This window comes from Rosa rugosa, chromosome 5 (genome assembly GCF_958449725.1).
Source record: "Rosa rugosa chromosome 5, drRosRugo1.1, whole genome shotgun sequence".
Taxonomy (NCBI): domain Eukaryota; kingdom Viridiplantae; phylum Streptophyta; class Magnoliopsida; order Rosales; family Rosaceae; genus Rosa; species Rosa rugosa.
The window spans coordinates 5,858,820-5,926,881 of record NC_084824.1 but is presented as its reverse complement, the minus strand read 5'-3'; the positions used below and the strand labels follow the sequence as shown (position 1 = coordinate 5,926,881).

At 39.3% G+C, this 68,062-nt stretch overlaps 9 protein-coding genes and 1 non-coding gene across 16 annotated transcripts in view; 3 read left to right on the top strand and 7 right to left on the bottom strand.

The window, feature by feature from the left end:
• The window catches only part of LOC133708511 (serine/threonine-protein kinase 1), a 7,727-nt gene extending 4,277 nt beyond the window's left edge, over positions 1 to 3,450 (bottom strand). Inside the window, exons 1-8 of the mRNA XM_062133977.1 lie at positions 2,679 to 3,450; positions 2,487 to 2,575; positions 2,287 to 2,394; positions 2,066 to 2,173; positions 1,678 to 1,768; positions 1,342 to 1,394; positions 829 to 891; positions 591 to 635 (exon numbers count right to left, since the gene is read on the bottom strand). Coding sequence (XP_061989961.1) covers positions 591 to 635; positions 829 to 891; positions 1,342 to 1,394; positions 1,678 to 1,768; positions 2,066 to 2,173; positions 2,287 to 2,394; positions 2,487 to 2,575; positions 2,679 to 3,411 — 1,290 coding nt within the window. The 5' untranslated portion in view covers positions 3,412 to 3,450. The remainder of the gene's footprint in view (positions 1 to 590; positions 636 to 828; positions 892 to 1,341; positions 1,395 to 1,677; positions 1,769 to 2,065; positions 2,174 to 2,286; positions 2,395 to 2,486; positions 2,576 to 2,678) is intronic.
• Positions 3,451 to 5,302: 1,852 nt separating this feature from the next.
• On the bottom strand, positions 5,303 to 7,271 carry LOC133708512 (cytochrome P450 78A5-like). The gene is made up of 2 exons (XM_062133978.1): positions 6,188 to 7,271; positions 5,303 to 6,096 (listed from the first exon to the last, which is right to left on the bottom strand). Exons 1-2 carry the CDS (start codon positions 7,148 to 7,150, stop codon positions 5,485 to 5,487), a joined length of 1,575 nt encoding a protein of 524 aa, XP_061989962.1. The 5' UTR covers positions 7,151 to 7,271; the 3' UTR covers positions 5,303 to 5,484.
• A 20,051-nt stretch (positions 7,272 to 27,322) lies between these two features.
• On the top strand, positions 27,323 to 28,691 carry LOC133711103 (glucan endo-1,3-beta-glucosidase 11-like). The gene is made up of 2 exons (XM_062137271.1): positions 27,323 to 28,411; positions 28,541 to 28,691. Exons 1-2 carry the CDS (start codon positions 27,357 to 27,359, stop codon positions 28,689 to 28,691), a joined length of 1,206 nt encoding a protein of 401 aa, XP_061993255.1. The 5' UTR covers positions 27,323 to 27,356.
• A 509-nt stretch (positions 28,692 to 29,200) lies between these two features.
• LOC133709561 (ubiquinone biosynthesis protein COQ4 homolog, mitochondrial) lies at positions 29,201 to 33,156 on the top strand. 3 transcript variants are annotated; one of them, XM_062135341.1, is made up of 4 exons: positions 29,201 to 29,358; positions 29,726 to 29,828; positions 31,451 to 31,664; positions 32,355 to 33,156. In XM_062135341.1, the coding sequence occupies exons 2-4, from the start codon at positions 29,782 to 29,784 to the stop codon at positions 32,892 to 32,894; spliced, it is 801 nt and encodes a 266-aa protein (XP_061991325.1). In that variant the 5' UTR covers positions 29,201 to 29,358; positions 29,726 to 29,781; the 3' UTR covers positions 32,895 to 33,156. The 3 variants fall into 3 exon arrangements, with proteins under 3 accessions (XP_061991325.1, XP_061991326.1, XP_061991327.1); XM_062135342.1 differs by lacking the exon at positions 29,726 to 29,828 and having other exon boundaries at positions 29,202 to 29,358; XM_062135343.1 differs by lacking the exons at positions 29,201 to 29,358; positions 29,726 to 29,828 and adding an exon at positions 31,172 to 31,335.
• Positions 33,157 to 33,475: 319 nt separating this feature from the next.
• On the bottom strand, positions 33,476 to 36,021 carry LOC133709562 (protein SPIRAL1-like 1). The gene is made up of 3 exons (XM_062135344.1): positions 35,861 to 36,021; positions 34,667 to 34,956; positions 33,476 to 33,823 (listed from the first exon to the last, which is right to left on the bottom strand). The coding sequence occupies exons 1-3, from the start codon at positions 36,012 to 36,014 to the stop codon at positions 33,734 to 33,736; spliced, it is 534 nt and encodes a 177-aa protein (XP_061991328.1). The 5' UTR covers positions 36,015 to 36,021; the 3' UTR covers positions 33,476 to 33,733.
• A 1,099-nt stretch (positions 36,022 to 37,120) lies between these two features.
• Positions 37,121 to 40,081, bottom strand: LOC133709666 (putative methylesterase 11, chloroplastic). Of its 2 annotated transcripts, none has more exons than XM_062135478.1 (5): positions 39,187 to 40,081; positions 38,066 to 38,305; positions 37,811 to 37,954; positions 37,586 to 37,717; positions 37,121 to 37,477 (listed from the first exon to the last, which is right to left on the bottom strand). In XM_062135478.1, exons 1-5 carry the CDS (start codon positions 39,571 to 39,573, stop codon positions 37,193 to 37,195), a joined length of 1,188 nt encoding a protein of 395 aa, XP_061991462.1. In that variant the 5' UTR covers positions 39,574 to 40,081; the 3' UTR covers positions 37,121 to 37,192. The 2 variants fall into 2 exon arrangements, with proteins under 2 accessions (XP_061991462.1, XP_061991463.1); XM_062135479.1 differs by having other exon boundaries at positions 38,066 to 38,302.
• A 239-nt stretch (positions 40,082 to 40,320) lies between these two features.
• On the bottom strand, positions 40,321 to 44,879 carry LOC133709665 (pre-mRNA-splicing factor ATP-dependent RNA helicase DEAH10). 2 transcript variants are annotated; one of them, XM_062135476.1, is made up of 13 exons: positions 44,750 to 44,879; positions 44,602 to 44,648; positions 44,452 to 44,532; positions 44,129 to 44,345; positions 43,555 to 43,966; positions 43,152 to 43,355; positions 42,660 to 42,820; positions 42,231 to 42,416; positions 41,868 to 42,105; positions 41,445 to 41,641; positions 41,165 to 41,299; positions 40,783 to 40,981; positions 40,321 to 40,699 (listed from the first exon to the last, which is right to left on the bottom strand). In XM_062135476.1, the coding sequence occupies exons 1-12, from the start codon at positions 44,833 to 44,835 to the stop codon at positions 40,798 to 40,800; spliced, it is 2,148 nt and encodes a 715-aa protein (XP_061991460.1). In that variant the 5' UTR covers positions 44,836 to 44,879; the 3' UTR covers positions 40,321 to 40,699; positions 40,783 to 40,797. The 2 variants fall into 2 exon arrangements, with proteins under 2 accessions (XP_061991460.1, XP_061991461.1); XM_062135477.1 differs by lacking the exon at positions 44,452 to 44,532.
• A 424-nt stretch (positions 44,880 to 45,303) lies between these two features.
• On the bottom strand, positions 45,304 to 49,206 carry LOC133709570 (cell division control protein 48 homolog B). Its single transcript, XM_062135352.1, has 12 exons — positions 48,996 to 49,206; positions 48,853 to 48,897; positions 48,722 to 48,777; positions 48,474 to 48,623; positions 48,234 to 48,338; positions 47,909 to 48,008; positions 47,435 to 47,719; positions 47,194 to 47,363; positions 46,545 to 46,673; positions 46,290 to 46,377; positions 46,109 to 46,186; positions 45,304 to 45,862 (listed from the first exon to the last, which is right to left on the bottom strand). Exons 1-12 carry the CDS (start codon positions 49,155 to 49,157, stop codon positions 45,569 to 45,571), a joined length of 1,662 nt encoding a protein of 553 aa, XP_061991336.1. The 5' UTR covers positions 49,158 to 49,206; the 3' UTR covers positions 45,304 to 45,568.
• Positions 49,207 to 49,314: 108 nt separating this feature from the next.
• TRNAS-AGA (transfer RNA serine (anticodon AGA)) lies at positions 49,315 to 49,396 on the top strand. Its single transcript has one exon. It is a non-coding gene; the product is annotated as a tRNA-Ser (tRNA).
• A 345-nt stretch (positions 49,397 to 49,741) lies between these two features.
• LOC133709560 (uncharacterized) lies at positions 49,742 to 54,013 on the bottom strand. Of its 3 annotated transcripts, XM_062135340.1 has the most exons (14): positions 53,838 to 54,011; positions 53,507 to 53,765; positions 53,282 to 53,421; positions 53,042 to 53,177; positions 52,669 to 52,944; positions 52,487 to 52,584; positions 51,918 to 52,029; positions 51,671 to 51,776; positions 51,311 to 51,404; positions 50,987 to 51,183; positions 50,809 to 50,908; positions 50,608 to 50,724; positions 50,229 to 50,285; positions 49,742 to 50,054 (listed from the first exon to the last, which is right to left on the bottom strand). In XM_062135340.1, exons 1-14 carry the CDS (start codon positions 53,928 to 53,930, stop codon positions 49,941 to 49,943), a joined length of 1,899 nt encoding a protein of 632 aa, XP_061991324.1. In that variant the 5' UTR covers positions 53,931 to 54,011; the 3' UTR covers positions 49,742 to 49,940. The 3 variants fall into 3 exon arrangements, 2 of the variants coding, with proteins under 2 accessions (XP_061991324.1, XP_061991323.1); XM_062135339.1 differs by having other exon boundaries at positions 53,507 to 54,011; XR_009846320.1 differs by lacking the exons at positions 49,742 to 50,054; positions 50,229 to 50,285 and having other exon boundaries at positions 50,987 to 51,149; positions 53,507 to 54,013.
• Between the last annotated feature and the right edge of the window lie 14,049 nt (positions 54,014 to 68,062).

Below are 68,062 nucleotides of genomic sequence, written 5' to 3'. Positions count from 1 at the left end.
CAGTTTAGTGCTATGATGAGTCTATTTGAATCTTAGGCTAAGTACAATGTCTCCAAGTACTCCAAAGGTCTCTTGGTTTATAGTGTATAGTTTGGTATAGAAAGACATATATGAAGCCTATAAATAAGGCTATTTGCTGTGAATCAAGGCAAATAGGAATGAACGAAAGCTGAGAGTTGAGGGCTTGGAGCCTTAGTAGCCTTTCCTCTTCTCTTTCAATATTTTTGTCCCATCTCTCTCTTTCCTACACCTCCTCAGTTCGATAAAGATGTTTTATTTCTTACTATTCTTCTCAGTCTAAGGCTCTAAGCTCACTATTACCATACCCAAACCCTCTCTTGCTTGGTCCTGCTTCACACAGAAGCTAATTTTATTTAGGATACAGTAGTCAGAAGGTCCAACTCAGTGCATCCCATTCCAATTATACTAAATTTGGTCAACTCAGGTCGGAACCAACATTACCTATTTCCCACCCACTCCCTGCTACATGAAAAAGGAAAAAAATGTAAAGGCAAACAAGCTACTTAGAAACAGCCACCTCTTAAAATTTTCACGATCTTGAGAACAATTACATGGTAAACCTATATTACCTCAGCCATTTCAATTGCAGAAACACCAAGAGCCCATACATCCACCTAGAGTAAACAATAAGAAAATAAATTATATCATTAAGAGTTTCATCATAGTACTATTGTCTCCAAAAGTAGCACACAACAACTAATTGAAAAAACAAATTATTAAATAAATAAATACAGGCAGCATCTTGGCCAAGAAGTAGCAATACATAGGAAATCAAATTTTGTGTAAAGTACAGAGTATACATGATACCTTTCCATCATAGCGGCTTTCCTGAATAACTTCTGGAGCCATCCAATGTGGAGTCCCAATGAACTGAGAATAAAAAACAAATGGTCAAGGAAATAAACTTCATGGGACTAGTACAAACAAATATATCAGAGAAAGCCAAGGTTTGCAATTGTCACGTTTGTAGAAAAAAAAATTCTTACTAGTTAAATTTTTTTGAGTACATGGAGCATGTCTAGGCAACAATCATTAGTCGCCTGATTTTTTATTTTTTAATAACCAAATTACCTACACAAGCCTAAGCACATAGAGTTTTGTGTCTCATGTACGTCATGTCTTAAGGTCAAACCCCAGAGCAACTGCTGTGGTAACCACCACAGGAATTTATCTTGAAAAGTTATCCATTTTAAAAGCAAATTCTGATGATATCTTAAAGCAAGAACTCTCAACTTCTAGTCTATAAAACCGCAAACTTTGGGGCAATTAAACAAATTGTGCAACAGCAACGACATTTGCATCCTAAAGCAACTGACCTACCGTATTGCGCTTTGACATGGTCCTTGTAAGCTGTGCTGCAACCCCAAAGTCACCTGCCAATATTATCATAAACCAAATTTTGGAGGTCAGCATGCTGTTAAAAGGACAACAAAGTAACTTCACATGAAAAAAAATGGAGAATAAAAAAGATTACTTCAGTGCTAATTATATATTCATTTTGAGAAGTTAAAACTTTGCACCCTATTAGAATGTTAATATGCCAGTAAGATTGAAGAATTATCACACCGTAAAGATCAAGAGTTGTTAAAGAAGAGCAAGATTCACTTTCTATCTCTAGTAAGTCGACTGAACAAAATGAATGATAACTGTACTCACCCAACTTGACATCTCCTTGTTCAGTTAACAGAATATTACCACCCTTAATATCTCTGTGGACCTTGAAAATTGAGTGCAAATAAGCAAGGCCCTATGGGAAAGAAGAAGAAAAAAAAAAATTCTTGTTCAAATCAACAATATATGTAATCTACAGCAGATAGTTTGAATAGAAAATGAATAAAAGTAAATCAGCATTATCATTGAAGAATTGTTGAGTTAATTCAATTGTGTCCAACATATACCCTAAAGCCTAGCTAAGAGACCAACTATAGTGTTTTATAGGCAGTTCCTGGTAAAACAAAATAAGAAAGCTTCGGAATACAAATCATGGGAGACTCTGTTAATGAGGTGCAACCGGTCAGTTTTATCCAATGAAAGTTTATCATACCTTCAATGCTTCCCTGCAAATGTAAGCTATTTGATACTCCTCCAAAGCATCCTCGGTAACATTCATTAAGTCAGCAACACTTCCACCACCACAGTACTCCATCACAATCTGCCAATACACATGAAACCACTAGTCTCAGATACTGCATTACCCAAAATTGAAACAAGAAACCAACCAATCATATCTCCTATCATTTAATGCACCAGTAATTAAAAAATTACCCAAAGATACTCTTCTCCTTGGTAGCTCCCCAAGTACCGAACGACATTTGGATGACTGCATTGCTGCAGCATCTCGATTTCACCACAAATCTCTTCATACCCTTCCTCCTAAAACCAACAACAGCATTGCACAATCACAACTCAAACCAATTCCTGAATCAAAAAGTATATGTAACCGAAAAAAGATAGCAGAAACAGACCCCTTGAGATAATGAAATGACTTTAATTGCCACCAGCTCGGAAGTCTTTAAGTCCCTAGCTTTATAAACCGCACCATAAGACCCCTTCCCTGTCATTCACATTGCACAAAAACCACTCAGACTGACGCAAAATGGCCGAAAACGACAATGGGGAATGAATGAATTGAAGCTGAGCTAGTAATGGAACCCTACCAAGCTCATTGAGCAACTCGTACTTTGTAGTCGGATCTTCTCTGGTGACGCTTTCCGGTATGGAACTGGTCGACATTTTCATATTCTGGCGAGCCTCCTCGTTTTGCGACGAGGCGGCACTGCTCTTCCTCTGCTTCCCCATCCCGTCGCCGGAGGCCTGCATACTCGCCACCGCCCTGCTCATCGTGGAACTGCCGCCGCTGGTCCTCCTCACCGTCCCGGTCAGCGACGACTCTCTCTCACTCGGCCTCATCACAAACGTCGAGAACGCATCTCCGCCGTCACCGTCCTCCGCCTCCGCGGCTCGGCTCCCCCAGTCACGTGACGACCTCCTGGTGGTCCGATTGCGGTCGCTCTTGACGATCACGGTGCCGAAATCGCCGCCGTTGTCGTCCTCGTCGTCGAAGTAGTTGAGGGAGGCGCCGCCGCCGAAGTCCTTGGGGAGGCGTTTGAGGAGGGGAGGGAGTGAGGAGTCGTCTTCGTCGTCTTCGTCGTGAGCATTGTTCTTGTATACGAATGTGGCGTACGGGTCGGGTTCCTGGTTGCCGCGCCGCCGGTCTCGGTCGGACTCGGAGGTGGAATCGTCGTCGCCGTGGACGACTACGGTGGAGTAGAGGTCGGGTTTCGGCGGGATATTTCGGGTCCGGCGAGGGGTGCCGGTCGGATCCATTTTCTGAGTGTGGGTAAGTGTGTGTGTGTTAGATGTTAAAGAAATAAAGAAGAAGAAGGCCATTAGCCACGAGTGTGCTGAGTTGGAGCCAGCTGTTGAGCACGATGATGATGATGATGATGATGGTATTACTGGGCTCTGCAAATTTTGGTGGGGGATGAAGACGATGGAGTTGGAGATTCACAAAGAAGAAAACCCATTGGGCCATTTTTGTTTCGCACCCAGGAATTTAATTACTGCACCGGGGTTAGCTCTACATGCCCAATCTTCACATTTTGCAACATGAGTTGTTGGAGGGGATTTTTCGAAAAGGGTATTCAGGGCATCGATATGCATTTGCACTAATTGAATTGGACGGCTAGATAACATCAAATATATTTTTTAGTTATTAAAAAAAAAAATTAGCTATAAATATCAACGACTCAGATCTGCTAGAATTAATTATTCACTTATATCGCCGGTGCATAGAAAAATTTTCCGATCTTACATTCTCAGAAAATGTTAGGCATACGTGTAATTATGCGTCCAAGTTAGCTGGAAGCACACTATTGGCTTCTACGTATATATGCGTCTGAGCCTAGCGGACGACATTATATAAAACGTGATAGATGAATCATCACTGCAATGAAAATTATTGTGTTTGGAATGTATGGTAAGTTCTACACATCATGACATACTTTATCACACAGTGCTTTAGGTCTTGAAGAGGAAGATTTCATGAGATTACCCAACAACAACTTTGCAATATTTAATGAAAGTTTTGACATGAATTGTCGAGTGATAGTTTAGTGCAACAACACGTACTTTTCAGGTAGCTACTAGATGATATTGATAGAGTTTTACCAACTTTAACTCGAGCCCATTTGTGTTAATAGTGTTTCTTCGTTCCTTGTCTTTTAATCAAAAACGTGAATCTATCAAAATTTAAAAACGTGAATCTATCAAAATTTAACACATAAAGAAAGACCAAGTGACCAACAAAATTAAAGACCCTAAATCCACTCTAAAAATTAATATTACAACCCTAATCAATTATTCATGATAATAGTATGTTGTACTTAAAACGGTTGGGAAATCTAGTACAACATGGGAGTTGTTCGAGCATATAGCTCGGCGTGGGAACAACTGTACGAGGGGTTTTACTCGGTGCATACAAGTAGACAAGTAGTTCATAAAATTGTCGTGCACATGAAGCAAAAAATAGTTAGTACATGCCCAGCTAACTCGAGTAGTTACATTGATTGGTACTGCACAAGAATCCGCTACACTAACGTTCTTCATGCTACAAATCTCCTAATTCACTGCAACGTTTGAAATTTTCATAAAACCTTTACCGCCAAACAAATGATTGCCTTTTGATTATACCGGTCACCAACTTGTACTCTTTGCATATGAACTTTATTAGGCATGAGGCATCAAGTAGTCGTGCTCACGGTCATAATATTCGAAGGTTTACATCCTACTAACCCGATCCATAGTTCTTTCTTGCAATAGAGACAGCTTCTTCATCCTTGCCCGTAACTTTCAAATAGTAAAGAGAGCAAGTAAATGTATACTTGACCAAAAGCAGGAACCAAATGCTCATATGTATCTTATGCCTTAGCGGGAATATGTACCAGAAAGAGATAAGAATCAATGGTCAATTTCTGAATGAAAGAGAAAGTGGACCTTTGGATATCCAAATCCCTAATGCATCTCCTTTACAAGAAAGAGAGTTCAGTTGCTTTTAGTCTAGCTCTGTTTACCACGAAAAAAATATATATATATATATATTTATTCTCCACTCCTGGTTTTGGCTCTTCAATCATTTCATGAAGGCCATGCAAAAAACATATCGCAGCAAAAAGAGGAATCTCATTCCTTATCTAAGTTTAATGTGGCAGCAAAAATCAGATAGGAATATATTAAATAAAACTTTCACGAAGCCCATGCAATAATATAAAACTTTAGGTACTAGAACTAAACGGATAACTAGGATTAATACTGGTCCAGATGACTAGAACAAAACACGCTTAATAGCGAGACCATTACATATGCCTACTACGATCATTAATTTATTATTACACTTAAGCAACCTAATCAAAGACAAATAGAGGGCTGGTACGAGATTCACATTTTTGAATTAGCATATTCAGTTCAAGCAACCCTAGCAACAGCTTTACAAACCAATGGGCTCTTCATCTCCATAGACAGCTTCAAACACTCATCCAAGTCCACACCAGCATTATCAGACTCAACCCAGTTGAAGCTCTGAAGCAACTGAGCCAGCCACAGCTGAACAGTGGCCAAACCCAAAGCTTTTCCAGGGCAAACCCTCCTTCCAGAGCCGAAAGGCGCCAACCTCAGATCAGACCCCATGATGTTCACATCCTCAGACGACTCCATGAAGCGCTCCGGCTTGAACTTCAACGGCTCAGACCAGACATTCTCATCGTGAGTGATTGCCCACATGTTCACCATGGCTGTAGTCCCAGCTGGGACGAAGCTCTGCCCCACACAGACATCATGGATCGCAATGCGAGCCCATGAGAGGAGAGGACCAGGTGGGTGAACCCTGAAAGACTCCTTGACAATGGCTTGGAGGTAAGGCAGGTTGGGGATGTCAGAGCCCGAAACAGGCCTGGATGAGCCAACAACAGAGTCTATTTCTCTTTGCGATTTGGATTGGATTTCAGGGTGCAAAACCATCCTTGCAAGAATCCACTCTAACAGAATAGCCACTGTGTCAGTTCCTCTGAAGATCATTTCCTGCAAACAGAACAACCATAATAGTACTAATCAATATACAATATCAAAGAAAATGGTAACAGCAATAATATAAAACTAAACTTCATCATACCCAAAGAACAGCAACCATGTCAGAATCACTGAGCTTCTGATCTTTCTCCAAATCAAGAAGAACATCAACAAAATCCCCAGAGCAATCTTCGTCAAACTTATCACCTCTAACCCTCTTAACTCTATGTTCCTCAATGATCTTACCCACAAAAGCTTCCACCTTCATAACCAAACCCCTAGCCCTCTTCCTCACACCCTGAAAATCCAACCACCCCAGAAACGGAAAATGGTTATTCCAGTTGAAAATTCCAAGCAACTCATACCCTTCCCTCACCAACCCTTCAAGCTCAAGCCCCTCACTGCCTTCCGCCCCAAACTCATAGCATTTCCCAAACACCGTCTTCATCACATTGTTCAGAGACCCAAAATGAAGCACCTTCTTAGCCTCAACTTCTCCATTTGCAACCATCAAACCCCGAATCTCCTCCACCATCTTCATCCCCATTTCAACCCTAAACCCTTCAGAACCAGCTATTCTCTTCGGACTGAACAAATGGGTCGCTGCAATTCTCCTCAGATCCCTCCAGTACTCACCGTAGGGTGCAAACCCCATTGCTCTGTTAAACAGAAGCTCGTAGGCCGTTTCGTTTCTGGGCCTATTAGCAAAAGCTGAACTGTTGAGGAGCTCTTTAGCTGTCTCCGGGTTACTTGAGATCACAAACCGGGTCAGACCGACCGAGAGAGACAGCAAAGGCTCCGCCTTCAAGCTTCTGGCGAGCTTGGCCAGAATTCTGTGAGGTGTAGACCCGGTGAAGATGGTCAGTGAACCAATGATAGGGTATCCGGGTGGGCCGGGAATAGGGTTACAAGCTCGGACCTTGCAGAGAGCCCAGGCGAGGCCACCAGGTCTGAGCCAGAGAGCAAAGACGGAGATGAAAAACAGAGCACAAGCGAATGCCTCCAAGCCAGAAATGGAGGACTGAACCATCGTGGGTATGAAGAAACGGAAAGGGTCGGAATCCATGGACAGTTTTTGGGTTGTGAAAGGGTTGGAGAAATGGTTGAAGTGTTTTGCAGGAGAGTTAAAGCGGTTTTGGGAGAGTGGGAATGAGGAAGGTGAAGAGTGAGCGTGGAAGACGAAGTGTGTGAAATGGGGTAGTTATATAGAAGATGGTGGGGGTGAACTAACCATGGTAATAATGAACCCAACCCCCCCGGTTAAAACTGAAGCTCAAAAGGCCGTCAGCCAATCACATAATTTTGTTTACTTGGATTTATGATATGGTAATTATTAGGGTTATTGTTGCGACTTGCGACAGTATTTTATATTAATTTTTTTCATACATGTTCTGCATGTATAATTTTTTTTTTTTTAAGAAAATGAAAAAAATAGATGAACCACAACAATTATTGCAGAGAGAAAATAGTGGGAGAGAAAAGTGGAGGGTTGTGGGATAATTCTTTTTAATTTTTTAATAAAAATTTATTTTATAATTATCATATTTACCCTTATGATTTAATTTATTATCAAAGTTTTTTAATATTTCAAGGTTTTTTTTTTTTTTTGATCAAATAAGAACTTCATTAATAATAAATTGCTTACAACGAGTTTTAGGCGACATCTCTAATCCAGAAATGGCCTCTAGACTTCACACTGGAACTCTATAATGACTTACTCTAAACTTGCACTACAACTGTATGACAAAGACAAAAGCGCAGGAGCAGTGAATCCATAACATCTCACCTCTCGTCCAGCCAGTAATAACTCTAAGCCTAGACGACTCACTTGTGTCGACACCAAACTCACCAACCAGAATCCTCTTGACCAGCATTTGATTGACCAAGCCAACACTCGTTGTGACCTAAACTAAACCAAGTGGATTACCGGACACTCAGACCTGGGAATAAAAAAACCAACACCATCACCTCCCTATTGTCAACACCATCCATCCACCACTGCTCCAAAACGCCATCGCCTCCGACCCGATCCCAGACAGGAAGGACCCACTAGAAGGCCAAGGATGATTGTCTATGCCAGACGTTTTAGCCACCGCTGCTGACCCAACTCCAGAACAGGAACGACCCCCAAGACTGCGAAAGAGAAGATTGTCTCTGCCACACCTTTAGTAGTGTCATAATACCAACAAAAAATAAAACCAAACCCTAAAACACTAGTAACAGCCAATCCCGCCACCATGGCAAACCCAATCCACTATCACACCACCACCCGTGGCGCCCCACCCACCACGCTCTCCACCTATCAACCAACCAAACAAATAGCAGCCCAATACCTAACTCCAGGCCCAAGCCAAGCCCAGACCCCTTACGGACTGCTCCAGCCCATTAGCAAAACCTGCTCTGCCCTTTCGTCCCAACCATCGTTCCACACGCCCGCACCACCTCCATCGGCGTACCCGACATAGGCGAGGAGGAGGTTTGGTCTGCGTCCTCTTGCCTCCGCCCACCGCCTGCAGCGGACCACCACCTGCGTCGGACCTCTGCCTGCATCGGACCACCTGCATCAAATCGCCCTTGCCAGCATCGGACATCCACCTGCGAGTTGACATCGACAATGGACACCCAGCCCCACCGACTGCGTCCAACCAGCCTGCGAATAGCCACCACAAAACCCGTCACCGCCACACATCCGATCCATCGCATCAGCCTGCCAGAACTGAACCACCGCCACCCCACAACCGTGATCGCCCCTACCACCTGACACCAATCCTGTCACGTCCCTGATTTTTACGCAAATAAAAATCGATATATATAACCCCATAATTATATATGCGTGAACGTTCAGTCATCAATACAAATACCTGGAACATCTTTCCCTTAAAACAAGTACGTACTGATGCCCTGAACCAATCCAAGTTAATATACACTCGCTTAACATGAGTTATATATTACATAAGTTTACGAATTAAATTGCCATCACAAAATAAAACGTAAATACTCCTCAGAGTTCACTACAAAGCGGAAGTCGCAACAATGGCAAAGCCAATCAAATTTGCTTCCTACCAGTTCTGCTGCCAACAAGCTACCTCAGCTTCAGCCACGATTTCCCTGACCTGCAAGATTAACCCCTACACCGTTTGAATAGTGCACCGGGTTGTCACACAACAAACCCGGTAAGCTTTTGCAAGCCCGTATGAGTAACTCAAAACAACTCACACCAAATTACGGGATAAAAGCCCGCACAACTCACGCCAACACGAGGAACATCTTTCGACTCGCGAATAAGGAAAACATACCATGCTTCCCAAAACGATATTTTTTTTTTCCAAAAAGGAAATCACAAAAGTCACACCGTGACAAAATCATATAAATCGTTAACCTAACAATTCAAATATGATTAATCGATCCAATCTGGATAAAACACATAAGCACATCAATCATACCTATCGTTAACCTAACAAATAGCATATGATTCTTAGTCCAACCTGGACAAAATACGTACCCAGGAGTCATAAGTAATCTACTTAGATCCATGAGGTACCATGGCAGACATACTAGCGCTCTAGCTTATCGTAACCACTCGCCCGGCTAACTGCGCGATTCCTTATCTCTTGCCTTGGTCACTATCAGCGACCTGTCACCATCTGTGACATATGATCTTCAGACCCCATCAAATCTCGAAATCAACCATTGGTCACCATCTGCAACCTGTCACCATCTGTGACATATAGAAAATGATTCACAAGTCCTCCCAGGACATTTAAAAGAAAGAATCCCCGAAACTCTCTTTTAAAAACACGTACTCATGAGCATCAAATAGCTCCCCGCTAACCCCATGATGTACCAACAACCAATCAGTCTAACCTAGACACACAACACAGATAATCATTGGTCACCATCTGCAACCTATCACCGTCTGTGACTTTTGGTTTTCATACCCCATCTGGTCTTAGAACCAACCGTTGGTCACTATCTGCGACCCATGCTTTTCAGACCCCATCTGGTCTCAAGTCAACGTTAAGTAAGTCACACCTGACCTAAAAACGTTACGACCATCTAGTTCCGGCTTTCCCCATCCCTGCTCACCATCTGTGACCCTTGGTACAAAGACCAATACATTTAAAATGAGTCACGCTTGACTCCGAAATGTAACATCAAACTCAATACTTTTCAAACAATAGAAAACATCTTTTTTTTTTCCACAATATTGTTTCTATGAAAAGTCTCATTCAACAATAATATGAACCCATCATGCATATTATTCATCACACATCATCCACAAGAATATATATATTTCACGTAAATATATATATACGTAGTCATTCGCTCAGGAATGCCTACTAATACCAACTATAGTTTGCAGTTAAATAATTAACGCCAAAACAATAATGGTAATTCCGTTCATAATGAACCTTGTGAGATTACTCACCTCAAATTCCCGCTGCGTCTTCAACAAGGAACAAAGAGGCCAATCCGCCAAATAACCGTCCAAATACTTCGTCAAGTACCTTAGAAGCCGACGGATCCGATGAACCCTAGTTTTGAATTCGCTCCAATTCGATCTCCACAATTGAAATCGATGCAAGCCACCTTGGGGGAAATGATCTACATCCCTTGAAGTGCAGAATCCCTTTTCGAACCACCGCCAAAGGTGGCCGGAGCTGGGAGAACGAAGATCGGCGAATAGAGGCGATTCCGACCTCTTCTCGGGTTTTTCTCGACGTTGTAGCACGAGCTGCAGCTCGACCCACCCTCGATTGCTTCCACAGACGTGTAGAGGGCGGCAAGGCGAACACAACCCACCTTGGATCGAGTCCTATGGTGGCCGGAGAAGGAAGAACGAAGCCGGCGAAGTGGAGGGTGCGACGCAGGCTCGGGAGAGAAGTGACCGAGCTCGGGTTTCCATTTTGGGAAATCTGGGCTCTTTTGCAATTTCCGGATTTTTTTGTCCTTTTATACCAAAATGGAAAGTTTTTCCGAAGCCCATAACTTCTTCATACGAACTCCGATTCTCGGGTTCCGCATGTCCACGAACTCGTATCGACGTGCTCTACAACTTTCGTGAAGGAAGTTTTCGGAGAATCTCAACGTATCAAAAGTCAACCTTGAAACCCCCCTAATTCCACACTTTACGAATAAAATTCGTCCGAAACACTTCCGCTCCTTCCACGAGCCACGAAACCGTCCGATACCCACAATTTAAATTCCGGAAAATTCTCGGAAAGTAAATACGAAATTCCGGGGCATCACAAATCCCCTCGATCTGGGGAACAAGATAACCCAACAACACATCCCGTCCGACGACAGCGTCCATGGACGCGCCGCCGGACGGAGGCAAGATCCCCTTTTTTTGAAAACCCTAGAGGAGCACCGAGAGAGAAAATAACTTTTTGCCCACCCCCAGAAGTTTTAATATTTCAAGGTTAAATCTGTTAAAATTTTTGATTTTAACTAACAAAACTTCTTCTCTTAATAATAGTATAGATTTATGCTGGAAAACCTTAACTCAAAAGTCTAAAACAATCGATAATATCAGCAAAAATTTTTCAGATATTTTATTTATAATAAATTTTTTAGTTAATAAGATAACTTTTGATTCAATTTTCATTACTATTTTTATCAAAATTTGTATTTTTTAAACAGTCGATATCTCCATGAGCAAATGTCTAAAACAATCAATAATGTCTATCATAATCCCTCGAAACTTTTTATATTTAAGTTTTAATAAGCACCAATATTAACATTTACATGTTTCTGATATTTTGTTTACAATACATTTTTTGAGGGTGCAAATTTTAGTTTGATTTTCGTCAATATTTTGTTGGAATTTGTATTCTCGAGAATATCGATATTTTTGATATCCCGTATTTTGGTTCATGTCCCAGCCAATATAATACGCACTTGTGTTGAGTATTGCTTAAAAACGAATAGATGGGCAAGAGGACATGCGGTTGATGCTTAATTTGACAGATTTGACAGAGCAAATCTTTAGCCGTGTGATCATGTCAATAATAATGGGAGCAGATCGAATCTGCAGAACTATTGCCATTAGTAGTATGTTGCTCCAAATGTCCTTTACTCCTTTCGGTAATTTCATTTTAGTTGGTGGGAAGGAGCAGTTCATTAATAAAACTCCTGGTTTCGTTCAGATTCAACGACAAAGTTGCATGCCTCTGGTGACTGGTTGAGGGAGAACTAGTAATAGTTCTGCAGGTTCCAATGGGGGCCTTTACGTACTGTGGAGGCATTTGGGAATTAAATCTGGAAAATAGATCGAAGGCAAAACTCAATGAGACCCGTGAAGAGTAAAGAGTAGGCAATCACAGTACAAAAGGGAGCTAGGGGGATGAGCTAGGGTACGTCTAGCTTCTTCATGCATTGCTTGTGGATTTAATTTGCTCTTTGATTCGGTTTCAGAGCCGAGGATCGAGAAGGTTCTGCTGGGCTAGAGTGGGCAGTATGTAGCTAGCTAGGTTGGTGCAGAGAGATAATGTGGCGCAGTATCAAAGGGAAGAGAAAAGGGGTCCTGGGAAATAATGATATAGACGCCGCCCTGCCCTGCGTGTCAGAAGCCAACGGCTTCGGCTTCGAATATTTTGTACATTCTGCTGTAGGGTGGTGCTCCACGCGTTTGAGTTCCAATTTCCGACATGCTTAATTAATTGTCTCGCCTTTTGATTTTGTATATCGCATCAACATGTTTAAAGTCTTAAACATGATACATGCGAGCTCAAATACATATGAGTAATGGTCAAAACTCTAGGTGTAATTAATACATGTTTAATACCTTAAACATGTTTGATTTTGACTTTAGGTGTAATTATTGAAGGATGATCAGGGCTAGTTTGGGATTGCTGCGACTTTTTTAAAAAACTGCTGCTGTTGTGTTGTGAGAATAATCAACTGTGAATTAAAACAGTTTCGCGTTTGGTAAATAATATTTTTAAAAGTGTTGTCAGTACATAAAAGAACTGCAGAGTGTGTTTTAATCCACAGCAGCTTCTAAAAGCAACCTCTAGGCTGCTTCTAAAATCTGCTGCTAGTGACCTATAACTTTTAATTAAAGCTGCTTTTTATTTATTTACCAAACACAATAAAATCTAAAATTTTGAACAAAAGCTGATTTTTTTAAAAGCGAAGCAATTCCAAACGGGCCTGAGTGCATCGACGTGTTTTAAGTTAATTATAATTAATCTCTTTTCTGTTAATTATGATTAATTATCAATAAACTATAATTAACCATAATTAACAGGAAAGAGATTAAAACTCTTTATATTTTAATTACAATATTTTAATTATCAAATTAACTAGCCTCAACTCGTCTACCACCCTCTTTTAACACCTTGAGCCACCATCATCGTCTTCAACCTCCATCACCTCATCGCAGACATCAATTCCTCATCATCAATTTCTCTCTCTCTTAAATGATCATATATGGGTGGCCAATCAATCTAATTTATCCTTACCCATCTTATGAATTTTCACAAGCTTCTCTATTTATTGTGGTCCGTTAATCGTACATTTTTATTGTGAAAATCTGGCAGATAAGAGTATCAAAACAAGTGATAGCTGTGGAGGCTTCATGAGACTAGGATTTATATGGCGGATGTGATTTTATACAAAAAGTCTCCAGGTAATTTAATATCTCTTCAGGTATTTTTATTTTCTCGAAAATCCATGGTATTTCTCTACTCTGATATACCCCCGCCGGCAAGAATGGCTTTTTCTCACAATTTTGTTTAAAGTTGCGGTCTTTTTAAGGGTTTTAGATTTCTGGGTTTTCGTTTGTGTTGTTTCTTGCTGAAATTGTGGACTGAAGTGTATCTGCCTGTTCTTGCTTCCTTCATTGCATATTGCTGCTTCTAGCGTGAAGGTGATCAGGTATTAGCTTTTGTTCTTATTTTACGTTTTCGATTCATTGCTATGTACTTTTGCTTCTTTCCAGTTCAGAAAATTAGCGTTTGGTGATTGGGTTTAGGGATTTATTTGATTTGCTGTGAATATTGAATTATTTAATAGCAGGAAAAATTTGTCTTGATCACTGCTGTGGGTTTTAACGTTATGCTGTTGATCGAGTTCTATAAGATTATCTAATGAATTCACAGTTTTAGTTAGGATTTGAGACACATTGTGTTAGGGGATTGGGGTGTAGAAAAGAAATTATTACCTTGAATGGGTACAAAATGGAAGACAGATGAAGTTCCGGGTCAATTGGTGCATTATTTAATCTCAGAGCAGATGAACCTTCAACATTAGCAGGTCTATTCCAAAGGCATATAAGATAAGAAAATGTCTCAGTATCAGAGTTCCGTGCATCAGTACATGACCTCTAAGCATCTGTAAAATAGAATTGATTCAAGGAATAAGCCTAAAGAGAAAATTTGATTTCTTACCTAATCACTCGCCACTTATTTCTTTTTATGTCAAAATGAGCTAGTCACCTTTCCAGACTCTCTTCCCTCAAGATTTCTATAACATGTGCATAGACTTCTGCCCAAATAACCTATGTTTTTTGTTTACTCGGCAGAAAATAAGGAACACAATAATAAGTTTATCAATTATCTAGAAGGCCTAGGTCTCTACTTTGTTAAATGAAAAATTAGTGATGAAGATTGATCTTTGTCGGGTGATATAATGATTTATATTTGATTCGCAGATGACTAATTGATAAATTTACTCTCTGCATTTGCAGGTATACGTACTGAAAACTTTGAATCAGTTTTTGTCATCAGAATCAGCCAAGTTGGTAGTTTTCTCACTTTTTTTTTTTAGATGTACAACATAGTCAATTAGATAGAGATATGACATTGTAATGATTGAATTGTTTATCCTTCATTGCTGTTTCACCAAGAGAAAGTTATTTCATGTTTGTATTTTAGTTTTTTAATAAATAGGAAATCAATATTTTGATAGTTTATACTAAACTAAACATGGTGAATAGTTATAATGATGTGATTAGATTTCCCCTTTGATTTTATGTTTTCAGATTTGACCCGTGTGTATTTGAAATTCTACATTCCTGGTGCAATTGTTTTAGATTTTGAAATCTTCTTCAATTTGATTGCTGAAATATTTTTAAATTTGACAAAAATGACTAGCGTATAGCCCGCGGCAGCACTTCTAATCCAACATTAACTTTTCATTACCAATATTTGTTGTTAAAAATAATGTCTCACTTTTGAAGAATTGATTCAATTTGTGAACTAAGGAACTTTCACTCACACACACACAACTGAATTCGAGTGTACAATGAAATAGGAACGCCAAAAAAAGATGAAAAAAAAAAAAGGAAAAAAAGATGGTGTAGAAGCCAAGACTACTGAACTAATGTAACTGATACTACTGAAAATGTAACTATACTTATTAAGAGCAAAGCTCCAGCTTAAGTTTTCTTTAATTTCTTCCTCATACCAGCAGCTCTTCACGATGGCTTTTTCTCTTCACTCCATTTCCATTTCCATTCACATTGGCATTGCCATTGGAATAAGAACTGTCGCCCATTTTCCTATAACTTCACGACAAAAAAGATCCGCGTCTTTTAATTTGCTCAACATTCAGGTAACCAAAATTAGCAGTATGGTTGCACAACCAATTCTATTATTGCATCCATCCTATATTGATGAGAATACCAGAATTTGTATTCTGAAGAAATCTAATTAATAGCATATTAACCTGAACTTTAGTTGCATTGAAGCAGTGAAGGTTTACAGAAAGCATATGAAGGTTTACAGAAAATCACATTCTGCGGTTAAAAGTAACCTGAACAATGCTCCTAGAACAACTTCCAAGATCATCTTCACGCTTGTTAGGTCTTAGCCAATCTGTAGCAACCATTTGCATGTGTGCCCTTTGCTTTATCCTGAAAACATAAAAGAAACAAAAAGAGAAAATAGGACCAAAGCATAAGCTACAAACTGCCAACTGAAGTATTTCAAGATAAATATGGAAATACATTCTGTGAGTAATAGCCTTGCTCCTATTATTTTCGAGTCTGATTGTCAGAAATTGGTGAGGGATATTATGTCTGAGGAGGAGGATGCTTTAGGATATGGAGGTATTGTGGAGGATGTTATCTTTCTTCATGCTTCTTTACCTGGGTCATATTTTACTCATGTGTATAGAGAGTCTAATTTTGCTGCTCATATATGTTGGCTAAATTGGCTCTTAGTTCTAGTTTTGATGTTTTCTGGAGTGGTCATATTCCCTCTAGTCTTAGCAACTATGTTGCTACCCATTGTATAAATTAACCTCATCAATAAAAGCTTGACGTCCTTCTCTCAACAAAAAAAAAAAGTACAAATTAAAATGCATAGACCAAAAAAACCTTTTAATATGTAAATTGATACTTTTGGCAAAGTTCTATATGCATGTATCAAAAGCTTCATTTCACTACTAGGGTTTTCCTAAAGTTTAAATAGGGATCCTCATTTAAAATATATCACTTGCCAATAATACAAAGAAGTTAAAATTGTACACTTTATTATAAAGGAGAAAGTTAGAAGGAGCCAAGCGGTGGAGATAAAAGAAACTTTACCCTGTCCCAGCAAAGAAAGCTAAAGCTCCCAACCATTAATAGTCATGATGAAAAAATTAAACCCAATTACCAAACATGGAAGAGGAAAGACTACAGAAATTTCAGATACATGTGTACTTGGAAATTAATAACATAGCAAACTGATAAGGCATCCACAGCAATAATTGCATGACTCAAGTACCTAGTCATCAATATTAAGATTGGTTCTCCAAGCTGTATTAAATATTAAGGAACAACCTATTGAAGATCAATATCAACCCAGAAATTCAAAAATATCTATGGGAGAGAGAAGAAAAATAAACATACCAGAGCATAACACCAGAGGCAGCTGAGAGTTTGACGAATTGCCAAAGACCAGAAAAGGCTTCCACAGCTTTGGCTATAGACCAAATATAGACATCACCGTCGGCAGATCCAGCATCAACTTAATTGTCATATGGACTGATACAGGATTGGCTCCAATTAGATGCTACTCTGTTTCTGGTAAGCTTAAAGCTGGACTGCATACAACTGTGCAACCACAACTTTTAGGTCGAATAAACATAATTGGAACATTAGAAGATACATTTTTTTTTTTAATTCCAAAACACTCACGCTAGGCAACAATATAACAAATGTAGTTCTGTTCAAGTCTGCTGCAATGTTAAACATGAAAAGAAAAAAAAAACAAACAGATTTTAAAAGAGAAGCAAATGAAATTTATATTGAACTTATGTCGAAAGACTCTTATACACAATACAAAGAGTAAGAGGATCTTCACCTTTTTTTGAAATGTAGTAAAGAGCTTCAATTGGCATGACGAAAATGTTTAAAAGTCCCAAGTAAAGCAACCCAAACCATTCTTCAAGCTCTATTCTTCTCTAGTATAGTAACTATATAATTCATTCAAACTTGCGACCCTAAAAATTTGGGCACAAATATAGCAGAATCGCATAAAGCAGAATAAGAAATAGCTAATCAATACAGCTTTTTATTATCTAATTCCTGATAGAATATTGATCGATGCGCTCTCACTAAGGTAAATAGTGAACCAAACTATAATAAAGATTCAAAATAATGTGGTTTTGAAATGAAAGCTTTAACGAAATGATCTTTTCCATCTTTCAATAGGTCAATAGATTTTGTTTACCTTGTTACAGGATTAGGGTAATGGCACACCTGCTTGCATACAGAATCTGCATAAACAAACAGGAACAACACCATTAGGCTCAAAACAGAACTCCACCTAGTAACAAATAGTATAACTATATTCCCCCATTAGAACTGCAGTACATTTCTTTTTCTCATACCTTAACCTGGAGTCCTGGAGAAAACAAAAAACCAAAGCAGCAGCATAATCACTTAGAAACTAAACCAACTGCAATATGAGGCAGAATTACTTATATACAACTTTCCTCCTACCAGATTTCATTACATTTCCCCTCATTCATGTGTTACCAACAAATTATTTAATCCTGGTTAGTCAATTTCAATTTTTCTGAACTCCTTTAAAAAAAAACAAAGCACCATGGGTATGGAAAATTGAAGTGGACTTAAACCACTTGCAGTTTGATCACCAGAAGCTGTCACAATTTGAGTATCATCCTGTAAAAACATTACATTGCATGAGCATCATATTACATCTGCTACATTTTCAGAACGATAAGAATTGCATCAATAGATGTCAAATACAACATTTTGATGCGCAACCGCAAACCTTGGTTCTATCTGGAAATTGACAACACAAAAATCAACAAATATTTATATTTATAATCTTAACCACGAATCTATATTTAGTTGCAAGGTTGTTGGACAGAAAACAGCCATGACTACTTGTGTTGATGAATCATGATCATTCACCACCTATACTGAAATATAAACACTGTCTTTGATTGTGGTTGACAGACCGTACTCATAACTTCATAGGACTTTTGAACCTCATCTTATTACAAATACCATAAAGAAGACATAAGAGATGAAAAAGAGGTCCATGCTTCAGTTTTAGCCTTCTAGGTTATCGGATAGTGAAATGGACCACCCAGGACTACCTGGCTACCAACTGTAGAAAGGTTCCATAATTTTGTTTTCCATATTTTAACTTGTACTTAAAGAATTGCTTTGCTTACAGTTATTAAGTGTTAGCGGAGGAGGCTGGAATACGCATGATGTAACTTACAGCCTAGACAGACGTTAACGTCTGGCCGGGTCGATTTGGACATTTCAATGGCGCTAAATGACAGAGAATGTTAACATGGCAAATAGATTTTCACTGGGAAAACCTCTCTCACGTGACAAACAGTAGATCGTCTTCATTCTTCAATTACTCATCTACTCCTCGTCGGTTCAGAATATTAGTTTCTGCATAAGGTAGTTTCCCTCAAATTCAAAGCGCTTGGTTTGCCATTCTGATTCCCCTTCATCTCTAAATTGTGGGTTGAGTCAATTTGTCTTGGCTTAGTTAATTGAATGTAGCGATCAAAGGCCTCAACCCTTAAGTCTTCGTTTCTAACTCATCATTATTTGAATGTTCTACTGGGTCCATTATATTCTTATTTTCTTCCAACTCAGATTTCTATATTTAATAGCATCATGGTTCCGAGATTATGATAATGTAAGCATCAAACAACTAGGTGTGGACACCATTTACAGATCTATTACCAATCTTTTCTGGGAATTGAATTAAAGAAAATTAGAATATGAAAAATTGGCATCACTGGAATCTCAAATTCCATTTTACCAGAAGAAACTCAGAGCAACACAAAGTTTATAACTACTTAGAGCCCAGATTGGTTCAGATTTAACACGTAGAGCCATTTCATCTCGTCGTCGACCGGCAAATGGTCTTGCCGGATTCCATTTCATCAATGCCTTGAATGCTTCACATCTACATGAACTGAATGATCAGATCCTTGAGTTATTTTGCTTCACGCCTACATGAGCTGAATGCTTCAATACCAGAACAAGCTAGTCCATCACAAGGTAAAGGCAGGTTCCATTCTCGAGTACAAGACACCGACAAAACCCTCCTATTTTTACCATAAAGGCTCTAAATTTTTACTGATAACGGCTCCGTCTTACTGCAATTACTAAATAGCCCCATCTCAGAGAAACTGGTGGCCATACTTGCTCCAACACTGCGGTCAACGCTGGGCTGTAACTTGCAGCCTGCGTATTCCAGACATCTCCAGTGTTAGCAAAAAAAAAGTCAGCTTCCCAATATAAGAGGAAGTATTACTTGTATATAGAGAAGCTATGAATATCTTACTTGGGAGAAGCTATAGATGAACAGAAGCCTCTGGTAGAGAAAGGACAAGCATTAACACAATCTGACACTGTGACTGGCCGTGATGATGTGCATTGGCCTGGGTAAGCACGCTTTGCTTATTGGATGAACCTCATTGATGAACCGGTACAATGCCTTAAGGCTGCAAATAGGCTCAATACAGCTCGTGTTCGACTCGTATTCGGCTCGATTTTAACTCGTTCGGCTCTTGTTCATAAGATAAATGAGCCAAGCTTAAGCTCAATATTAAGTTCGACAAAAAAACGAGCTGAGCTTGAATAAGGATATATTCGGCTAGTCTAGCTCGTAAGTAACTCGTATTTTTCATGAGTAGCTCGAGCTTGTTAAAACTCGACTCATGAAAATTTATAGTATAAATAAAAATATAATTTTTGTAATCTCAAATTTTTAATTCTTTTTGTTACCTTCTGTAATAACCTCGTTAGAGGAATTGTACGAAACTCGTCGGAGGAATAATACGAACCTCGATAGAGGAATAGTACCATCTCGTGAAAGAATCAAAGACAAACATTTCACCACTTCCTTTAGTTTTCTCACCCCTCCCTTTAGCTGTAACGGTCCTCCTCTTGTCGGAGAGCCATCATTCTGTTTCTTTTTTTTCGTTTCTCTATCGACCTCTCTCTCTCACTCTCTCTCGTCCGAAAGATACCGAAACAAAGCAAAAATTTCTCCAAGCTCTCTTTTCCTCCACAGGCCATCATTCAACGCCGGACAACCTCCAGTGGCATCATCTCAGCCTTGCGAAGCTACCTGCAGCGGTTTTGGGTCATGGCACAGTCGGAAACGGCGGCGAAGAGACCGGGTACGTCCAGCCCCGATTTCTTTCCAAGTGTGATAACTCGAGCTACAGATCACGAAACCTCCTCAAACTTCGTCCACAGCTTCGCTTCAACCATCTGAAGCTCTCAGAAGCAGCCTCACACGGCGGCATGGCCCGTAGCAGTGGCTGCAAGTCAAACCCAACCAAGAACGAAACCGGAGCTATCGATCCAAATATCTTGAGCTACAGGACGTCGTTTTGAGTGATTCTTGAACCAGTGAGCTCGCCTTGAAGTTCTGAACAACTCACCAGAAGGGATCGAAGCGAGTAGTGGAAGTTTTTACGTCGGAACTCAAGCTCACCGGATTCTGGAATTTTTCCGGCTACCGTAACTTTCGATCAAGATATCTCGAGCTGTAGAGCTTCGTTTTGAGTGATTCTTGAACCAGTGCGTTCGTATTTAAGTTATGAACAAGTCTCCTGAAGGAATCGAAGCGAAAGTGTAATACCCCGAAAAATCTAAATTAAATTCCGTGGATTTTTAGAAATGATTTCACGATAGTGGGAGCGAGTACGAGGCTTGGAGAAGTTGTGGAATTAGTTCGAACGATTAATTTTCGAAAACGAACGTTATTTAGGGGCTCGTGAAAAGTTGACTTTTTATGCTTACGGAATTTGGGAAAATTTCCTTCATGAAAGTTGTAGAGCTCGTCGATACGATCGCGTGCATATGCGGAACGCAAAAATCGGAGTTCGTATGAATTAGTTATGATTTTTTGAAAAAGTTTCCAATTTAGTATAAAGCTTCCATTTTCGGAAATTTCCGAAAATATTTTCAGAATTTCCAAAAATGGAAACCGGCTGCAGATTTCCTCCCGAAGACGGAAATCGCCTCCAAACTTCCACCGGCCACCGATCCTCACCAAACTTCTTCCATTGGCTTCGTATGGTCCTTGCGCACACGTCTGTGGAAGCCTTGCACGACGGCGCGGCCTGTAGCGGCGGCGGCAAGCTTGGTCCGATTTGAGTTCGATTTTGAGTCAACGCCGATATCTTGAGTTTCCGGCCACCTTTCTTTGTGATTCTTGGCTTGATGAACTCGCCTCAACCTTCTGATCATCATTCTAGAAGGATCGCACCTGGAGTGATCGGATTCACGTTCGTCGGAGCTCGCCGGATTCTGGAAATTTTCCACCACCACCGAAGCTTTTGATAGGTATATCTCGAGCTGCAGTGCATCGTTTTGATTGATTCTTGAACCAGTGAGTTCTACTTGATGTTCTTAACAACTCTCTAGAAGGGATCGAAGCCTGAAATTGAAGTTTTGACGTCGAAATCAAGCCTTGCCGGATTCTGCAAATTTCGCCGGATTCTGGAAATTTTCCGGCCACCTCGACTGTTTTAGGTAATTTCAACCACTTCCGGTCATTTTCAGCTTACATGATAGTTATGAAAGTTGTTAAGCATGATGAGAGGAAGAGGAGCAGCCCGGCCCCGACACCATTGGCGGTGGTCGGCGGCGGCTCTGCCCTAACTCCCGCGTCCCTTTTCCGGCCACCTCCGGGGGTCAAAAATATAGTTTCTGTGCATTTTTAGATTCTATATGTCAATACGATCATTTCGATATATTATACGCAATTTTTGGATATCGTATGATTAAGTTATGAATTTTTAAGTTTCGATCGATTTCGATCGTTAGATTTGTGATCTGTGAAGTTAGGACCGTCAGATGGACTTGTAGTTTTGATATGATGATCTTATGACTGTTCCAGTGGCTTTGTGTGGTCATGGGCGAAGATCCGACCGTTGGATCTTCGTATAAATGCAAAACAGTGATTAGGGAGGCGATTCGTGAGAATCCGTCCGTCGGATTTTCGTATAAATTTGTGAAGATGTTAGTAAGGACGATTCAGGAAGATCCGACCGTTGGATCTTCGTGATGATTTTTGGAGGGTGATCCTAAAGGCGATCCGTGAGGATCCGACCGTTGGATCATCATTTAATTTCGATCCGACCGTTGGATTGTCGTTTGAGTATGTTGTTGAGTTGTTGGCTAAGTTAAGGTCATGTTTGACTAGGTGATTGACGGTCTTCCTTGGGTGAGCGGTTTCGGTGTGTATTGTGTTGAATTGAAGACGCAGCGGGAATATCGAGGTGAGTAAATCGCACATGGTTCATTCACGAACCGAAATTCGGTGATTTTATTTAATTGAGAAATTGTGGAAATTGTTTTATGAAAATAAATATTTGTTTTAAATTATATGGACTTGATCGACTACGGTCCATAGGTAAGTAAAATGTATTTAACTATAAAAAAATGAATTTCTAGATTTTATTGCATGTGAACTATAGTTGGTATTAGTGGTCACTCTTGTGTGGGTGACTACATATATATATATTTACGTGGAATATATATTGGATGGTGTGATTTACTGAGTTATATTTTGAGCATTACCCTTTGGAATATGTGATTTATCTTAGATGTTGTGTTGTCTATGATAATGGGTAATTGAGTAAAGTGCGATAGTTGAGTCGTTGAGATGAATTAAATGAGGAGTCGAGTGAATTGAGAAAAGCAGTCATTCGTAAGGTGAACCTTGGCCCAGGTGACACTTTACGATACAGTTAGAGCTCTAGTCTGTCTGCCATCATACTGCTTGGGGGATAAACGAGTTATCATATGCCCTTGGGTATGACATCACATACTGAATGGGATGATTAATATAATTAATCATAAGCCTGTAAGTATGATATACTGAATGGGGTGATTAATATAATTAATCATAAGCCTGTAAGTATAATATACTGCATGGGATGATTTATATAAATAAATCATAAGCCTGTGAGTATATATTGAGTAAGAAGTTGTTTATTTTTGAGTAGTCATGATGAGATGTGAGTTGATTGATGCTTGAAGTGACGTTGTACACTTCAATTCTTATGCAAAACAAAATTAAAATGTGCTTGAGTTGATTGTGTTACTTTAAATCGTGCAATCCTTTCGTTTACTCATACGAGCTTTGCAAAAAGCTTACCGGGTTTGTATTGTTGCAATCCCGGTACACTATTCAAACGGTGTAGCGGGTAATCCTGCAGGTCAGGAGAATCAGGGCGGTGATCGAGCGGGTTAGAGTATTTGTTATAGTTTTACAGCATTTGTAATAGTGAGGTGAGTTAAGCTCATTGAGCCTTAGAATTTGATTTGGTGAGAGTGTGTTGTAATAATTAACTTGAGGATTTGATTTATTGTAATATTGAGAGGTGTGAAGTGTGGTTGTTTGTGAGAAAAATTCAGGACGTTAATTGTAATTGTTATTATTCATGTTTCGGATTTGAATTGATTATTCAAAATTCGGGGCGTGACAGAAAGAAGGACATTTTTACGTTGATCGGAGCTTCGCCGGTTTCTGCAAATTCTCACCGGTTTCTGGAAAAATTCCGGCCACCTCGACTGTTTTAGGTAATTTCAACCACTTCCGGTCATTTTCAGCTTACATGGTAGTTATGAAAGTTGTTAAGCATGATGAGAGGAAGAAGAGCAGCCCGGCCCCGACACCATTGGTGGTGGTCGGCGGCGGCTCTGCCACTAACTCCGGCGGCCCTTTCCGGCCACCTCCGAGGATCAAAAATATGGTTTCTGTACATTTTCAGATTCTATATTTCAATACGATCATTTCGATATATTATACGCAATTTTTGGATATCGTATGATTAAGTTATGAATTTTTAAGTTTAGATCGATTTCGATCGTTAGATTTGTGATCTGTGAAGTTAGGACCGTCAGATGGACTTGTAGTTTTGATATGATGATCTTATGACTGTCCCAGTGGCTTTGTGTGGTCATGGGCGAAGATCCGACCGTTGGATCTTCGTATAAATGCAAAACAGTGATTAGGGAGGCGATTCGTGAGAATCCGTCCGTCGGATTTTCGTATAAATTTGTGAAGATGTTAGTAAGGATGATTCAGGAAGATCCGACCGTTGGATCTTCGTGATGATTTTTGAGGGTGATCCTAAAGGCGATCCATGAGGATCCGACCGTTGGATCATCATTTAATTTCGATCCGACCGTTGGATTGTCGTTTGATTATGTTTTTGAGTTATTGGCTAAGTTAAGGTCATGTTTGATTAGGTGATCGACGGTTTGATTTGGCGGACGATTCGTGAAATTGTATTTTGAGCTGTTAAGAAGACGCAGCGGGAATTTAGAGGTGAGTAAACCTCACGTGGTTCATATTACGAACCGAGCACTTTTAATTACTTTATTTTAGTTGTAATTGTGTGAAAATATTTATGGAATAAATATTTGTTTTAAATCATACGGACTTGATCAACGACGGTCCATAGGTAAGTAAAATGATTTTAATTATACAAAATGAATTTCACGATTTTCTTGTGTGAACTATAGTTGGTATTAGTGGTCATTCCTGAGTGGGTGATTACGTATATATATATTTACGTGATTATATGTGGAATGGTGTGACATTGAAGAGTGTGGAATTTGGGATGATTAAATTACTATGAATTGAAATTTGACTTACCATATTTATATGTGATGATCATGATTGATGAGTTCTTGTTAATATTCATGATTTACATTGGAGGATGTATAGAGTTGGAGAATGTAGGATTCTGAGGACGAGGTGTCCGAAGTTTGACGGTTATGGATAACCGGAGTGTTTGTGTGCTGAGGATGGGGATGTCCAAAGTGCGACGGTTTATTATTAACCGAAGTTGTGTGCTGAGGACGGGGATGTCCAAAGTGCGACGGTTTATTATTAACCGAAGTATATTGTGCTGAGGATGGGGATGTCCAAAGTGCGACGGTTTATTATTAACCGAAGTATGTCGTATTACTTGCACCTAGGCCAAGGTGACTGGTAGCGATGTAGTTAGAGCTCTAACGTATTGTTGGGATGGACCAAAGTGGTGATATATGGGGTTGGGTGATTGTAGGACCAGAGTGGTGACATTGTGGTTAGAGGATTTTGGAAATGTATTCTTTGTGGATTTCCGTGAGTTGGTTGATGTTCCTTGCAGATGTTGAGATTTTTGGTTGTTACTTGAGTTAAAAGTATTGTGTTATAATAAATCAACCGTTCATTCTTGTTTACTCATACGAGCTGTCAAAAGCTTACCGGGTTTGGTGTTGTTGCAATCCCGGTACACTATTCAAATTGTGTAGCGGGTAATCCTGCAGGTCCGGAGAATCAGGGCGGTGATCGTGCAGTTTAGAGTATTTATTATAGTTTTACAGCAATTGTAATAGTGAGGCGAGTTAAGCTCATTTGAGCCTTACAATTTGATTTAGTAAGAGTGTGCTGTAATAAATAACTTGAGGATTTGGGTTATTGTAATTTTGAGAGGTGTGAAGTGTGGTTGTTTGTGAGAAAAAAATTCAGGACGTTTATTCTATTAAGTTGTATAATTCATGTTTCGGATTTTAATTGTATTTAAAATTCGGGGCGTGACACCTTCTTTTTCAATTAGAAGAGAATCTAAGAATTTAAGTAAAGTATATTACAAATAATCAAATTTGGATTATTATTTTAAATTTGTCTTCCTTTTTTATCTTTTAATTTTAAGGTCAAATGAGCAAAGCCGAGCCTATTCAAACTTGAGCTCGTCCAATAAATCAAGCCCAGCTCAGGCTTAAGAAAAATATTCAAGCCAAGCCGAGCTCGAGCGTGGAAAACAAAATCCAAGCTTTAGCTTTAGCTTTAGCTCGGCTCGAGCTCGATAAAAAGTAAATGAGCCGAACAAGATCATTTTAGTATCCGCTCCGACTCGGCTCATTTGCACCTCTACAATGCCGAGTAAATTTATTACATGCGCCTTTAAGGATACAGATACAAAGTAATCAACTACGTCCATTCCCTTTCATATATACCCAACAAAAAAATAAAAAATAAAAAAACCGTAAAAATATTTCTACGTTCTTCCCCTCTTCACTAATAACATGTGCATGCTCAGAGCATAAAATGTGCTGCATAAACTAACCAATTTAAATGTTTGATCCTCTGAGTTGGTGTAGAACATAACTAAATTTCTTTCTTTTCCGTTTTTTTCTAAGTTGAGGACCTAATAATTAGTAAGTTAGCATGTTGCTATTAATTCCGGCCTTTCACCCTCTGAATCAGATTATCAGAATACAAACCAAATAAAAAAATACAAAAAAGGAAACTGTTAATGGCAAACAAACTCTGATCCAAACGAATCCCCCCATATCCCAAAATTCTTTTCTTCTCCTAACGTTTCCTTTTCTCACCTTCTTTCTTTCTTTCCATTTTTTTATGGTCAGTTTCGATACCATTAAAAACTCTCACAAATCTCACCGGTTTCCAACCTAACTCTCTTTCTCAAATAAAAATATCAAACACGCTCTTTCCTTTTTGTTCAAGGCAGAAATTAGAAAATAGGAATATAAAATAAAATAGGTTTCCTAATATGATGAGGATTAAAGATTTTTAGTGCGTGGGACATTCCTAATTTCACTTTCGTAGTTTTACATTTGGTTTAAGTTTAGCAAAGAAAATAAGAATTATGAATCCTTGTTAATCAGGGAAGAGTGTAATTCTTCCTATTCCTTGTAGGCTTTTGGACTCTTACTCACCCTATAAATAACCTCAGGTTTTGGATAATCTGGACGTGTTCTTTGTAGTGAGATTTGAGAGAGTTATTGCTACTTCTGCTGCATGCTTTGTTTTTCTAGTTATTTGTCAATGGCAAGTTTTAGAAGAATCAGTGCTGTTTTTCTTCTTCTGTGTTTGCTGATTTGTTTACCACATGGAGTTTCATCACTTGGCATAAACTATGGCCAACTCGGTGACAATTTGCTGCCACCACAGCAAGTTGTGAACCTCCTAACCGCCAACAACATCACCAAAACAAGAATCTACGACACAAATCCACAAATATTAACTGCATTCGCCAATTCCAATATTGAGCTAATTGTGACAGTTGAAAATGAAGTGCTGGGAGAATTAACCAATTCTGAAGCAGGCCTTCAATGGGTTAGCTCACACATCAAGCCTTACTTTCCCGCAACCAAAATCACAGGCATTGCTGTAGGCAACGAGATTGATGCAACGGATTTGCTACCTAGCCTTGTACCAGCCATGTCCAGCATTCAAGGGGCACTTTCTCAGCTAGGCCTTGACTCACATATCAAGGTGTCATCGCCTTTTTCTTATTCGGTGATCAAAGAGTCTTATCCGCCTTCTGCTGGCAGTTTCAAAAGCGAGGTCTCCAGTGTAATGTCACAATTGTTACAGTTTCTGTCAAGCACAAAGGCACCATTTTGGATCAATGCATATCCTTACTTTGCATACAAGGGCAACTCGAAAGAAATTCCTCTAGACTATGTGCTTTTCAGTAATGCCGGTTCATCAGCAGGAGTGACTGACCCTACTAGCAATTTGCACTATGACAACATGTTGTATGCTCAAGTAGATGCAGTCACTTATGCCATTTCTAAATTGGGCTTCGATGGCATAGAGGTTAGGGTCGCAGAGACAGGGTGGCCATCAAAAGGGGATGCTGGTGAACTTGGTGCAAGTTTAGAGAATGCTGCTATATACAATGGGAACTTGTTGAAGAGGCAATTGGCCAACGAAGGTACACCTTTGAAGCCTAAGCTTGACGTCTACATTTTTGCTCTTTTCAACGAGAACAAGAAGCCTGGACCAACATCGGAGAGGAATTTTGGTCTATTTCAACCGGATGGAACTTCGGCTTACAATTTGGGCTTGTCTGGATCATCATCTACCTCAACTAATGCCCCATCACCCCCATCGCCAAGCCTATCAAAACCACCAACTTCAGCTACCAACTCAACTGGTGCCTCATCATCACCCTCAATCCCAATAAAATCATCAAGCTCGGCTACTAATTCAACTAATGCCTCATCCCCCTCGTCACTTCCTGAGATTGATATGACTTATTCCTCTAGTGCCAAGGCAGCAACAATGGGAAGCTTGGTGTACATTTTTCTTGGTGTATTGACCTTCCAATTTTATATGATGATCTAGAACACCAATATGGCGAATGCACGCATGCAAGTTCAAATTGGCTTAGTAATTTGTTCGATCAAGTGGATAGGATGCTGTAAATTAAACACCGACTTTTTTTTGTTTTTTTTTTTCGTAAGTGTGTGTTTGTGTGTAGTACTTCTCTTGTGATGTTAAGTTCATCAATATAAAGGATCTGGCTTTAACCTTATCAGAGCTAATTAAACTGGTCAACTTGTTTTGCATTATAAAAGGGCTTGTCCCATTTAAATGTATATGATATAGGCTGACAAGCATCAACATTTCTTCACATAATGGTTAAACGCTTCGTTTAACTAATATAACAGGAGTGCAGATGCTTTGATCTGCTTGATGAATCCACTTAACTAGCAATTCACTGGCGGATCCAGGTACATCCTTGGAGGGACTCAAGCCCACCCGACTGGATCTTTCTGGTTTGAGTTCTTTCGGTAGCCTCTCCTGCCGAGCCCAGCTTTGAAAGCATTTGAGTTGTATTTAAAATGTGGTAGCATACACTCAAGCCCACCCGACCCAGGGTTTCTTCTTTGAGTTCTTTCGATAGCCTCCTCAAGTCCTCCCCCCAGCGAAACCATGGTTTTGCGTTGCTTCATGCTTGCCTCTCTCATTCCTCTGAATCTCTGATTAACTCGAAGTGCTTCAACTGAATGTAAGTATAATTTCAATTTTGTTTAATTCAATCAATCCAATATGGGGCAATTTTTAGGGTTAAAGATTGATCTCAAACTACATCTTTGCTTCTCTGCTTCTTTCTTTCTTTCTGTAATTGAGTAATTCTGTTTGTTTCTTTGCTTCTTTCTGTTTGTTTCTTTGCTTAGGAGTTAGTAGGTGTAGCCGTGCCGTCTACCATTTACTTCTCTGCTTCTTTCTTTATGTTTGTTTAAATGTTTAAAAAAATTGTGAATGAGTAATGGGCACTATGAAGTATGAACTGGAAGTCTGGAACAGAATGTTTGTTTTTGCGTTTCTATATTTGTTTTTATGTGATTATAGTTCAATTATCTCAAATGTTATAGGCATGGTTCAAATGCTCAACCTGGATCCCAATATTTAGTGATGTTGATGAGAACAAATGGTCGAGTCCATTGTTAGAGTAGCTGAAATCTACTGCTTTCCAAGGTATTTTTTTCTTTTCTCTTCATTGTGCATATAAAATTGTGGCTTTTTGTTGGTGATGGAAGATGAGTTTCTTGGTGATTGTATGGTCCTTCACATTGAGAATGAATGTGCTGAATCTATTGACAATGAGTCGGTGATCAAAGAGTTTGAAACTAGTGGGACTCGTAGAGTTAAATTTAGTTAGTTTATGCCCTTGTATTGCATTGCACGTTTATTTTGTTGTTGATGTGTTTTTTAGTTTTGTATTGATATGCATTGAGGAGTAAGGCTCACTACGTCCCCCCTGATTAGGTGTATTTTTTTTTTTTAATTAATGAAATTCTCTCGCACCGTCGAGATTCTCCATAATTTTTTTCTTCTTTTTTCGTTTAAGATATCCAAGCCCCACTATGGTTTCAATCCTGGACCCACCACTGACTAACATCTCAAAGTAAATGCCTAGCTTTTATTCTAATTTTCAGAGAAGGAACACACTAGACACAACACAACTAATAGAGCTAGCAGATCGATGATAATGGTATAAGTTAGGGAAAGAGAGGAACAGTAGGAAATCATTGGTATGGGGGGTTTTTGGGAAGAATGTACTCCTTTGCAAAACCTTATGCGTTCCAAGTGTTCTTCTCATTCCCGCCATTCCGATAACTTCCTACCACACATTCTCAAGTAACAAGTGGAAAAAGAAGGAAGGCGAAAGGGAGTAACCCTAGGAAATCTTTGAGATGGGTGGAGTTGGAAAGAAATTCTTGAAATGATTTCTTGTCCAACCCTCCCATTCCAACTATTTCCTCAGGCTTTTTCTGCCTTTCTCACCCATCTTGATTTTGAGTTCTTTTCCAATGCCAAGGTGATTAGCCGTGACTAGAATATAAAATTATAAATAGGGTAGTAGGGAGTGAACAAGAACAGAATGCGACTGTTTTGACTGTACTGGTTCAGAAAATTTGACTGCTAAAAAATTGTTGACACATATTCATTGTGACTTTGAATTAAAAATGAACAAAATGTGAAGTGTTAGTTGAGCGGCCCTAGCATAGAACCTTCATGTCTAGCGTTTGAATTCCAACTCCCACCAATTTGGAGCCAGCATGTTTGAAGGACTTTCGGATTCGTGCTCCTGCAACGAGGGATTAGTGTGACTTTACTTGGATATCCTTGTACATCTCGATCTGAATATTGAAAGAATGAGTCTATTATTTACATAACCCCGATCAAAAAACAAAATGTGAAGTGAGTGTGGGGTAAAATCTCTCAAAAGAGGCCCATTTATATTTGATCCAACCCAATTGAGGCACGTAACATGCAAAGAAGATAGTGACCCATTTACATTCAGCCGCAAAAGCCCAAAAGAATTCAAAGATATGATATTTGTTTTTGTGTATATATTTTTCTGACGAGATTGTTCGGAATCGTAGAACAATTTTCAGAAATTAATACCCAAATTTTCTTGCCACGAATTTCCAGTAACCATCAGGATCACAACCCCATTTGGTCAATAATTCCTAAATAGGTGCTTCAGTTTCTTGTGAATTTTATTGTTGTTGTTGTTGTTTCAATTGAATGCTGTTCATGCCCGGAAGGTGTTTGTGAAAATGTCTCAGTGAATATATGTTGGTAATGGTTAGGGATTTGAAGGAAAAGAGGGTAGCAGCCACCATGATCGGAGGCGCTCGTGTTCGGCTGAACCGGTGGCAGCAGGCGGCGGTGGCGGTTGGTTCGGCGGTGGGAGCATTGCTGGACCCAAGAAGAGCTGACCTGATAGCAGCTCTGGGGGAGACAACTGGGAAGCCGGCATTCGAAAGAGTTGTTCAGAGAATGAAGAGTAGCCCTGAAGGCAGAGTAAGCCCTCTTTCTTATCACTCAACATTCATATATAACCTGAACTTGTTTCTGCTTATGCTGGTTTTGTTAGGGTGAAAATTAAGTTGTGGGGTGTTGGATTTTTGGGTATAAAGTGAGCGGTTAGGAAGGGGGTGAGAGTAGTATTAGCCATTACTGCTACTAGGAAAGGTTTAATTGGTTTACGAATTGTGTCCGTCCTGGTTACTTGTGAAACTGGCAATGGTGTTCTTCATGTTGTGAGGATTCTGTGGTTTTTCTCTTGGTTGGCAGTGGATGGAACCTACTGAAAACCTGGAATTAGTCTGACTCGTAGTAAGACCATTAGATTGTTGTATGATATAAAGTTACAGTATAGCATTAGGGTAGCAAGTAGGTATGCTTGTTCTGCCTTGTAATAGTATACTGATTCCAGTAATAGATAGTACTCACAATACGGTTCCAACTGAGATGGACTTTCATACGTAACTTACTGTTGTGCCTTGTATTTGCAACCCATTATGGACTTAAAATGGCTCCAAATTTCAAAATTCTATGGAATGAGAATTAGATGACATTGTGTTTGCTGTGTAGATCATGGGGGAGCCTTTTTTGCTTCTTGAAAGCCATTTGTATAGAACCTCTGAAAATTCTATTTCCATGACACTTTCCTCTTGTTATTCTAAGACCAATGGACATCCTTCTTTACAGGCCATACTGTTGGAGCAACCCCGTGTAATATCTGCAAATGTGGGTCATGCATGGGATCTTCCGCCGAATACATTTGGTGCTGCCTATGCGAAGTTCATGGGATCTAGGAACTTCTCTCCAGATGATCGACCACCAGTGCGTTTCATGGAAACAGATGAACTTGCATATGTAGCCATGAGGGCTCGTGAGGTGCACGACTTCTGGCACACCTTGTTTGACCTTCCAACAAACTTGATGGGTGAGTCAGCACTCAAAGTAATAGAGTTTCAGCAAATGTACCTTCCCATGTGCTTGATGTCCGTTATAGGAGGCTCTGTGAGGTTCAATGAGAAGCAAAGAAAATTGTTCTTCCAGCACTACTTTCCTTGGGCCATTCGAGCTGGTATGCAGTCAACAGATCTCATGTGTATTTATTATGAGAAACACTTTCATGAGGATTTGGAGGATGTTCGGAGAAAGTGGGGTATAACTCCTGCTCCTGCTGCACCTAAACAAACCCAAGCAGCAGCAGCTTCACCTGGTCTAGTGGAGAAGCCATAAATTTGTATGAACATTGACACTGATCATATTGGAATGTTTCCATAAGTTCATTCTCATGAGCTAGAATGCCAGATTCATATTACTTGTATATTACACCATCATCCTTGCTAGCAACTTCAATATTTTCAGGGTTAAGATTACCCCTCACTGGAGGAACCAATTTGCTTAATTGTAATGTTTCTGAACCTTGATCGCATCAAAAGTGTTTCCACAATTACATCAGAATCTGATTTAGTCTTGTACGTAGTGTTACCCTTTCTTCCTTTCCTGATTTGTTCTATTAAGATTGCTACGGGAAGCAGAGTCACAATGGTATGAACCGTATGATAAAAGCACCATTGTTGAGATCAAAATTTGGAACGTCAAGCTTTGGACCAAACAACAAAAGCTTTGAGCAGCAAGAAGCCGGAGGTTGGAGAAGAGGGAAAGACAGGTTATCAAAACCTCCATTTTCCTCTTTATTTTCAGCTCCGTTGGTTGGTCCCAACCAAAGCACACAGAACCCAACTCACAGTGCAATATTCCATCCAACAGAAAAGCAATAAAGAAAGGAAAGTACAAGTATAAATGGCAAAGAGAAATGAACCCCTGCCAAAATATAGCAGATTGCTTAATGCAAATTACGAAAAACATCAAACATGCACTGAGAGAACTGCTTTGTCCATGACAAAGAAATCTGTATCAGATGTTTAAGCATCTAAAATACAGCACTCCTGATTGAATAATCCCAACAACGACAACACCTATATTACATCCCATGATCCATAAAGTTGTCATTTTTTATATAAAGGATGAAAACATTCCCCATCCCACAAAAATCAACGATATGAAGGCATGTCTCAGTTTTCAGCTGGTCCAGGTCCACCAAAGAGGTAACCCAGAGAAGATCCACCACCCGGGGCAGAGTGGACCTTAGTTGAGGGTCGATCCTGCACAGCAAGGAAATCAATATGAATGTCATTATGACATTACGGATGAGAGAAAAAGAAATAAACAACCAACATAGTTTTAGGGCATGAAGACAATTTAGGGTGGAGGGAAGAAGAATAAGCCGACTTCAGCTGCAACTAAATAGTTTTCACCAGTCTACTATAATATCATATTTTATATCTATTTACATCAAACAACTTTCTGGCTCTATAGTAACCAATTTCGATAAAGAATTAGCACACAGCATCAGAAACGGCTGTAAAGAGTATTTGATTTATTATGATTTATGACAGTATTGGCCCCACATTTAAGAACAAATCTAAGAAGGCGGCTTAAGAGATTGCATTCAAATCTACATTATCAGAAACAACTGTAAGAGTATTGATTTATTATGACAGTATTAGCCCACATCTAAGAATAACTTTAAGAATGCATCTTAAGAGATTGCATTCAAATCTAATTGGGCCATAGTGATTAAATACCTAGATATTCAGGTGAAGAGGAAGGCTCGCTACTACCTATGTGCTACTCTAGAGGGAGGGAGAGCGAGCCTGGATGAGGGGAGGAAGGTGGAGTGAAACTGTTAGAAGTGAGATGTCATGAAGACGAGAAATTTTGCAAGAATAAGATTTTTCTAATTTCCACTCCAAGGAAGAACCTTTACTGAATTAGCAATCCACTAAGATGCTTAACGTTAGTAATCAAGAACCACTTTTTACATGCTTGTTATATCCCTATGAATGACATTAAAAAAGACAAGAGAACAGTATGTTTGACTGAAAGACAATTAGGGGTATGAACATTTTGAGGAACATAGAAAAGACAAGGTTGGAGAAATATACCGTAATGAAGTTTCCAGTGTTTTGGCCATCTGCACGCAGGTAGTTATTTGAAGAAGTGCTATGGATACCAGCTGGAATCTGCTTGGTGATATCTACTGATTCAGGTTTGGGGGGAGGAGGAGAAGCAGTAGGTTTGGGAGTAGGTTCACTCACAGTCTGCACTTCCCTTGGTGGAGCTTGGACATTGTTTGTGCCTGGCTTTGGAGCCTCTCCACTCCCAAAAAGATAGTCCAAGGAACTCTGACCCCCACCACTGCTGACTCCACGACCCATATTCTTCAACGATAACTCTGTTACAAGGAGATGCTTAGAATGCATTTTAGGAAAAGAAACAAAATTGAACATGCTATACTTCTAATAGCCATATATGCCATCCCGTATTTGCCAATAGACAAGACCTCTGTCAATGTATGACTCAGTTTCTTGAGATACTTACCTCCTGTAAGGCTTGATCAGCATTAAAAAAAAAAAAAAAAAAAACAAACAAAACCATTTACAATAAATCCAAGAGAAAAAGAAATCTTAGAATCTGCATCATCAACTTGACGGTAGGCTTCTGCCTTGATCAAAAACAGAAACAAACTAGATAATGCTTGGTAGGCCAAGCTTGCTCGTAATATAAAATCTTTATGCAACACTAACAAAGTGCCTTTTCTTTTCCCTTCCCTTTTCTGAACGTGCAAGTTGTTTTTCTTGTTTTTAAGATCACTATCCTACCGCCACAATCGATTATAAAACTCTTGGTAGCTTTGTTTGTCAAATCTGAAGTAGAGTATAGCCACAGACACAAATTTCAAGCGAATACTTCTACTGTTTCAGTCCACCATACACAATCAAAAAAAAAAGAACCTAATTTAAAAAACCAGAACAACAAAACGTTCCATTCAAAACCTAGTGGATCATTTCATACTCATACATATAAACAAGCTTAAATCCACAAAATGCAGGCACACGTGCACAAAATTGCAGTACAGATCACATCAAAGCAACAGAAATGTCTCAGTCAGTCACTAACACAAATCAACACACAGATCTACCAATAGAGAACTCAAAATCACTAAATCCGCCACAAAATCCAGTGGCAAAAGGCAAGGAAAGCATGAAATCAGGCACAGTGAAATCGGTTACAAGAACGAAATTGAAAGCAGAACGCAGCGATCGAAACGCCGAGGCGGAGATCTAGAGGTGGCGTACCTGGCGGTGGTTGAGATGAGATTTGTGAAGAGGAAGGAGGGAGGAGCAGAGAGAGAGAGAGAGAGAGAGAGTGTAAGGTTGAGCGACTGAGACTAGTGTGCTCTATATAAATACATACACCCCTCCTCACTCCTTTATTAAACTTCCATTTCATTATTATTTCTTTTAATTTAAGTTTTAATGAAATCGAATCCACTATTTTTTTTTTTCCGTTGTCAGAATCGGGGAGAAAGAGAAAAAGGACAAAAAAACAAGAGTCGAACTCTGATATTATTGTCGGTTAGAATTTAGAACGACTTCAAAATCTAGCTGTTAGGTAGTATGATAAAGAAATGCTTTTACTGTTATATTTAAAAGTGTGGCATAAAAATAGCGGGATTTAGACTCGAACCGAATAAAACAAGCGAGAGTGAGATTGTGATCCTAACGTGTGGATAAAGCGTATATCTTAGATATTGTGATCGAATAAAACAAGCGAGAGTGAGATTGTGATGCTGAACGTGTAAAAAATAAAAAACACATCTTTTTACTAATAGTGTGACGTATGATCAGTTTGTCAGATGATTAAATTTCAGCATATTCATTAATTAAATTCAAATCTTACAAAAAATATTTGATTAAAATTCTTTATAAATATGCCTCAACAAGTTCTGAGAGTCTATAAAATATATATACCCAGTGTTTGGACATTTGGCAATTGTTTTAGTTTTTCATTTTCTTCTTTAATTTGAATAATAGAAATAAAATAAAAATCACACAAAAGTTTTAAAAAATTTGTTTAATTTCATATAGAATGTGACTTTTTCCATCATTTCCCTATATTTCTTTTTCTTATTTCAAGAATATTGCCCCATATGTTCAATTGTAGCTATAGACAAGCCATATGGCATCTAATAGAGAGCCCCGACCAAACCCCACCAATAATGTGTGTCTTCTACATGGTTGGGAAAAGAACATTATGCCGGTTAGGCATTTGATGTAACCTCCCTGCTCTTCAGGCATGGCCAATATCGTTGTTGATTGCATTTTCAGAAGATTAATTCACTCAAAATTTAATATTTTTATATCTTCAACACTCACATAAACATGTAAAAGGATATCTTGGGTGGATAAGTTTTTTCTTGTAAGTAAGAGGTCCTAAGTTCAACCTAAAAATGAAACAATTTCATGAGCGCGCTTGATTATGTTCTCAATTGTTGAGACAACTAATTAGACACATTTTATAAAAAAAAGTTTTGATGCCTTAATTAAGACTCTATACACTGAACAATGAAGACTATTATGTGTTGGACTCTTTAACATTGCTATATATATCTGGTAAGCAACTGAAGCTCAACTCAGATTTGGTGGAACCTGGGATATCTCTACTAATATCCTATGCAAAGCCTGAGGCCTTGAGAAAAAAGGTGCATGATCAGAGCCTTTTAGTCGATAAAACTGTTCTGGCGGGTTTGATTCTAGCATTGCCTCCTGTAGTGGAACGCTGATGGCATGATCTTCTTGAGTGACTATAAAAAACCGCCTGACAGATCCGTAATTCTTGTCAGAAAGAGAGAGCTTCTCAGTTACTGGTGCAAAAGGGATTGGCCTCATTGATACTGATGCCAATGCAACATCCTGGTTTAGAAGGAACAGTAAAAGCTTCAATAACACTGAATGACAGCTTCTGAAAGCAAAACTTGATTGGAATTGTTGCTGTTAGTTTCTAGAATCATGTCACATTACCTTTGCTGGACTTTGATTGAACAATAAGTCTTCGGTAAATTTTTTGCCGAGACCAATAGCAGTAGGAGGCTGATCCTTCCCATTTGCATACAAGAATATCTGAGCCTGACGCATCAGATCGTTCGAGCCTGTCTGCATTGACATGAGAAAGAGAAATCATGGTAAATACTACATTAAAGGAATGAGTCTTATTATAGTATCGTATGGAGTGAAGGACATATCTACCTGTTGAGCAAACAGATTAAGAGTACTCTGCCCACTAGTTAACATTGCTGCAGATATGAAGATGGCCTTTGCAATTTTAGATGGAAACAACTCCATTGCATATGAGATACATGTACCACCAAAATCATGTCCAACCAAAATGACCTGCATTTTGTCATTGTAATGAAGCTTAGACTAACATGGTGTGCAATCACTAGTGTTTACTTAAGAAAGCTATGTTATTACATCACAAAGAACAAAAGAAAGAGCACAAACCTTTTTCCCCTCCTCTAGATTCTCAAGGATTTCAGTAAGTGGCTTCACATATTGTGCAAGACTTGTAATGCTGTTTGTATCAAATGAGTGGATTCCGGAACCAGTTAAGTCAACTGCATCAACCTTGAACCCACTTTCTTCTAGAAGTGTCATTGTTTTATACCAGCACCAAGCACCAAATCCACCTCCGTGAACAAGTACAAAATGATTTGTTTCCAGCCCATCAATCTTTACATCCTGCTAAGAAAGTTGAATAAATAAGCTTAGAATCGTAGAAATAGGTGAGACAATGATGGAAACATATTGCAAAACTATGCTTAGCAGTTGACGTACTATTACATATTGATCTCATATCTACAGTTTGAGGAAGCACCGATATCAGCAGTACAATGAAACAAACACCACTGGACTTTCAAAACCTTATCATTAATTTCACTATATAATCAATGTCATTAACACCTTCCCCACAGTAAACTTATCGCGCCCAAGTCCAAGTCTTAAAAAAATTTCACTTTCCAGACCCTATTTCAGTTGATGTTAAACACACAAATGGCCCTTATGTATGGTGATTTGCCTATAATGGCATCTGCTTCTAGTAAAATGCAGAGTGTAAAAGCCAAGTAGAGTCCAAGTTTCTGCTCGATCTGTTCTTATGGCCCTTCAGTCCTTCACTTTGTGCAATAGATGTTTGCAGCATCCAGTAGGTGAAATCTTCAACGCAAGCTTGGAGCCGACCAATTGTTTATGCAGTGAGATGTTCAAACCCACCAAAACCCTTGAAGCAAAATATATTCTAACACCAAATGTACTTTATTTAATGGTAATAACCCGCCAACCTACAATCAGAGTTGGTCAACGGCGTTGACCAACTTGTCAAGCACTTTTCCTAAACACTAATTCCTTGAATTCTGAACCTTAAAAGTTAAAAATAGATCCTAGCTACAAACAGAAAACTTGTAATTATCCAAAGAAAAAAGAAAAGATGGGAAACTTGAAACCAGGAAATTAAGATTACTTAGAGAACATGCTTAACCAGTTATAGTTATTTCCCATGATCTTTGTAATAATGAATGAATTACTTGACAAAAAGCAGAGAACAAAGAAGTGCAGCCAAGTCAAACCTGCTTGTCAACAAGCTCAAGAGGCTGAAAGAGAGTCTCAGAAACCAAAGGCTGCCTAGAGCTGGAGCTTTTTGTGAAGGCCTGATTCTTCTTTGGTCCAGGAGCCGGAAACACCACAGAGGTGGACCGGTTGAAGGGTTGCGATCCATTGTTCTTCTGGTGGTTCTGGAACAACAGAACCGCCTCTATAGCTTGTTGTTGAAGCATCAAATCATCAGCAAGGGTCTGTGACGTCTTCTTGGGAGAACCCTTGGTTCTTCTAGTACTAGCCGAGGAGCCAAAGAAAGGTGAAGAGTTGGGTGACCTCTTGGAGGGCTTCCTTGACAAGTTGGTGCTCAGCTTCTTTGGTATGTGCGCAGGGGAGAAGCATGCCATTGAGTTTCCCATTTGGTCTGCAATGTCAGAGAATGAGAGAGGCTCAAGAATATTAAGTCTGTCTTCTGCAGGCACAAAACTATTAGTATTCTTTCTGGTAAAATAATGCACTTTGAATATTGAGCTCGTGACGAGCAATGTAGACACAGCAAACACACAAAGTTTGACCCGGTAAGAAAAGGACTGGGTAGACTTTGGCTTCTTCTATGAAGGCTCATGCATACCTATGTAGCCCCCCTTAAACAAACAGTAGCTAGAATTCTTCTTTGTTTAATTGCTCTGAGTCTTTGACCCAAGTTTGACGTGGAAAATGAGAGAAAAAAAATAAAAACTTGGAAGCACGGGCGAGTATGTAAAAAGGTCAAAGAAATGCACTTCAAAATTGGCGGGGGGTGTATTTCAATTTCCAATTTTCCATGATTGCAATTTGAAAAACTAAAGTCATAAATCTCCGTTTACTTTCTGAATATGTCATCTTCCAATGGTCCTGAACGACAGTTTATATATCTATGGATATCCACCGAATAGTGAACGAATAGAAAATTGAACCGAGTTATAAGCAAATACAGCCGTGTTCCCCTGGTCAGCAGCTGACCATGGGGAATATGGTCACTCACCGTCCGATTTCAATCGGACGGTTGACAGCTCTCATCTCAGATTTCATCACTTAGCTGTCAACCGTCCGATTTCAATCGGATGGTGAGTGACCATATTTCCCATGGTCAGCTACTGACCAGGGGAACACTACTGTAAGCAAATATACAACAAAAAAGTATTGGTAACGTCAGTGTACATATTCCTCTGCCCCTCCTACAGCACTTCAAAAATCTGCTATAGCTCATCAGTAGACAACAGATGGACCTCCGACCCAGCATCACTGATTCACGATCACAGTCCATATTTTGAGTAACTCTTCATTCTTCAAAAAGAGTTGCTTTTCTCAACATTACAAAAATGTAACCCATGCCAAAATCAGACTCAAAACAATCCAGTACTCGCTCTCTTTGTTGCAGGTCAGAAATCAGACACTGAAATTAGAGATTTACACTAGGGTTTTCGACCAAGTTGACGAGGTGGGAAATATCTGATAATGCTTGCATGTAACTTGTAATTGGAAATGCTCAAATCTATCCAAGACCTGTGTAGAGGAAAACAAGATTAGAACTAGAGGATAAATTATGCAGTGGATAAGTGAAATTAATAAAGATCAAACAAGCATACCTTTTGGCACTAGATTCAATTCTGCATGGCATAGAAATGAGGAGCAAGCTCATGTAACCATAAATAATCAATTCTAGTTGTGTTGCGGATGTATTTATGATTAGTTTCGACTAGTTCATTAAAAACTATACACTCTGGTTTCTCATGGAACAACACGGACGACGGATGAATCCGAACCACCTGACCATTTGCTAAAGCCCTGTCACAGAGAATTAATAAGAAGCATAAGGACAAACATAAAAATAATGCGGAACCACGTGACCTACAACTGAGATCTGCTGATACCATTTTACTTGAGCGTGTCCTACTAAAAGGGTACAAATTTTGAACCTAGAGAACCCCGCCAAAAGAAGTTCAAAACATGTCAAAGTAAGTTCAAGACCTGTAAGTTCCCTCGGGCTGTTTTAAAGCTGCATTGAGGAAGAAAGACGCTGCAAGACATCTTCGAAACGGAAGCATGTCATCCCCGCAAGAAGCTACATGAAGACCCATTTGTTCAACATTCCCTCGGATTTGGCTGCAGGAAAACAGCCATGAAATTTAGAGGAGCAAATTTGCAGGAACACCATGAACAAGGATATAGATCGTGTTGCCCTTTACAAATCTAGTGTGAGACTGGCAGAAACATGTCTATTACTGAGCAAGAAATATAAATAGGCAACCTGTGAATGTCACGAGCATGCTTCAGGGAGCGACTATTAATGAAATTGTCCTTGCACCATTTCCTGAGACTTTTTTCATGTTTCTCTTTACTGAGATCTGATCTCTTCTCTGAAAACTCATTAAACGCTCGATATACATTAACCAAAGTGAGGTGGTCCCCATCTGGACTTGCAAAGCATTTCATTGCAGTTCTAGCCTGGCCAACAGGAAGAAATACATGGCACTTTTTAAACTTAAAAGTAGTAGTGTGTGTGAGAAAAGGAGAGAGGGCAAGGGAGGAGATGTAAGTGAACTAGTGAAGTAGTATAACAGAGATAAATTTTTGACAAATAAGCTACTAAATTATTTCCATCTTACTTTCTATCGATATACTCTATGAGAATAAATAGAAGCCGCCTAGGTAATAAACCATTCATAAATACCTCGTTCAATTTCTCACGGGGAGCGAAAAATATGGACTCAACTGAGAGCATTGCAACAGTTATCAACATCTCTTCGAGGCAATTGAATTCAGTTTCACTTGCTCGGATTAGAGCTTTTGAGAAAATAGGGTCTAGGGGAAGGCTTGCCATTTGACGTCCAACTGGATCTGATAGTTTACACTCATCTGTTAAAGCACCTAGCACATACAATTGCTCCAGTGATTTGACGATAGCCGACCTGATCAAATGTATAACAGATTCATGTATCATAAGTTTGATAAAAGAGGATATATAAAAAATACATTAATGTACCCAATTCCAAAAGGATATATCAAAAGACGCAAAAGAAATCCCACAATTCACCTTGAAGGTTTATCTATGAAGTCGAACCCAATGACATCATCAACACCCAGAACCTTAAGTTGCAAAATTATACTAGAGAGGTCACACCGCTTGATCTCTGGCTTTGTTGAATCCTCAAGTTTCTCAAATTGATTCTCTGGGTAGAGGCGGAAGCACTTCCCTGATCTTTCTCTCCCTGCACGCCCACTGCCCAAGGAGATTATTTATAAAGAACAAAATTTTCTGAAGCATCAGTTCAAATATTCAGAAGTTATCAACTAATGTGGAATAGAACAATAATCTAATAACTTGCATTACACTGGTTTTACAGAATGGGCTTCCAAAGAAATCTAAATAGTTTAATAACTTAATCTCAATAATTCTATTATCTGAGATTCATAGTTATAAGTATTACTTATTAGATTCTTAAGAATGACCAGCATCGCATACCTTCTCTGAAGAGCCTGTGCTTTTGAAATTGGAATAACATTCAAACTTGATAACCCTTTATTCGGATCATAGGTACGTGCTTTTACAAACCCAGGATCTATTACATACTTGATTCCAGGTATTGTTACAGATGTCTCAGCAATATTCGTTGCCAATATTACCTAAAGAACAATGCAACAATTAGAGATTACCCATCAACTTCTAATTTATTTTGACTATGCTGTCAACAAAACAACTCGACTTAAACATCTTTTTTTTTTTCTTTCCCTTTTCTCCAGAACCCAAACAATTGGTCTAGCCGCATTTTTCAAGGGTTTTAACCATGTCACTTGAAAATGAGTTTAAACAGGGGTCAACTTGTAATAAAAAATAAATTATATGGGGCCACATGAATCTTTTTGGGGTGGCAGTAGACAAGTTATAATGCCAACAATCACAGTATATCTGAATGCACACTTTAAATGCTTAAGTTAATGAATATTGTTAGGTTACCTTACGAAATCCATCAGGAGCCGGTGCAAACACTTGCATTTGCTGTTCTGATGGAAGAGATGAGAATATAGGAACAGCTACGAGTTTTTGACTGGTTTCAGGTAACTGTTTAAGTCTTTCTTTGACAAGTCTCTGTACAGATTCAATTTCTTCTTGACCAGTCAAAAATACAAGTATATCACCAGGGTCCTCCTCCATATGAATCTAATAGCACAGAGACGAGACATACACAAGAACATGAACATCATTTAGAGAACTTCACTTAAAGTCTAAAACTGAGAACTGATTGGGGATAAATTTGAATAGCTTATAATGATACCATAAGCACTCATATTAACTCAAACAAACTTAACATGAAAGTAAAAGTTTGCTTGCCAGAGATACCTACAAAGGCACTAAATACCTGAAATATGGCAGTTAACGATGCATCTAGATAATCTTGTACATTGTGATGAGTATAATATATATCGACAGGAAACTGTCGACCCTGGATGTGAACAGCTCTTGCACCACCGAAGTACTCGGAGAAAATTCGTGCATCCAAACTGGCAGACATGATAATTAACTTCAATGGATTCCTTCCTTGGCATTGCTTGAGAAAACTCAAGGACTGAGAACCATTTTCTTTATCCAACTGCATGTCATTATTTGTCTTTGTGTTTTTTGTATCTTGGTGGTTATTGACAACTTTTGACCTTGCATTTTGTACATTTTTAAGCAAGCCCAGTAAGACATCAGTCTGGACAGTTCTCTCATGAGCTTCATCGACAATGACGACTGAATACTTAGAGAGATATGGATCCAATAGTGCTTCCCTGAAAGTGCACCGAACATTATATCAGTCTTAAGACCAGTAAAAAAGGGAATGGGGGAACATTTGCAAATTATATAAAGCTTGATGGATACATATAAACTTGTGAAGTATTTAATGAAGGTTCCGAATATATTAAAGAACAAAGATAGTATATAGATTTCACCTCAGTAGCAATCCATCAGTCATATACTTGATCCTTGTTGAACTAGAGGTCACATCCTCAAATCTGACAGCGTAACCAACCTTTTCACCCAAAGTAACACCGCATTCCTCAGCAACGCGTTTCGCCACGGTCATAGCAGCCACACGCCTAGGTTGAGTTACCCCAATGACTTTGCCATACCCACAAAATCCAGCATTGTACAAAAACTGAGGTAATTCTGCACATATCACAGAAACACCATCAAGTCAATAGCTATAGATACACAGAAGCGTGGCTGTGCGCTTACAATGCGGCATAAACAAATCACAAACATATAATCATACGTGTTGTTTTTCCGCTTCCAGTTTCGCCAACAATAATCAAAGTATCATGCTTTCTAACTTCCTCTACCAGACGCTTCTCAACTAAGAAAAACACACCACCATTACTAATAAATTTCAAAGATAAACATAAACAACACACAATGATAATACCAGAAGCGATCGGGAGAGCCTTCCTGTGCTGCGAAAGCTTCTGCCTCCTAAAATCAAAATCGCACGTTTCAATCAGAAATCAAAAACCTGTTTGTACAGACTATCTGAGCAACCAAACAGACAGAGCTGAAAAATAATTAAGCCTTACTTGGCAAAGGCGTCGGGTTTACGATTCTCGTCGGAGAAGCTGCGTTTAAGGCCGCTGGTGGAGTTGTTGAGCCGTCCGTGAGCCATTGAAGCATAGAGCGACTGCTTCTGAGGCGGAGGCGGAGGCGGAGGCGGAGGCGGAGGCGGAGGCGGAGGCGGAGGGGAAGCGGTGCAGTAGCTGGAGCTAGTAATTTGGAGTTGCAGAAGAGGGAGGGGCAGGGGCTAAACGGGAACTATGCAAATTGTGGTGGAGCGGGAGAGGGCTAGGGTTAGTTATTACGGACATTGTTATTTTCCAGCTCCTAATAAACAAATTCTGGATTTCCAATTTTGTCCTCACTAATTATTTTTTTTATTTCTTCATAATTTTGTCTTTTTTACTTTATACATAATATTATAGAGATTTGAACAAGCCACCTTCATGATAGGTTTCTCAAGAATCACTCATGATGTCAGTTAGATTAGAACTCGTTGACCTCCACGGGTTGAATAGATCACCGGAAAGATGGATATATCATTCCTATGGTTCACATCTCTTATTTCCTTGAATCCTAGTTTCTCCTAAAAAAATTGGCTTCTCATAAAAGACTATAATTTTGTATTCGACAGATTTAAAGACAAATGATACAATTCCAAAAAAAATAAAGACAAATGATACAAAGCTTGGTAATCTCAGCAAATTAGAAAGTGTATATATAGCTTGGGGTTCCGAAGAATGTGCCAAAAGACGGTACATTTCTAACTACATTTTCAGGTAATGGCTAGTAAATGCTAGTGTTGGGTTTGATCTGTATATACTTGTTATGCTTGGCACTTGATTCTACGCAGCGGCAAAAGCCTTGTATGAGTCAACATCTGCTTTGCTCAATGCTGGCTTTAAAGAGTCCTTTGCAGTCTGGAAATGGCGATGACACACAACACTGGCAGATATGTCTTCTCTCAGAGCTACTATTCCGGCTTCCTTGCATAGACCCTTCAGCTCAGCTCCAGTGAAGTGCTCTGTTTCTTCTGCTATTCGTTTGAGATCGACATCATCACCTATTTTCATCTCACGAGTGAGTACACTAAGGATCTGCTTTCGACCTTCTAAATCCGGTGGTTGTACAAAGAGCACCTACAATTCCATAAGGAACATACAAGAATTAACAGAACTCTCTAAAACCAAACCAAATCTTGTTTCTTTTCATTTTCAGAGTATTTTTGTATAATCTCGTTACCCCAATTTTGGAACTTCCAAAAGCAAACAACTTCAGAAAAATACCAGTACCTCTTTCGATATTACATGAAAATACCAAGTTTCAAGAATATAGGAAACAATTGAATAACACGGGAAAATCATGTGACAGAAACAAATTCTTACCAAATCAAAGCGTCCTGGTCGAACTAATGCAGCGTCAATTGCGTGAGGACGATTTGTAGCAGCCAAGACAAAAACTCCCTAAGAACAAATGAGAATACAATTTCTTAAATACAGTTGCATCATCGTATCTCTGATGGATTCACTTGAAGAATAACATAACCATATGGTATGTAATGCTCACCTTAGCCTCTTCCAAACCATCCATTTCAGTAAGCAAAGTAGATAGAAGCCTCTCTCCAACAGTACTGCTGTTGCTTGAGCTCCCACCCCTACGATTTTAGGAAAACCATAAATTATGGAACTTGGAACTTGTATGTGTAGTGCGAGACTCCATTAAGGTACTTGTTATTAGATTAAAGTAAATGTTTTCAGATAAATCACATCATATTAAAGGTTTCCTACAAATAACACAATTGGACAATTGCAGCATACTAACCGTTTGGCTGCAACAACATCTGCCTCATCAAAGAATATAATGCTGGGTGCTGCAAGGCGAGCTCTCCGAAAGGTATTGCGGAGCAGAGCTTCACCCTCTCCAACATACATTGAAAACAATTCCGCACCACTGATTCAAAGTTATTAAAATTCAGGCATGCAATTCTTTTAATTCATCAGAAAGACTAACTATAATTCTAAGAGTATAAGGGGAGCATATCATTCCTTCTAGAGAATAATTAAAGACAACTTTATTGAAACAGCCAAAAAAAAATTTGACTGACTACCGTCTGGGCACTTTAAGTTGGTTTGTTTGACACACATTTTTGGCCATCACAAGGTTTTTCGCAGCTAGGAAATAATTCTTAGTTTTGAAGGGAATTTGTCAAACATGGTATAACATCTTGCTGTTGTCAGGTTTGCCCCCTCAAAATTAACGTTTCAGAGTCATTGTGATCAGTTTCAACATATAGTTTGAACTAAAGTATCATGAATAACAGGATAATATAACAAAATGGGCTCCAAGCCTTCAGCCCAAAGACTTAAAGGAATAGCAACAAACAGAATGCAGACTCTGAGCAAACCCCATACAGTATTGTAAATTAATATCATAAATGCACCAACCTCTTGACTATACAAGAAGTTCATACCTCAAAGAAAAAAAAGAAGCTTGGGCAGCATTTGCAGCGGCTTTGGCAAGGGTGGTTTTTGAACATCCTGGTGGACCATAAAGAAGAATTCCGCGTATAGGAGATATTCCCAGCCTTGAAAACTCTGTAGAATATTTAATAGGCCACTCAACAGCTTGCTGGAGCTTTATCTGTCAATGACACAAGGCAATGATTAGTACCATGAACCCCCAGGAGGAGATGAACACATGAATGTACTGACCTTTAAATCTTTCAAGCCTCCAATATCTTCCCATGTCACCTTGGGGATTTCCACCGTGACACCTCTTGTTATACTTGCATTAACTACAGACTTTGCATTCTCCCAGTCTTCTTTTGCTAAGCTTAGCAAACCAACATCTTTGTCTGCATCTTGATACCTCCTCATTGCAGACATGGCAGCCTCACGACATAAAGCTTCCAGGTCAGCTCCAGCAAATCCATTGCATTTTGCAGCCAAGGCTCGTAGGTCAACATCAGGATCCAAAGAAATCTTTCTTGTGTAGAGCTGAAATGATTAACATACTTATGGATTATATCTCACACACTCATCTCTTGCCGTGTTCAACATTTTATTGAACTAGCTGAACAGAATTGGATTTTTGAAAAGGAAAAATGAGTGGCTATTTACAAAGTTGCTTCACATTAATGAAAAAGTAATTGCATATTCCATTAAAATTTGGGGGAAATCACTCACCTTGAGGATTTGAAAACGTTCATCTTCAGTAGGTGTAGTAACTTCAATTTCAGCATCAAAACGGCCAGACCTTCTCAGTGCTGGGTCTACTGCTTCCACTCTTTGTATACAAACACAAGATATATTATACATTAGAATATAATATGAAATCATAAAACAGTCCCATACATGAGAAAACCTGTTGATGTTCTATGTGAAACATCAAAATATTGGCTAATTGCGTACCAGATGAACAGGATGGCTAAAAATTTACAAAGGTGGAGTATCAAAAAGTTCAAAATCCTGATAAAAAAATAAATCATCATATTCCGTGGGAGAAAAAAACCTATTAGTGGAGGCAACAACAACAACTTGTGGTACATCCGTCGACGAAGCCTTTGACTCCATCAGCAAACGCAGTTGAGCAGCTATACGAACATCTTGCTCTCTTCTGCAATTGAAACAAAACTCAAACAAGTTAAAACACACAAGTGCATGTTTCCTCCCCTTCACCCAACAAAGATCACAAGCAGCTAAAAAAAAGCTCCAAGTAGGAAAAAACAGGCAATGCAGGTTTGTACCATACCTCGAATCACGGCGAGGACAGAGGGCATCAATTTCATCTATAAACACAACAGACGGCTTCCCTGACAATGTATGTGACGCGGCCTCCGCAAAAGCCTCTCGCAGTGCCAACTCACTCTCTCCGGTATAAGCTCTGTGAACAGTATGCGGACTGCGGAAAATACCGTACAAATCAAAACCAAGAGAGAACACAATACCATTAGTAATCACAAGTCTATAGCAAAGCTAAGCTAAGAATAGAGAGAGTACCTGATGAGAACTAAATGCGCACCACATTCCTGAACCACTGCGCGGACCAAGCTTGTCTGCGAAGCAAAGATTGTTAGCGAGAGAGTTTACGTGTTCGATAACTAAACTAAACTGAGTGAAACTCTACCAACCTTTCCGGTGCCGGGAGGACCGTAGAGAAGCAAACCTCGGGGCCACTGAAAGCAAAGCCCAGAAATACCATTAATCAATGAATTGAAAAAAATAAAAAGGAAGTAGAAGAAGGAATGTGTTGTTGTTTGTGATAAGAGTTTACTTTGAGACCGAGCTTTTTGGCTTGGCGAGAAAAGAGGAGAGGGTAGACGATGAGTTCTCTGAGAGCTTGGAGAGCTTGGGCGTTGCCGCCTATAGCTTTTTCCGCTCTCCATTCGCCGTCGTCGTTTGTGGCGGCGATGCTACAGGAGCTGTGGGTTTCCATCGCTCTGAGCAAAACAGAGAAAGAGAAAGAGAAAGACGGCGGGAGACGGGTTTATGAGGACTGATGATGTCTAAGCACGAGCGACAAATTACAATTACACCATTCACATTAAAATATAACGACTGATATTTGTTTAAATAGCATAGTAGGACATCAAGTGGTCGTGCCGGAGTGGTTATCGGGCATGACTAGAAATCATGTGGGCTTTGCCCGCGCAGGTTCGAATCCTGCCGACCACGTTTTTTTGGTTTTTTTTTTTTTCCCACAATTTTTTTAAAATTCTTTGTACTCGTCTTCACATCACAATTTTTTTAAATTTTTTTTTAATAGATCTGTTCTGAGTTCGATCCCCGTCACAATTTGGTCTAGGCATGTGGGGAGAGTAATTGATGAAGTGTTAGGAACTTTTCAGAAAAGATGGATTTAGTTTTAAAAATAAATCTTGATAGGTTTTCTTTGGTTCCATGGCAGGAACGATTGAAATCATCTTTTTGTTCTCCAAAATGCATTTTCAGTAGATCAGAGTAAAGTGTGTAACACTAGAACCTGTCAATGAAATTGAATAATTTCTGAAACCTGTGAGCTAAGAGCTAATCAAAGATAAAAGTTTCATTGCTAATTAGACATACAATGTTGGTTCTAATTCCTTCAAATCAATCATTTCCAAGATGACAATGACAAAATGACAGCCATTCAGACTGAAGTTGACCAAAACGTACAAATCAACAATACAAGTACAGAGGTAAACATGTCTTCTAGCTAGCCTTGCATCAAACAATCCCACTAAGCCGTGTCCAACTGCTTGTGAATCACCACACTTCCCGCAGATGCCTGATTTGCAGCACGGTTACTTCCGAAATTCTTTCTATTGGACTCCCTTGCAATTCTTGTACCAAACTAAACCAGAAAAACAGAGTATTCAGTGATTGAATCACCTTAACTATCAAAGAGAGTGACTATCGAACTGTTTAAGTGAACATTCAACAGTCCTGTACCAAACCAGCTTTTATGTGCTGCTCTCATCACTTATCTGTAGGGGAAAAAGGGAAAATACACATTAAAGATTGATACCTGTATAGCTCGTTTAGGCAGAGTAGCAGCTTCATGTAAACCAAGCAATTCCGCAACCTTCGCAGCACATTATATAAAGAGAAGGAAAAAAAAAAAAAGTGTGTGGTCATTATTCGCCAACTGAGATAATGTTAAAAAGCATAACAGCATATCATTCAGTACAAATTAAGAGCAAAAGTCGATCTATGAAAAAAGTGTTTTGAGCTAAGGCTGAGAAATATCGAAAGGGAGAAGAGAAGAGGCACTTATCAAAACCATAACCAGATAAATATTGGCTTTCTAAGTGAATAATCAGTGTTTTGCGTGATTCAAAGCAGTTTTTATTTAGGATCCAATTACCTATGTAACTCAAGTGCTGCACAAAGGAATTACCAATTACCTCTCTCAAAATCTTCTTATCTCCTATTCCACTTGGTTGATCAAGGTTGGTAACCTCCCAGAGAGGAATCCCCAATAAAGTTCGTATAACATCTTCATCCAAGAAAGGAAACCTTGCCTGGTATAAACAAACATTACATAATTTATGCATAACAAAGTCGAGGGAACAATAAATGATATTTTCTCAAGTTCTTAGCAATACCTCCTTGCCAGTGTCAGCAATGCATCTATCATCTCTACCAAGGTTTCTTTTCCATATTCTTTGCATATCTAGTTTCATTTCCTCATGCAGTCGCAGCCAACTGGTAACACAGCAGACCACCCAAATAAGTACCCCCAAAAAATGTAATACTGTACAAGACTATGATCTATTTGCATACCTTCCACTTCTATATTTTGTTCTGTGCCTACCATAGCCAGCACATTGCTCATCTGCACCTGAACCAACAAGGACAATCCTAGCCTTTGACTTGTATTTAACACCTTGACGATTCTCATCATTATATTTGCTATTTTCCTCATAAACCCATCCATCCCCACCAGCTGCCAGCCATAACGCAATTCCTATATTTAGGTCCTGTGACACTAAATAACTTATAATACCTATTTGGAAAAATGTAACTCGGCACATATTACACTCAATGATATATCAAACAATAATTAAATGCATGTAAAAACATTAGCCATAGAATGAAATCAAGTACCATGTAGGTGTTGGCAGGGTTTATGAGAGACAATACACGCTTTGTTTCAAAGGTCAAATTTGATAAATCAGCATCAATCTCCACTAGTTTCCACCTGCATTTACAATCCCATTAACAAACACCATGAATAGAAAGACGCGGATAAAACCATCAACAACTCTAATCAAAAGCCAAAGACCACAAAGAACTCTATAAAAAGCAGGTCCGAAAGTATTTGCAAATTCATTAAGCATAAGCATGAAGAAAAGAACCAAGAATCTGTTGCTCCAGAACATGAAATGAAGATCAAAATGTTATTATTTTATGCACATGTTGAGTGAAGAAACCTTAAACAGACTCATGATAAAATTTAGCATGTACTTTCTTAAAGGTGCAATTCTTCTCAGTTCGCTCACTCCTGCCTTGGCAGAGATTCTATCTGGAGCAGACTGACCATCGAAGCTCACATTAAGTAGATCAATCTCATCTGCCAAGAAAATTTAGAAAATCAACTCAGCAAATGTATTGAACAAGGATTCCATAATGCAATATGTGAAGTGAGTTCTACGGCAAATGTTCAACACTAAGGCAAAAGGGCCGCTAACCTAGCTTATGCGGCAACACTTACAGCTTGGATCTAGGTACTCATGCAACAATGCTGCAATTATCATAGAGTCCAATCCACCAGAAAAAAGAACTGCCACCGGTACAAGATTCTTTTCCACATCATGCATACTTGCCTATATATTCCAATAAAAATTGTTCAATATCAATTCCGAAACCTAAATCACATAATACCCACCTCCTGTGCTAAAACCAAACAAGGAGAGTTTCCTTTCAATTTAGAAGAAGTTCAAAATAAATACAATTATCATGTGAAATTATAAAAGAACTAGGTCCAAAATTCCAAGACAGAGACCATCAGGGGATGTGCTTTCATCACACAACTTTACAAGATTTTAAGGTCTTGATAGTGTGAGTACAAAATGGTGCATTTAGCACAAATTTGAGCAATGAAGACAGACTTGCTTACAACCAAGAAATATTTGGATGGTGTAAGAAGATTATCTAGGAGAAACTCAAGAAAGATAAGAAAGGAAAGGATGAGAGTTAAGACTACCTCATTAATCAGTATTCAATAGTATCCTACAGCATATAACCAGCCAACCAGGGGAAAGTAGGATGAGAGTTCGGAACCTGAAAAATTCTGTGCAGTGAAGATCGCCGCAAAACTGATTCCCTTAAAGCAATCAGCACAGCCTCTGCTGGCACTGAAATTGAAGCTTGTATATTGCCTACTCAACCAAGCAAAAAGCACAATAAGAACCTTGGAAAAACAAAACCCTTTGTGTAAGTTTGTCAGTACTGATGATAGTAACCTGACTTAGATGGCATTGGCACTATATCTGAAGTAAGTGAGTTCATATCGTGTTGCCCTCTTACAGTCTCACAACGTGAACTATGCAACTCTTTGGGTTTGGGTTCGACAGATGTTCTCTCCCATTTTATCAGTTCTTCTAGCATGGCATTAGTCCATTCATGCTTTTTCACTTCACCAACCAAACTCCCGTCACCATCGGGAGCATCTATGGATACACTGTATATTCCACATGGCAGCTCCTCCCAAAAACCAAGCTTGGTTGTTCCATTTTCAGCTTCAAAATCGAAAGAGCATTGATATTACTCAATAAACACAGTTACATAAGGTAAGTTCAGAAGCACGCAAGTAAAGCTCTACCCAGAAATGCATACCAGAAGAATGCTCATTTGAAGCAACGGGTGATACTGATGATAACAGAAACCGAGAGTCCTCCACTGTCGGCCAATGAACAAGAAGACTCCGGCGACCAAATGCATCTCTCCCAAACCATAATGTTCTTGAACTTTCCTAAACATGAATAACAAACATAACTCAAACTAGTATCCAAAGCAAGACGAAGAGTGCAACAAATAATAGTCACACTAAATCAAAACTTACCACTCAAAAGTTACCTGCCAATAGATGATAGCCCAAGGGCCCTTGATCCTAGAAACAACATTCGGCACACAACCTTCACACCCTCCCAGCAACCCCATTAGAACTTCACCGTCATTCTCCTCACTAGCAATCTCAATCCCCCCAAAGATCTCACCTTTCCATAACAACACCACACTAAATCAAAACCCAACACACAAAACCAATCCAAAACACCCGAAAATTCAAAAACAAATACATACCATTATAAACAAGAACATTCTTAGACGAATCAATCAATGGCTGAACTACTGCGTTCACTCCCCTGAGCTGCAAAGTAGCACCAAAAAAATGCATACAAGGTGTTCGACCATTTGCCGCAGAGAAGCAATTGCTGAACTCCGCCTCTACTCCAGACACGATTTCGGAACCTGATGAATGAAGAAGAAGCTTCTTGGCGCCTAAGCTATCTGGGCCCCTCCGTCGCAGAGCGGCTGCGAGGTCGGCTACAGTGAACTCTAGCTGCGTTTGGTTAAATGGGTTGAGGCAGCAAAGATATAATTGTTGACCGGAAAGTGAAGTAAAGGGACTGACTTGGTCGGAGTTTATGACCGGAGGTGTGGTGTCGAAAAGCAGAGACGATAAGTCGAAGCGAATGCCGGAGATGATCAGAGCGATTCCGCACATCTTTGTTAGAATGCGATGCGCGCCTGATTTTTCAGCGTTTTAGCTCTGGTTTTCAACTTATTCTACTTCTGTTATAACTTTGAGAGGTAACAAGTTAAACGAATAAATAAAACACAGTTACCCTTCGTGTGGAATTTATATTTGGAAAATTGATTAAATGATTAAATACTTGTTACTCCTCATACTTTTCCCTGAAAAACAGTTTGGTCTCTCGCCTTTTAAATTAAACTGAATAGTCCTTATTCTCTCTAATTCTAATATAATAAGTCCCCTCATTTTCTATTTTTATTATTATTTTTATTTTTTTCTCTATTTTTTTTTTTTCTCCCTTTTTTTTTTATACTTTCTCTCTTTCTCTCTCTCTCTCTCTTCATCCTCACCGATTGCTTCCCCATCTTCTTCTTCTCCTCCTCTCAAATTCTCTTCGGCTCTGAGATTACAAGCAAAATCGAGTCCGTTCCAGAATTCCAAAGTCTCCATCTTTCTCCTCAAAATATATATTTAACCTCAAAGCTCGCATCTTTAGCCTCTTCCCTTTTTTGCATTTCCTCTGTGATACTCTCTCTCGCTGCAACCAAAAGGCCCAAAAACCAAACAATTCAATCACATCACCTCAGTTCAAAAATCCTAGGATCAAACGATTCAAATTCCCCTTATCCCAAATCGCATCACCTCTGATCCAATTCCCACGGATCTACCAAAATTACCTGAGGCCGAAACCGAATCGTGACCGACACACTATCCCCAGACCTCGAAGCATCCACCGTCTCGGGCATAAGCTCCTCCGCCGCGAACTCTACCGGCAAGACGCCGCCGTACGACCGCGAGCCCTGGTATATTGATTCAGAACGGGAGCGACTCAGCGTGGCGGATCGGGAACCGAGTCCACCTTCGGAGTTGTAAAACGATGTTGCCGAGCTAGAGGAGGAGGGCAGAATGAGAGCGTGTTCGTTCAACAACGAGGACCAGGAGGAGGTTAGACGAGTAAGGACTTGAAGGCTTCCGATATGAGGATAGACGAATTTGATTGTTGGGATTCGTGGAGATGAAGAAGTGGGATTTGGTTTTCTGAATCTGTGTTTCTTGGTTTGGTTCTTTCACTGTATTAGATTTCTGGGTTTGAGATGAACGTTGTGTTGGAAAAGGTTTGTTTAGTTTAAGCTAGATGTGGAATGCAGATTCAATTTAGGGAAATGGTGGCCGGAGATGGTGTTCTCCGGTGGTTGCAGAGGGAAGAAGAAGAGAGAGGGAGCGAGAGGTCAGGGGAGAGAGAGAAGGACGCACGGCTGAGAAGAAAGAAAGGGAGAGTTTAGGTTTTTGGTGAGATGGTGGCCGGAATACAGTGGTCTCCGGTGATGGCAGAGGAAGAGAAGAAGAAGAGAGGTCGAGGGAGAGAGAGAGACCGTGAGGCCAGGAGAGAGGGAGGGAGGGAGAGAGAGAGTATAAAAAAAGGGGAGAAAAATTCAAAAAATAGAGAAAAAAATAAAAATAATAATAAAAATAGAAAATGAGGGGCATAATAGTCATTTCAGATTATTTTGGACTTGTTATATGAGAATTAGAGAGAATAATGACTATTCAGTTTAATTTAAAAGGCGAGGGACCAAACTGTTTTTCAGGGAAAAGTATGAGGAGTAACGAGTATTTAATCCTTGATTAAATTCAGTTTACCCCTGAACTTTAGGCCTAAAATCATACTGGTTTTTTTTTTTTTAATCAGACCGGTCCCTGTACTCTCAAACAACATCACCCGAGTCCAAATTTTGAATTTGCTTCCAAATGTGACTTCACTATAGCCGTTGGAGCCGATAAGGGGGCCCACATTTCAGATTTTTAAACCCATAAGGAGGGCAGAATGGGCATTTCTAATTTAATATAATTTCTCTCTCTCTCTCTCTCTCTCTCTCTCTCTCTCTCTCTCTCTCTCTCTCTCTCTCTCTCTCTCTCTCTCTCTCTCTCTCTCTCTCTCTCCCTCTCCCTCTCCCCGACCACGCTAGAAACCCCTTCTCTATATCGGCGGCGTGATCTCGACGTTGCGTTTCACCTTCATCTTCTTCCTCTTGAATCTCAGACCGCCCTTCTTCTTTTTTCACTGAACTGCCCATCTTTCTCGTCAATTTACATATAGTTAACTCAAATTCCATTTCAACTCCATGACTCAAAACACTATTACACTCACAATTGCTTATCATTCGAACCCGTTCAATTCTTGCTTTCCAACTCAATTTCTTCATTTCTATCCCAAATAATTTGTGACTCCAATACAAAATTAATATAATCAACAACAATGACTTCACGAACAACAGTTCAAACCAATTTACTCTATTTTGGGATTGTTACTTGATCGGAAATAGAAACAAGAGCCATGAATACACAGTAGCCACAAAACCCAAAACTCCAATTCTCCAAATTCAACCAAAACTTGAATTCAGTTATACCCAACAATAAGAATCACGATCTCATGTTCATATATATAGTCAGAAATAGACCAACAAATATCAACAGACAATCTTGAACAGTGAAACCCGAAATGAACAGTAACCTCAAAATCCCAATTCTCAAAACATGAACTTGAAGTGAAATCCGGAGTAATAGAAAGGTAGAGGTCGATAATTAAAAAAAAAAATCATCCAATTCCCTTCCTTCTTCTTCTTCTTCTTCTTGTTCTTCCGAACCCATCAACACCCAAACTCAAACCCAATTGCTATCAAATTCAAATCCAAAACCCAATTGCTATCAAATTCAAATCAATTGTCTTCATTCTCACCTTTGATGGCCATGAGCAAAGAGGGAGAGGATGGAAGAGAGAGAATGCGAAGAGAGAGAGAGGGAGCCGAAGAAGAAGAAGCGGGCCCTGGTGGCCCAGGTCTTCGACGCCGTGACCCGGCTCAGGAAGTTGGTGATGATGTCCAACGCGGGTCGGATAGATGAGAGCTCCGGTGTAGACGGTGTCCTACAAGTCGGCGGTGAGGCACGTGGAGCGAATGAGGTCGAAGGCCAGCTTCTTGCAGACGGCGGAGGCGGGGGAGGCGACCATCTCTGTGAAGGCGGACTTGGCGAGGATAGAGATGTCGCGGTCTGAGATTTGAGAGGAAGGAGGTGAAGATTGAAGATTGAATAGATTGAAGGGGGAGAAATTACAAGGCTGAAGCTAGAGCTGTTCGAGATTGACATTGATGGCGCCATCATGGGAAGGAGGTGAAGGTGAAACGCGTAATCCAATCGCCGATATAGAGAAGATGAGAGAGAGAGAGAGAGAGAGAGAGAGAGAGAGATAGAGTAAAAATAAAAATTAGAAATTATATTAAATTGGAAATGTCCATTCTGCCCTCCTTCAGGGTTTAAAAATCTGAAGTGTGGGCCCCCTTGTCGACTCCAACTCAGCAGCTGACGTCATTTTTGGACTCGGATTCAAATTTTGGACTCGAGTGATGTTGTTTGAGAGTACAAGGACCAGTCTGATTAAAAAAAAAGTTTAAGAACCAGTCTGATTTTAGGCCCAAAGTTCAGGAGGGTAAACTGAATTTTTTCCTTGGAAAATTAACAAATATTGGCAAAGAAAATATTTACCTGCCTCCAAATCTAGTTATCTCTACTCCTCTTAACGAAATGTTAATCATTCTCAATGAAAAACAAAATTAAAAAAAAAAAAGGTTAAAATTCTCTAAATTTGAATATCTTTTTAAAGGAAAAACACATTATATCCCTTAGTCAAAAAAAAAAAAAATCAAAAGAAGCAAGCCCTGCGGCCCAAGAAAAAGAAAAGAAAAGAGAAAAAGAAAAAAAAACAAGGCCCTGTGGCCCACTGCTGAAAAGAGAGAGGAAGTGGCCCAGTTTTTCTCAAGCCTAAAAAATATCACTACGCACGTCTACATCAACATGCGCGTGCGCTAAGATTGTTTCGTTTTCTCGAAATCAAGTATGTTTTTTTTTATTTTTGACTGCCTTATTTATATTTCACTCTTCATATATCTTATTATATGTGTTATATATATTCGTGGAATCTAAAACATGTGAATTTTATTTATGTTTACTATTTTTAAGCATGCTTTGTATTTTATTGTTTATGTTTTTATTATAAAATTTTGAGCATGTTTTGTGAATTTTTTACGCTTATATAATTATGTCTACGCATGCCTATATATTATGCTATTGTTTATATTTTATTTTGAGTATGCCATATATATTTTGCTATATATTATTTGTGTAATTTTGAGCATGTCATGTAATTTACGTTACTACTTTCTATAATTATTTTATTTAGCATGTTATATAAATTGTGTTTCGCCATGATAATGAAAATTCATGCGCATTATAAATACATATTTACCGTGATAAAGCATTTTCACATAGCATTGAAAAAAATGTGACCATTACGAATCTTGGTCTTGAAATCTAATTCATATTTTTGGAAAATAATTCACGTGGATGTCTTTATGACTGTGTAATGTATATCTTTTCTCTTGTTTATGTAGATGGGTGATCCAACTCGACCTGAATTTGACATTTTGAACTCATAAGGACTTGAGTACCATCGTTGGGTTTCCGATGTAGAAACTGCCTTTGTGGCAAAAGACTACACTGCCACTATCAAACTCCCACCGACCCCAAAGACAATGGACCGTCTGACAAGGTGAAAGCAAATGTCTTAAGGTTTCTAAGGCGACATATTGACCCTAGCCTCCGCTGGGAGTACATTCAGTTGAAGACACTCAAAGAACTGTGGGATGCCCTTAAGGGACGTTTTGGGAACATTCATGGCACTTTGCTCCCAGAACTGACCGTTCAGTGGAATGAAATCCGCTTGCTTGACTACAAAATGGTCAATGACTTCAACAAGGACATGTTGCGCCTAAAGGCACGTTTCAATTTCTGTGGAAGGGATCTCACAGAAGATGATATGATCCAGAAGACTCTTTCCACTTTTCCTACTTCAGCACTTATACTAGCAAACCAGTATAGGCTGGAGAATGACAACAAAAGAATCACAACCTTCAATAAGCTGATCAACCTACTGCAAGTGGCTGAGAGGCATAATAAGGTTCTTTTGAACAACAATGCCAGGCCCGTTGGGACAAAGAAAATTTCCGAGGCTAATTATGGCAAAGTGAAAGATGGAAAAAACCCCAATGCAAAGGGGTTGGACATGCTGATCCATACTCACGTGGCAACAATGCACCACGTGGCACGGGACATGGGGGTTGTGGTATGGGTCGTGGAGGCCCTCCCAATGTATGACGCAGAGATGGTGGTGCTGGCCCTAATGGTCATGAAAACAAGGTGCAAAAGGCACCTAAGAACCCTTCAGTTAAAAAGGAAAGAGTTGGCAATGAACCATATGCTATAGGTGTGGAGTCATTAGGCATTGGTACAAGAACTGCCAAGCAAGCAACAAAGTAGCAGCCACTTACAAGAGGTGTAGGGAGTCTAAAGAACAAGAGGCTTAATATATGGAAGAAGGAGGTCATGACCCAGACGTCAACTTCACAATTGCAGACTTCAATGGCAATAAGGAACTTGCTAAGTCAATGGATGCTCCAGATTTTGACTGATCTACTTTATTTATTTATTTTATTTTCCAAAAACAGTTGTGAAGGCATAATGCCTCATTTTTAATTAGACTATTGTTAAAGTTTATTTCAATAATGGTTTGATGAATTAGATTTCGGAACAAGACATTAATTTGATTATTGTTGGCTTATTAATAAATTTCAAATTTTATTCTGAAGCATTGAATTTATTCGATTTTATTTACTACACATTGTTTGGACCCAAAATGAGCATTTTGGCCTGACAAGGCACGTCTTGAAGAAATTGAGCCAATGTTAGTAGCTCAAGCTATATATTGTCGACAAGTTCGAAATATATATTTAGAGGCTAAATAAAGCCTACTATGGAAGCATGAAAAGTCAACTATAACACATTTTCCTACTTCGGCTAGGAGAAACCGAGCTAAACAGAAGGAGCGGCCGCCTGACCAAATGAACTCTAAATGAGCTGAAACTCTGCAGGTCCATTCTAGACAGCCCAAGAATCATTTCTTATGAAAAGTACCAGAGCTAGTTTTGAGTGGAAGGCCTTCAAAAAATCAATCCAATTTTCTGCATAAGCAAAACTGGAAAACTGGACCTGTAAGAGGTCCAGCAGCATTTCCGACCCAACCACATGGAAATAAATTCTGAAATTTTACCAAAATAATATAAATTCATGGTGGATCATTTCATATGAAGAAATCAAATGTTGAATCTGAGTTATTAGTGGAGATAAAAATTGAAGGATAAGGGAGCAGAAAATGATTTAAACCTTACAAATTCCATTAAGTGTTTAATTATACAAACCTAACATTCCATTAATGTTTTAAGTGCTAAAACCTAACCCATTATGAGTTGTTTAAGGCCAAATAGTGTTGCTTGGTAGCCTATATATAGAGGCTACAACAAGTATCGAAAACAATTCATTCATCAAAACATCTCTAAGATGATCTAAGTTCTCTCTAGAGCAACCTCTCTAAGAGCAACTCCTCTCCTTCTCTTTCTCTTACCGGTGATCACACTCCTAGTCCCAGTCTTCTCAGAAGCCGACTTTCAGTGCCACCAAACCCTCTGTCAACGTACTTCGGTCCTAGTCTCCTCGGGAGCCGATTGTAGTACCACGACCACAACGGTTAAGGAACCAGCCAAGCAAGGGTAACGCCCTCGCAAACCAGCCAAGCTAAAGTCACACTTTAGCAAGTTCTCTCTACTTCCCAGTGGTTCTCGCTCTGCTCGATCTACAACATCGAGTATCGATTGTGATTTTCAAGAAGCTCAGCAAAAGTCCTCACCACGAGGCAGAAAGAATCCCACGACTAGGTTGGTGCTCTCCTCGTCCACAATCGCTTGATAGAAGTCAGGTTAAGGGACACCCCCGACGACCGCACCCAAACGGTGCTGGCACGCCCGCGCAAAAAAAGAGACTGTTGACCAGCTGCAGCAAAATTGGAGCCAAACACACATATTTACATGGTTCAAAATAGCACTATAAAGATGTAAAGCAATACATCTAGAGAAAAAAAAATTATTAGAATGAAAAGATTATCATTCTACCTAAAATAGAAATACTCTAAAGAATATGAGATATATTTTTTGAATTAATTAATAATACCTCCCATTTACTTATAGGAATGAGTCGAGGAGAACTTGAGTGCTTAGTTGATAGTGGGACTACCCACACCATATTAAGGAATAGGCAATTATTCATTGAATTAATAGCCTATAATTCCTCTGTGACTACGATGATTGGATCATCACAAGTAATAAAAGGGCGAGGAACTGCCAAATTTTTGCTGCCTAACGGCACAATGTTTAAAGTCACAGACGCTCTGTATGCACCGAGAGCTAATCGAACCTTGTTATGTTTCAAAGATATTCATGCCAACTGTTATCATATAGAAACCCACTGTGAGAATGGAACTGAATACCTTTATATTACCTCTAATGAATATGGAAGGAAACGCATTTTAGAGAAACTAATGAGTCAATCTAGTGGACTGTACCTCACTACTATTCGGATCATTGAATCCTATGTTGTCACCAACAATGAAATGTGAGACACTGACTCATACATGCTTTGGCATGACCGCCTAGGGCACCCTAATCGTGACATGATGATCCGTATTTTAAAGAACTCACACGGACATCCCTTCTTTCGAGTGAAAAATAAAATGGGACAAAACTTCGTCACACTATAAGGTGTCAATCATAGTACTGTTCAAATGCAGCCATTGCCTTCTGAAGTACCAGAAGCACTACCTCCCTCCCATTATGTCTCATTGACTATTTCAAAGCAAGGTTTGAAAATCGCTAGGCGCTAGTCGGGCGGTGGCCACGGGACTAGAGCCTAGGCGGTTTTTTTTTTAAACTTATTTTTATAACATATACCAATATATATAGGTTATATATATATATATATATATATATATATATATATATATATATATATATATATATATATATAATCCAAAGCTGAGCTCCGCTTTGAAATTAACTTGTGAAGTTCGAGTTTTTGGTCACTTTTCGGTCGCAAATCCACATCTCGACCGTTCAGTTTTCATATACTAGTGTATAGATCATCTCTGCAAATTTTCAGCCAAATTGATGATCGTTAAGGTATCTAACTCGCTTAAACCAATGGACGTACTGAATCTGTCAACCTGAACCGTACTAGCTTTAAGGGAGTTATCAATGCCTTAACGATCATCATTTTGGCTGAAAATTTGCAGAGACGATCTATACATTAGTACCTAAAAACTGAACGGTCGAGATGTGGATGTGCGACCGAAAAGTGACCCAAAACTCGAACTTCACACCGTTAATTTCAAAGCGAAGCTCCGCTCTGGATAGAATCTGTATATATATATATATATATATATATATATATATAGGCTTAAAAGGATAATATAAATACTTATTATAATTTATAAATAAGAATATTCTAAAACAAATATTTTATTAACGGATACCAATGCAAGTCAAACGTGACCTGATGGGTTTCGTAATCCTATTCAACACAAACTCAACAAATTTACATGGACACCAGCAAAACCGGCTTGGAAGTTGGAACGACCAGTTCCTCTGCAACCAATTGGTGGTTCTTAATGGTCTAGAACGTTCAAATAGAACATTCAAAACCAACAGATGGCATCAGACAAAATGTATCGGCGTCCACCCTCTGGTCATTCAAAGAAAACTCAGAGAGCTCGTCGAGATCTACGCCGTTATTCACTGTAGCTTCAGATTCGCCGGTCTCTCTGCAAAACACCCAGCGCCTACCTACAACCGCCCAGGTCGTTCAGACACCCGCCTAGGCCGCCCAGGCGCCCGTTCAAATTATGACCGCCTAAAGCCACCAATTACACAGTAGGGGAGTCGAGAAGCCGCCGCCCAGCGCCTAGGCGGCCGATTTTTAGAACACTGTTTCAAAGGCACATCACTCATTTTGCAAATTAAAGCCTGCTCTTTAGCAAAAACAGGATCAAGACCTTCTTATGCTAAAGATACAAAACAAAACATTCCATTCTTATAAAGGATACAAGGAGATATCTGCGGACCTATCCATCTAGAATGCGGACCATTCAAGTACCTTGTGGTTCTGGTGGATGCTTCGACACGCTGGTCACATGTCACTCTATTGTCCATAAGAAATGCTGCATATGCAAAACTCCTAGCACAGATTATACGTTTAAGGGCTCACCACCTTGATCACCATATCAAGTCTATAAGGCTTGATAACACTGGAGAGTTTACATCAAAAACATTTGATGATTATTGCATGTCTATTGGGATCGATGTAGAGCATCATGTACCCCATATGCATACACAAAATGGTCTCGCATAAGCCACCATCAAAAGGCTACAGATGGTGGCTAGGGCACTGGTTATGCGCACTAACATGCCTATATCTGTCTGGGGTTATGCAATATTGCACACAGCTTTACTTATTCGTTTCAGACCCACTGCTAGCCAACCATTTTTTGCGTACCAGTTGGTAACTGGATATGAGACTAACATTTCACACTTACACATATTTGGTTGCGCATTATATGTACCTATTGCGCCCCCACAGCGCACTAAAATGGGTCCTTAGAGACGATTAGGTATTTATGTTGGATATGAATCTCCAACAATTATCCTCTATTTGGAACCCTTGACAGGCGATCTCTTTACCGCTAGATTTGTGGATTGTCACTTTGATAAGACAGTCTTCCAGTCGTTAGGGAGAGATAGGAAAAATGATTTTCCAAGGGAACGACATGAATTGTCGTGGTTTGTCTCCACTCTGTCTCATTTTGATCCCCGCACTTCACAATGTGAAAGTGAAGTGAAAAGAATAATCGATCTTCAGAACGTAGCAGATTTGATGCCTGATGCGTTTACTGATATCGCAAAAGTGACGAGATCACATATACCAGCTGCAAATGTGCCTGCAAGGTTAGAAGTCCCCAACAAGGGGCCATTGACTTGGGACTGTTCTTTTCCCTACAGAACAATTTTCGATACCTAAAAGGAACCATTGACTTGGGACTGTTCTTTTCCCTACAAAGAGACAAGAGGGACCGCAGGTGGAACTGCAATCCCTAAAGGAAATGTTGATGGCGAAAGCGCCACTCACTACACCGAAACCCCAAATGATGTTTTGGTTGGTTTTGCTGATGCTGGGTACCTCTCTGACCCACATAAAGGTCGTTCCCAAACTGGTTATGTATTTACCATTGGGAACACGGCGATATCTTGGAGATCAACCAAGCAAACCCTTGTGGTTACCTCCTCGAACCACTCAGAGATCATTGCTCTACATGAGGCGGTTCGTGAGTGTATATGGTTAAGAGCTATCATTACACATATTCGAGGGACTAGTGGTTTGAGTTCTACTACTGAAGAGCCTACTTATGTTGGATCATAATTCATATACATATTTATGCCCTAAAACATGGAAATTACTTGTTCTAAAGTCCAATTTAATGTTGACTAATCCAATTTCATTATTCCCCTAATCTTATACTTTTGCTTAACCTTTGTGTTTATTTATATATATTTATTATGTTTTCCTTATCATGCTAGAAAATGATGGAGAAGTATGGAAATGAACTAAAAAGTCAACCTTAGCACATTTTCTTACTCCGGCTAAGAGAAAGCGAGCTAGACAAGGAAGGAGGATCGGCAGCCTGATCAAACAAACTTCAAATGATTTAAAACTTTCCAGATCCATTCTAGACATCCTAAGGATCATTTCTTATGAAGAGTTCAAGAGTTAGTTAGGAGTGGAAGGCCTTCAAAAGATTGGTCCAAGTTTTTGACTAAAAGACGAAAATGGCAAAACCAGACCTGTACGGATTCCGACAGCATTTCCGGCCAAACTACGGTGAACTAATCTCTGAAATTTTACCACCATGATCTACACTTATCGATGAACATTTGGTATGAGAAGTCGAAGGCCAATTCCGAAGTCTCGATGAAGATTCAATTGAATGAAGCTTCAGAAGCAGAAAATGAATCCTAGTTGATCGAATAAGGGTAACTTGGCCGAAAATCCATTTTGGACGGATTTGTTGTGAATTTTTGGAAGGTTATGTTGCTGCAATTCTCAAGGAGAGTTCTAGAAGAATCCTACAAGATTATGACAAGATTAATCTATCATGTTATCATTTAGATAATAAGCATGGTGCATAGGGTTCTCTCCATCTTTGTCATTGACTTTGGTGACCCAAAACCACCCCAACACTCTTCAATTTCATGATTCACATGCACAATAAAGAGAGTTATCTGCTCCTCTCTTCTCCTAAGTCATATTTTTCTACTCTATACTCTAATAGCTCATCATTACTTCCATCTTTTTTACTCCATCTCTTCCATACCATTTCCCCTTGTTTTTAGGATCTATTACCACTCTCATACTCCACCTCCATGCTTCTTACAATGCTTGAGCTGCTCCTTTTGCTTTCATTCATCATTTTACTCATCTCTCTCTTCTCTATATAAGCATCCATTCATCACACTCTTAAGGCATCACCCATACCACTCCATTACATCCTTTTCTCCCTATATTCTCTACACAATCCACTATCATCTCTTCCACAAAACCTCCATCATCACTATCATCTCCTCCACAAAACCTCCATCACTATCACCACCACCAAATTCATCATCTTTTCCATCTACCCATTCTATTTCATATACATAAAGCTTCACAATTCCACTATTTCACCACTTGATTATTTCTACATCTCATATTCCATCATCAATCTTTGAAGAAGAAGGAGAGGAGTCTAGCATCACTTGAGGAATCATCATCACCATGACAAAACTTCCATGAGTTCATCTACACCATCCTCAATTTGATCATCACTAGTCACTTCTCTATCCCTAGCTACTTTTTAGTTTGATGTTTATAAACATGTTGGAGCTTATGTATTTGATTATGAGTGAGTAGTTAGTTTGTTGGGGCTAGGGTTGAAAGCCCTAGCCAATCTTGTATGATTTTGGTGTAAATATTATGTTTGATGCACTTTTCTTTAGCACCTTTACATGTTAGTTCAAGAGTTGAATGTTTATGCTTAAACTTAATCAATTTGGGTATGAATATTTGCCATAACATGAGAAATAATTAAGACTTGATTAACCTTGGTTGTTTGAAGCATGATAGCATATCATATGTGCATGTTAGGGTTGTGAACTACAATCACTTAGAGATAAGCCTGGTTGGTTTGCATAATTTCTTCATCTCCAAACTTTATGCACTTAGGTAAATGCATTAGATACCTAACCGGATTGAAATGCATAACTTAAGTAGTTATGTACTACACTCGAGAGGGGTTGCTTGATATCATCAAAGGAGCATGTCCCTTGTCATACCCGAGAGGGATGCAAAGAGATAAATTGGCTAATTAAAATGACATCATTCATTATAGAAGCATCATTGTTTGCAAGAAAGGCTAGAGGTGAAAACCTTAGGTCCTAACTCTCATCCATTTTATTACATCTAATTTAGCTTAGGCTAGTTTACATTTCAAGTATTAATTTAGCTATTCCGAATCAAATCGTCTCCAAAACCAAAATCAAAACACTACCCCATCTTGCATATAACCATCATGAACTTTGGTTCACTTGTGAGCCTTGTTTGTAATTTGTACATTTGCATATTCATCTAGCATCCTTTAGGTTTTCCTTAGCTAGAGTGGGTTTTCTAATCTCTTGGGTACGATATCCCCTACTCATAATCCCTACACTATAACTTGGCCCTTATACTTGAGGGTGTCTATTTGGCTAACAACTTGCATTTATGAAGATAATGCAGCTTGCATCGAACATATGAAGCTAGGTTATATCAAAGGTGATAATACAAAATACATATCGCCAAAGTTTTTCTACAATCAACAACAACATGCTCTCCTCAAGATTCAAGTAAATCAAGTAAGGTATGAGGAGAATGTAAGATTCAAGTGAATCAAGTAAGGTCTGGGGAGAATGTGGCAGATTTGTTTACCAAATCATTGCCTAAGGCCATATTTGAGAAACATGTGAAAAACATAGGAATGTGAAGACTTTCTAAGCTCCCTTGATTAATGTAAGGATTGGGGGAGGTGTAGACGTCAGGGGGAGTCTAACACACACACACATCCTCAAATGTAAAAGGTGCGACCAAGGTGTATTTTTTGTCCCACAGGGCTTTTATTGTTACTTGGCAAGGTTTTTAGTGAGGCAACAATTCATGCACCATTTCGTCTTTGACTTGGCACAAGGGGGAGTGTTAAAGGAAAAACACATTATGTGCCTTCGTCAAAGTAACTGACGAAGAGAGAATCAAGGAATTGCAATCATAGCTCAATTAGAATTTAATATCATTATTGTAAATTGATATTTCCGTTGTAATTATATCCCTATATAAAGAGACTATGAAATGAAATGAATAGACCAATTCCCATTTACTTTTACATCTCTATCTTCTTAATCAAATTGAAAAGTAAAAAAAAAAAAAATTCATTTAAAAATTATGACACGTTTATTCACTTAAACGAAGAAGTTCATGTGTTAGAGACGAATTTAATTCAAGTGAAAAGAAATTTGTATGAGAGCAAAATTATTTTCATCTTGACCAAAAGCCCCAAAATGAACAAAAATTATCCCACTTACCCCAGCAACAGATTTTGGTTCCCACTTACACATTTTAACAGAAATTGACCATTTTACCCTCAACCCAACTAAAAAATTACAAGCACGCCACAGTGTCCTCTCTCTCTCTCTCCCCAGCGCGCCCCTTCGCAATTCTCTCTCTCTCTCTCACATCCTCTGGCGAGTCCGATGTACTCGCGCCAGTGGAGAGGAGGTTCGAGCAGCCCGGGCTCATCTCCGGTGATGTCGCCGGCGCATCCTCCGTCGTGGCTCAATCCTTCCGCGACTGGATTCTCCACCGTCAAGCGGAACCAGAACCTCACCGCCAAAGCCGCTGCGCAGCGGCTTGCGCAGGTCATGGCGTCGCAGACGACAATTGATGACGACGATCTCTGATTCCGATTCCCTAGCCAGCCGCCTCATGCGCCGTCTTCTCCTCGATTCCTCTTCTCCGCTCGATTCCGTTGTCGACGCAGACTTCAATGC

Coding starts and splice junctions, on each gene's coding strand:
- LOC133709561 (XM_062135341.1), top strand. CDS start 29,782: ATGGTCGAGTCCATTGTTAGAGTAGCTGAAATCTACTGCTTTCCAAG. Junction 29,829..31,450: donor GAAATCTACTGCTTTCCAAG/GTATTTTTTTCT, acceptor GGTAATGGTTAG/GGATTTGAAGGAAAAGAGGG. Junction 31,665..32,354: donor AGAGTAGCCCTGAAGGCAGA/GTAAGCCCTCTT, acceptor CCTTCTTTACAG/GCCATACTGTTGGAGCAACC.
- LOC133709665 (XM_062135476.1), bottom strand. CDS start 44,835: ATGGCTCACGGACGGCTCAACAACTCCACCAGCGGCCTTAAACGCAGC. Junction 43,967..44,128: donor ACTGATGGATTGCTACTGAG/GTGAAATCTATA, acceptor GTGCACTTTCAG/GGAAGCACTATTGGATCCAT. Junction 43,356..43,554: donor CGTTAACTGCCATATTTCAG/GTATTTAGTGCC, acceptor CTGTGCTATTAG/ATTCATATGGAGGAGGACCC.
- LOC133709560 (XM_062135339.1), bottom strand. CDS start 53,930: ATGTGCGGAATCGCTCTGATCATCTCCGGCATTCGCTTCGACTTATCG. Junction 53,422..53,506: donor GAATGTTCTTGTTTATAATG/GTATGTATTTGT, acceptor TGTTATGGAAAG/GTGAGATCTTTGGGGGGATT. Junction 52,030..52,486: donor CACTGCACAGAATTTTTCAG/GTTCCGAACTCT, acceptor TGGAATATATAG/GCAAGTATGCATGATGTGGA.
- LOC133709570 (XM_062135352.1), bottom strand. CDS start 49,157: ATGGAAACCCACAGCTCCTGTAGCATCGCCGCCACAAACGACGACGGC. Junction 48,898..48,995: donor CCAAAAAGCTCGGTCTCAAA/GTAAACTCTTAT, acceptor CTTTGCTTTCAG/TGGCCCCGAGGTTTGCTTCT. Junction 46,187..46,289: donor ATGGTTTGGAAGAGGCTAAG/GTGAGCATTACA, acceptor ATTTGTTCTTAG/GGAGTTTTTGTCTTGGCTGC.
- LOC133708512 (XM_062133978.1), bottom strand. CDS start 7,150: ATGGATTCCGACCCTTTCCGTTTCTTCATACCCACGATGGTTCAGTCC. Junction 6,097..6,187: donor ACATGGTTGCTGTTCTTTGG/GTATGATGAAGT, acceptor TTCTGTTTGCAG/GAAATGATCTTCAGAGGAAC.
- LOC133709562 (XM_062135344.1), bottom strand. CDS start 36,014: ATGAAATGGAAGTTTAATAAAGGAGTGAGGAGGGGTGTATGTATTTAT. Junction 34,957..35,860: donor CTCATCTCAACCACCGCCAG/GTACGCCACCTC, acceptor TCCTTGTAACAG/AGTTATCGTTGAAGAATATG. Junction 33,824..34,666: donor ACACTGGAAACTTCATTACG/GTATATTTCTCC, acceptor CTTGCTGTGCAG/GATCGACCCTCAACTAAGGT.
- LOC133711103 (XM_062137271.1), top strand. CDS start 27,357: ATGCTTTGTTTTTCTAGTTATTTGTCAATGGCAAGTTTTAGAAGAATC. Junction 28,412..28,540: donor TCGGCTTACAATTTGGGCTT/GTCTGGATCATC, acceptor AAAATCATCAAG/CTCGGCTACTAATTCAACTA.
- LOC133709666 (XM_062135478.1), bottom strand. CDS start 39,573: ATGGGAAACTCAATGGCATGCTTCTCCCCTGCGCACATACCAAAGAAG. Junction 38,306..39,186: donor TTGAGCTTGTTGACAAGCAG/GTTTGACTTGGC, acceptor CAACTTTCTTAG/CAGGATGTAAAGATTGATGG. Junction 37,955..38,065: donor ATCTAGAGGAGGGGAAAAAG/GTTTGTGCTCTT, acceptor GACAAAATGCAG/GTCATTTTGGTTGGACATGA.